Raw genomic sequence first — 71,406 nt, 5'->3', positions numbered from 1 at the left:
TTGAGTTTGCCATTGGTTGTTTAGTTTATTACATTATTATGTATTTGAGTTGTAGTACAGTTCAGAGGAGGCTGGTGAGAGGAGCTATAGGAGGATGGGCTCATTGTAAAGGCTGGAATGGGATACATTTTATTTAACCTTTATTTTATCAGGTTGTCCTACTGAGACCAAGGTCTCTTTTACAGATGAGTCCCGAATTAAATTCATTACAGAAAATACACGCATCAATACCAATACAAAATGCAAGCAGTAAGAAAACTGAATGTTATAAAATACATCAAACATATGGAAACCACATCTTTGACTCCTTTCCATGTATTCCATTCCAGCCATTACAATGAGCCCATCCTCCTATAGCTCCCACCACCAGCCTCCTCTGGTATGGTTGTTTACTGCTTTTAGTATGGTTCTATGTAGTTGATGTTTCTGTCTCAGTTTGTAATGGAGGAGTACACGCTGAGCGATGTCCTTAATGATGTCACTAAGGAGGACCTGCGCTACCTACGCCTACGGTAACTACTGTGTGTGTGTGTGTGTGTGTCATTGCGTGTGTGTGTCATTGTGTGTGCGTGTGGGGGGGTGTCATTGTGTGTATGTGTGCCTGTGTGTGTGTATCATCACGTAGTAGAACCTGTGGCAACACACTTTAATTAATACTGTATTTTTGATTTTCTCTCTCCCTGTGTGTGTGTGTGTGTGTGTGTGTGTGTGTGTGTGTGTGTGTGTGTGTGTGTGTGTGTGTGTGTGTGTGTGTGTGTGTGTGTGTGTGTGTGTGTGTGTGTGTGTGTGTGTGTGTGTGTGTGTGTGTGTGTGTGTGTGGTGAGAAGGGGTGGGGTGCTGTGTCGTATATGGCGGGGTATCCAGAGGCACAGAGAGAGAGAGAGGCTGACAAGGGATGACTCCAAAGATGACGGATGATGGGATACATGAACTACGACTGCCTTAACACTCACACACAGAGAAATAGAATGAATAGAACGGGCGTCCCCATTCAAGTCAAAGATGGCATATTGGTTGGGCAGGCAACCATTGCAAGTGTACCCATAGGGGCAAAGCAGGAAGTGAAAGCTGGAAGTGTACCCATCAATCTGTGTTGTGATTTGTTGAATCAACTCAACTGACATTACAAAAAAATACATTCCATGAGCCACATCAGTTAGCATCATTTGAATGAACATTCTATATTACCATGGGAATTATTGCAACACAATACCAGGTAGCCATTGCGAGTGTACCCATTATTACCAGTCAAATTGCCAGGGTTAGAGGTTGCAAACCCATTCTATTCGTTCTATTTCTATGCATGCACACATGCACACACAGACCAATCTGTTGTGTGTATGTGTTTGATTGAGTGTGTGATTGAGTGTGTGTGTGTGTGTGTTATGTAGACCACACGTGCTTCTTAGGTTTCGTCCCATGCCAAATTCTGCCTGCTCATTGGTCCTGTATTGCACCAGGAAGTTTGTGGCCCTAGCCAAGTGAGGCAGTGGGCATTTAGTTACACACACAACCAGACAACCAGTCTGTAATGTAGTGTTTATTTTTTGGTCTCTCTAATTCTATATAGTGAGGTGTATAGTATAGAGATCTATAATGTAGAACTGTGTTTGTAGTTAGCACAGGTCTGTGGCTTTTCATGTTTTAGTCCAGCTGTGTTCATGATTTAGATGTCTTCATGTGATTTCAATGTGTTACTTTAAAGGTGCAATATGCACGATTTACAGCTGTTCCAGGGACATTTCAATAAATGATATATACTCATTGGTTCTTGATGAATATAACTTAACGCTGCATGAGCTACTTTACTTCCCCCATCACAACCCAAAATAAGCCTGTACTTGCATAATATTAAGAAACTATGCGGTAACCATGACTACTTTCTGGTACATATTTGTTCTGAGGGTTAACGAGAGATTAACCCTGAGATAAACATTGACCAGAGTTTTGAAGAGCAAACACACGCACTCCGAAATGGAAATTCCTGTGGAAAGCATCCCCACAACATTCTGTAAACACACATCTATAACCCTCAGTTCAGATGCACTCATTATTAACAGAGACAACACTCAGTTGATAAAATAGATCACATAAGTTAAGATCTATAGAATGCAGACAGGTATAGGGTAAAGATCAGAGGTCTGGTTGATGGTGTTGGTATGATGTCAGTAGCAGGGAGTAGTGATAGAAAAGGTGGGTAAACGCTGAACAACAGTCCAGATGACAGGCGGTAAGTAAGGCTCATAATGTGTAGTAGGTGATTGAATGCGATTCACCAAATAAAAAGGTGAATAAAGGTGTTTCCCCTGCATTACATCCCTATGGGTTCAGACTTATAAAGCCACATAGTCCTTGTTTGTGTTACTATTTTTAGACCTGGAATCTGTGGTTATTTATAGAATGTTGTGATGTTCTAAGAATGCCCCTGATAACACTAACACCATCCCTTCCTGCTGCTGATGATCAACTATCGCTCTGGATCTGATTACGCTCTACACTGACCTTGGGTGATTATCGTATGCGCGGTCTCAATGTGTCTAGGCCTTATAATGGACTTATGGTGTAGAGCCGTGGTTTAGTGGGTAACATTTCCGGCTCTATACACAAGTGCTATTCCCCACCGGAGACCGTGATTCAGTCCCTGAGTCTACCACTCACACTTTGACTCCTCCAAACCTCTTACCCTCTCTGTTTCTGATCTACAGTGCATTCGAGAGTATTCAGACCCCTTAACCTTTTCCACATTTTGTGACGTTACAGCCTTATTCTAAAATTGATTAAATCGTTTTTTCCCTCTTCAATCTATACAAAATACCACATAATGACAAAGCAAAAACAGGTTTTAAGAAATGTTTGCAAATGTATTAAAAATAAAAAACTGAAATATTCAAATATTTACTTAGTACGTTGTTGAAGCACCTTTGGCAGCATTTACAGCCTTGAGTCTTCTTGGGTATGATGCTACAACCTTGGCACACCTCTATTTGGGGAGTTTCTCCCATTCTTCTCTGCTTATCCTCTCAAGCTCTGTCAGATTGGATGGGGAGCGTCGCTGCACAGCTATTTACAGGTCTCTCCAGAGATGTTCGATCGGGTTCAAGTCCGGGCTCTGGCTGGGTCACACAAGGACATTCAGTCAGTCCCAAAGCCACTCCTGTGTTGTCTTGGCTGTATGCACTGGAGCAGGTTTTCATCAATGATCTCTCTGTACTTGGCTCTGTTCCTCTTACCCTCAATCATGACTAGTCTCCCAGTCCCCGCCACTGAAAAACATCCCCACAGTATGATGCTGCCAGCACAATGCTTCACCGTAGGGATGGTGCCAGGTTTCCTCTAGACGTGAGGCTTGGCATTCAGGCCAAAGAGTTCGATCTTGGTTTCATGGTCTGAGAGTCCTATATGTGCCTTTTGGCAAACTCCAAGCGGGCTGTCATGTGCCTTTTACTGAGGAGTGGCTTCCGTCTGGCCACTCTACCATAAAGGCCTGATTGGTGGAGTGCTGCAGAGATGGTTGTCCTTCAGGAAGGTTCTCCCATCTCCAAAGAGAAACTCTGGAGCTCTGTCAGAGTGAGCATCAGGTTCTTGGTCACCTCCCTGACAAAGGCCCTTCTCCCCCGATTGCTCTAGGAAGTGTCTTGGTGGTTCCAAACTTCTTCCATTAAAGAATGATAGAGGCCACTATGTTCTTGGGGACCTTCAATACTGCAGACATTTTTTGGTACCCTTCCCCAGATCTGTGCCTCGACACAATCCTTGTCTCAGAGCTCTACAGACAATTCCTTCGACCTCATGGCTTGGTTTTTACTATGTGGGACCTTATATATAGATATGCCTTTCCAAATCATGTCCAATCAATTGAATTTACAACAGGTGAATTCCAATCAAGTTGTAGAAACATCTCAAGGATGATCAATGGAACCTGAGCTCAATTTCGATTCTCATAACAAAGGGTCTGAATTCTTATGTAAATAAGGTATTTCTGTTTTTTATTTGTTAATAAATTTGCAAAAGAATCTAAAAACCTGTTTTTGCTTTGTCATTATGGGGTATTCGGTGTAGATTGATGAGGTAAATAATTGATTTAATCCATTTTAGAAAAAGGATGTAACATAACAAAATTAGGAAAAAGTCAAGGGGTCTGAATAATTTTCTAAATGCACTGTATCTAAACTAAAACATATAATTTATGTAAGGTGAATCACCACTCTCCTAAAATAAAAAATAAAGGCCTATGAATGTCTTCATTATGTGTCACCATATCTGTTGAGAATAGAGACCGCAGTTCAGCTACTCATTGACAGCTCAGCTTTAATAGCCTCTCTCTGCACGGAAGTGCAGGGCCTCTGTCTAGAGTTTCTAATGTTGGTTCCCTACGCAGGTTGGATTTCATCACACACACAAAAAACGTGTACATACACACTTTATCATGCCTACACAGGTTAGAATTCAGATCCACCTACACAGTTAAAACCAGTGTTTGAACTACTAATTCACTCGCACGCACACACTCTCTCACACACACATACACACACATGCACTCACACACACACACACATACACTCCCTGTGTGGAGGAAGAATGATGCAAGAAGATGTTGTAGGCTATAAACACATATACAGCATGTTAAATCAGCCATTGTAACATGACCCCATGACATGAAACTGAACATGACCTTAATCCTTAAGAGTACTTTGATTCACCGGTAGGTCAATCTAAGTGACATAATACAGAAATCCCCATCAAAATCGGACCATTTAAGATAGAAATACACTACATGACCAAAAGTATGTGCACACCTGCTCACCGAACATCTCATTCCAAAATGATGGACATTAATATGGAGTAGGTCCCCCTTTGCTGCCATAACATCCTCCACTCTTCTGGGAAAGCTTTCCACTAGATGTTGGAACATTGATGTCGGGACTTGCTTCCATTCAGCCACAAGAGCATTAGTGAAGTCGGGCACTGATGTTGGACGATTAGTCCTTGCTCGCTGTCGGCGATCCAATTCATCCCAAAGGTGTTCGATGGGGTTGAGGTCAGGGCTCTGTGCACGGGGGCATTGTTATGCTGAAACAGGAAAGGGCCTTCCCCAAACTGTTGGAAGCACAGAATCATCTAGAATGTCATTGTATGCTGTAGCGTTAAGATTTTCCTTCACTAGAACTGAAAAACAGTACCAGACCATTATTTATCCTCCACCAAACTTTACAGTATGCAGTATGCATTTGGGTAGGTAGCCACCTCCTGGCGTCCTCCAATCCCAGATTTGTCCGTCGGACTGCCAGATGGTGAAGCATGATTCATCACCAGAGAATGCGTTTCCACTGCTCCAGAGTCCAATGGTGGAGAGCTGTACACCACTCCAGCCAACGCTTGGCATTGCGCATGGTGAACTTAGGCTTGTGTGCAGCTGCTCGGCCATGGAAACCCCTTTCATGATGCTCCCGACGAACAGTTCTTGTGTTGACTTTGCTTCCAGAGGCACCTTGGAACTCGGTAGTGAGTGTTGCAACCGAGGACAGATGATTTTTACGCTTCAGCGCACGGCGGTCCCGTTCTGTGAACTTGTGTGTCCTACCATGAGAAACCATGAGACTTTCCAAAAATCGGTCTTCTATCGAAAACTTCTGTACGTTTTGGCCTACACAAGTGTCAATGGACTCGTCTGAAGGTAACCCATACAAACAAATGGAAGTATGGAGGTAGTTGTGTGCCAATAAAAATAAGGGGTTGAATATGTTTAATATGTGTAAAAAAAACTTATTCCTTATGATTTATTTTTTGATTGTCTTTTTTGCCATTTATGAATGCATTATTCAATGTGTTTCCCCCTGGACTTTTAGAGGTTAAACTGATCAAACCTAAACCGGATGAACATAACGCAACCTCAGAAGCTTAGCCTTTAGTCTGAACTGACGTCTAATTGGACGTGTAGAACAGGGCTGCCCAATCCTGGTCCTGGAGGGACAAAACACTTCTGTTGTTGGAAGTGTTTTGGCCCTCCAAGACCAGAATTGGGCAGCCCTGGTCTAGAAAGTAACCTGTTTGTAATCGGGTGATATGATGTCTTCTCAACCAGAACACCATTTTAGTACCAGAAGATGATGTCATTATGAAGCTGGACAGAATAGCCATGACATCAACTCCCATTCATTGAACTGTTTTCACACTCCTCAGTTAAAATTGTGCCGCTCTCCTCCCACACTTCTCACATTCCAGTCCTATCTTTCAGTGGAGGGAAATAAGATCATTAACCTGCAGTCAAGGAGGAAGTGGAGAACAAAAGTCACTTTCTATGACAGAGCACACACATGAGCAGACCAAGTCCTTCAACAACCTAATAACCCCACTTGCACACCCACAGTTCCCACCTGCCCACCCCCTGCCAATACTTTCCATGGCATTGCTATCACCTGTTGGGAAACTCCAGCCAGCGCCCTACTTAAGGAGCTCCAAATCCCAGTCAGAAAACACTCTCTCTCAACTCTATTGAAAAACACTTTCTCTCTCGCCCCCTTTCTCAGCATCTCTGTGGGACCCATCTGAAGATTAGGATGATAAGCTATAGAGTCTGTGTCCTGGCTGCTCTGTTCTCTCTCCTCATCATCACCCTCATTCCCACCACACAATCAGGTGAGTGCCAACACACACACATGGTATATATGCACATGAACCTTAGTACAAATACATGCATGCAAGGTCTCGTGCTGACACAAAATGCATGTGTTTGTGTGTAGCGGACTGCTGTCTGAAGTTCACTCAGCGTCCGGTGCACTGCCGATGGCTGAAAGGCTACACCTTCCAAGACATTACTTCCTCATGTGACCTCAACGCTGTCATGTGAGTCGTCCTCCAATCACATCCTAGCACATTGTGTGTAGAATAATGGCTGGTATTTCCTTGATTCCTCTTATCTTCTCCTTCTCCAATGCATTCGGAAGCAAGGAGAGAGGATTCGGGGAAAGACAATTGACATTCAGTCACTGTGGTGTGTAATGTGCGTTGACATTGTACTGTGTTGTGGCAGCTTCCAGAATCGGAGGAACAAGTTTGTGTGTGCCGACCCCTCTCAAGACTGGACCAAGAGGGTACAACGCTGTCTGCGGTGAGTACACTTGTGTAGGCATGTAAGCGTTGAAAAAAGTTGTGTGTATCCTTGTCTAACTCGTGTGTGTGTGTTTTGTTCATAGCAAGCGTCAGGAGAAGAAATCCCAACTGAAGAAAAGGGTCTGAACTCATGTTGCCATGGAGAGGGCTTCCATTACAGAACACCATGTAATACATTATTGATATAATGTTATATTTTACTGAGACAAACAGCAATATATTTCAATATACAGAGAGATTCATGAAGGTTAAGATGTTTCAATAATTTAATATAAGTGAATATTTTGCATCATCTCAGTTTGTGTATAATAACTGTATTTATCATCATTGTTGTTCTGTTTTATAAACAGCAGGTGTAGTATTTCTGATACGCAAGTAGAAACATTAAAACATAGTTTTCACACAGAGTACCACAAAATATTTTTGTGTTGATGTTTCATATCCTCTCTCCAATTGAAGCCAGAGAAAACCTTTTTAACTTTGTATTTCCAAAGTGTCCAAATCTCTATATGAGTTTTACTGAAGTGTACTTACTTTAAGCTCAAAGCTATGAAATAGATAATAAAAATGGGTATTTGAAATACTGTGTGTTCTACTCTTATTGTATGTGTACTAGGCTACCGGTATTTGACAACAATATAAAGCTAAAAATGCCATTATCATTCACACAAAACATTTAAGAGTGTAGGAAGGGATATCAAACACAGACGCATGCATGAATAGGCCTATCAATGGTATGCTTATTTTTGCTCCTTGTGTCCTTTAAAAAATTGTATTTACTTCCTTGTGTCCTTGTTCACATACCTACGATCTACAGCAGTCACTTTAGAGGGCTTGTAGTTGAGTCACAAATTACCTAGCAACCGCACCAAGCGCCATGTCGGAAGATCAAAGTCCTCCAATCGCCCACCTGGCTGGATGCGTTTAGCTACCACCGGAAACTTAGGGAAGATTGCCCATTATTTAGTTTTTCTAAAGATCCAGAAAACAGAGGAAGTGGAAGAACCTATTCAACTAAGTAAATAAGTTACATGATCAAAAACGATGTATTATTAACTAGCTTGCTACAGAAACTTAGTCTGCAGTCTAACTCAAATGAGCTGCTAACGTAATGTTCACTAGTTAGCTAACTGTACAAACTGTATAACTAGTAAAAAAAATATATATAAATATAACCAGCTTGCTAACTTCATGATTAGCTATTTATCTATCTTGATGTATCTATCGTTGTAACTCCAAATGCATTTGGAAAAAAATGTCACCAAGATGGCATAGCAGTCAGACGTCGTTTGTCCTCCTTGTCGTGTCCCGTATATATACATATTTACAACTTTCTTCGCATACCTTTTTATACCTTTTTATATATTTTTTTCTGTTCCATAAACTCATCTTCAAAACACTCTCCTGCAACCCGCCTCACCAATTTATATTTAAATAAATAAAGTATTATTTACCTCAAATCTGTAATCCTCCATAGAAGCTATCCTGAAGCTAGCCAGAAGCTAATCCAGAAGCTAGCCAGAAGCTAGTTAGCTTCTTTACTGGCAAATCGTTAGTATTCAGCTAACCACAGTTTGTGGTCATCAGCTATCCTTTAGCTCGAAAATCTATCGCCTCGGAACATACCGGACCTATTTTTCTCTCCATGTCCCCGGATTTCAACCGCAAGCTCTGGACATTTATACCTGGATCTCGCAGCTAGCTAGCTGCTATCCGTGTGACTATCTGCTTACATCGATTCCGGAGCAAACATCAATTATTCCGGAGCAAGCCAGCTGAAAAGTTCCATCAGTCACTCCTGGGCTACAATCACCTATCCGGACCCGTTTTACTGCCAACGCGGAGCCCCACCGGGCCTTCACAACTGGACTACCAACGTTATCTGCCCGAGGGAGTTATCCAGCTGGCTCCTCCGTCACGACGTTACCTGAACGCCCATCTGTCTTATCGGCTGCTATCTGAATAGACCTATCGGACAATTTTTTCTTTTTTTTCTTGGGCCTCTATAACTATATCTATTTTCTTTTTTGTGAATTGGATGGATCCCCTCTACCACACTGATCCCCACTAATCCTACCGACGGAAACACACGAGGTGGCTAAAAACAGACCTCCATCCTATGCTAGCTTGCTACCGATAGCTTGCTACTAGCTGTCTGAATCGCCTTGACCCCAACCAACCTCACTACTCACTGGACCCTTTTGATCACTCGACTAAGCATGCCTCTCCTTAATGTCAATATGCTTTGTCCATTGCTGCTCTGGTTAGTGTTTATTGGCTTATTTCACTGTAGAGCCTCTAGTCCTGCTCACTATATCTTATCCAACCTATTAGTTCCACCACCCACACATGGGATGACATCTCCTGGTTTCAATGATGTTTCTAGAGACAATATCTCTCTCATCATCACTCAATACCTAGGTTTACCTCCACTGTATTCACATCCTACCATACCTTTGTCTGTACATTATACCTTGAAGCTATTTTATCGCCCCCAGAAACCTCCTTTTACTCTCTGTTCCGGACGTTCTAGATGACCAATTCTCATTGCTTTTAGCCGTATCATTATCCTACACCTCCTCTTTTCATCTGGTGATGTAGAGGTGAATCCAGGCCCTGCAGTGTCTAGCTCCACTCCTATTCCCCAGGCGCTCTCTTTTGATGACCTCTGTAACCATAATAGCCTTGGTTTCATGTATGTTAACATTAGAAGCCTCCTCCCTAAGTTTGTTTTATTCACTGCTTTAGCACACTCTGCCAACCCACATGTTCTAGCTGTGTCTGAATCCTGGCTTAGGAAGACCACCAAAAATTCTGACATGTTCATCCCAAACTACAACATTTTCAGACAAGATAGAACTGCCAAAGGGGGCGGTGTTGCAATCTACTGCAAAGATAGCCTGCAGAGTTGTGTCCTACCATCCAGGTCTGTACCCAAACAATTTGAACTTCTACTTTTAAAAGTCCACCTCTCTAAAAACAAGTCTCTCACCGTTGCCACCTGCTATAGACCACCCTTTGCCCCCAGCTGTGCTCTGGACACCATATGTGAACTGATTTCCCCCCATCTATCTTCAGAGCTCGTGCTGCTAGGCGACCTAAACTGGAACATGCTTAACACCCCAGCCACCCTACAATCTAAGCTTGATGCCCTCAATCTCACACAAATTATCAATGAACCTACCAGGTACCTCCCCAAAGCCTTAAGCACGGGCACCCTCATAGATATCATCCTAACCAACTTGCCCTCTAAATACACCTCTGCAGTCTTCAACCAAGATCTCAGCGATCACTGCCTCATTGCCTGCATCCGTAATGGGTCAGCGGTCAAACGACCTCCACTCATCACTGTCAAACGCTCCCTGAAACACTTCAGCGAGCAGGCCTTTCTAATCGACCTGGCCGGGGTATCCTGGAAGGATATTGATCTCATCCCGTCAGTAAAGGATGCCTGTTTTGCTTTTTTAAATGCCTTCCTAACCATCTTAAATAAGCATGCCCCATTCAAGAAATTTAGAACCAGGAACAGATATAGGCCTTGGTTCTCACCAGGCCTGACTGCCCTTAACCAACACAAAAACATGCTATGGCGTTCTGCATTAGCATCGAAGAGCCCCCGTGATATGCAGCTTTTCAGGGAAGCTAGAAACCATTATACACAGGCAGTTAGAAAAGCCAAGGCTAGCTTTTTCAAGCAGAAATTTGCTTCCTGCAACGCTAACTCGAAAAAGTTCTGGGACACTGTAAAGTCCATGGAAAATAAGAACATCTCCTCCCAGCTGCCCACTGCACTGAGGAAACACTGTCACCACTGATAAATCCACTATAATTGAGAATTTCAATAAGCATTTTTCTACGCCTGGCCATGCTTTCCACCTGGCTACCCCTACCCCAGTCAACAGCACTGCACCCCCCACAGCAACTCGCCCAAGACTTCCCCATTTCTCCTTCTCCCAAATCCAGTCAGCTGATGTTCTGAAAGAGCTGCAAAATCTGGACCCCTACAAATCAGCCGGGCTAGACAATCTGTACCCTTTCTTTCTAAAAATTATCTGCCGAAATTGTTGCCACCGCTTTTACTAGCCTGTTCAACCTCTCTTTCGTGTCGTCTGAGATTCCCAAAGATTGGAAAGCAGCTGCGGTCATCCCCCTCTTCAAAGGAGGGGACACTCTTGACCCAAACTGCTACAGACCAATATCTATCCTACCCTGCCTTTCTAAGGTCTTCGAAAGCCAAGTCAACAAACAGATTACCGACCATTTCGAATCTCACCATACCTTCTCTGCTATACAATCTGGTTTCAGTGCTGGTCATGTGTGCACCTCAGCCACGCTCAAGGTCCTAAACGATATCTTAACCGCCATCGATAAGAAACATTACTGTGCAGCAGTATTCATTGATCTGGCCAAGGCTTTCGACTCTGTCAATCACCACATCCTCATCGACAGCCTTGGTTTCTCAAATAATTGCCTCGCCTGGTTCACCAACTACTTCTCTGATAGAGTTCAGTGTGTCAAATCGGAGGGTCTGCTGTCCGGACCTCTGGCAGTCTCTATGGGGGTGCCACAGGGTTCAATTCTTGGACCGACTCTCTTCTCTGTATACATCAATGGTGTCGCTCTTGCTACTGGTGAGTCTCTGATCCACCTCTACGCAGACGACACCATTCTGTATACTTCTGGCTCTTCTTTGGACACTGTGTTAACAACCCTCCAGGCAAGCTTCAATGCCATACAACTCTCCTTCCGTGGCCTCCAATTGCTCTTAAATACAAGTAAAACTAAATGCATGCTCTTCAACCAATCGCTGCCTGCACCTGCCCGCCTGTCCAACAACACTACTCTGGACGGCTCTGACTTAGAATACGTGGACAACTACAAATACCTAGGTGTCTGGTTAGACTGTAAACTCTCCTTCCAGACCCACATCAAACATCTCCAATCCAAAGTTAAATCTAGAATTGGCTTCCTATTTCGCAACAAAGCATCCTTCACTCATGCTGCCAAACATACCCTTGTAAAACTGACCATCCTACCAATCCTCTTGACTTCGGTCATTTACAAAATAGCCTCCAATACCCTACTCAACAAATTGGATGCAGTGTATCACAGTGCCATCCGTTTTGTCACCAAAGCCCCATATACTACCCACCATTGCGACCTGTACGCTCTCGTTGGCTGGCTCCGCTTCATACTCGTCGCCAAACCCACTGGCTCCATGTCATCTACAAGACCCTGCTAGGTAAAGTCCCCCTTACCTCAGCTCGCTGGTCACCATAGCATCACCCACCTGTAGCACGCGCTCCAGCAGGTATATCTCTCTGGTCACCCCCAAAACCAATTCTTTCTTTGGCCGCCTCTCCTTCCAGTTCTCTGCTGCCAATGACTGGAACGAACTATAAAAATCTCTGAAACTGGAAACACTTATCTCCCTCACTAGCTTTAAGCACCAGCTGTCAGAGCAGCTCACAGATTACTGCACCTGTACATAGCCCACCTATAATTTAACCCAAACAACTACCTCTCTCCCTACTGTATTTATTTTATTTATTTATTTTGCTCCTTTGCACCTCATTATTTTTATTTCTACTTTGCACTTTCTCGCACTGCAAATCTACCATTCCAGTGTTTTACTTGCTATATTGTATTTCCTTTGCCACCATGACCTTTTAAAAAATGTATTGGCCTTTACCTCCCTTATCCCAACTCATTTGCTCACATCGTATATAGACTTGTTTCTACTGTATTATTGACTGTATGTTTGTTTTACTCCATGTGTAACTCTGTGTCGTTGTATGTGTCGAACTGCTTTGTTTTATCTTGGCCAGGTTGCAATTGTAAATGAGAACTTGTTCTCAACTTGCCTACCTGGTTAAATAAAGGTGAAATATATATATATATATATATATATATATATATATAATTGTAGCTTGCAAACAGCTTTGGAAGAGGGTGAAATTATTAGTTAGCACTTCCAGCTGTCAGAGACGGGAGAGTAGGCTACTCTGGATAGGGCTGGTAACTTTGTGGGAAGACATTATAAAACAATTCTCCAGTTCCAGTCCCTGGCGATAAAAACTGAGGACAGAGATATTCAGTGCTTTCGGAAAGTAGTCAGACCCTTTGACTTTTCAAAAATTGTGCAAATGTATTGAACATTTCAAATTGAAATGTCACATTTACCTAAGTATTCAGACCCTTTACTCAGTACTTTGTTGAAGTGCCTTTGGTAGGCTGGACACATTACATTTTTAACAATGCTTTTCTTCTGATACAAACTAGTTCATTGCATCCGCGGTGGAGCCCAGTTTCATAATATTAGCATATGTCCCATCTGTTTGCCATAGTTTTTAAGTAATCACGAAAAAACAGACCTTATTTTAGGGCATTTTTCACCCTGCCAGCTCCTATTAGTTCTATCTGCGCACAGTGGCACCAACTCGCCTTCCGAACGTTCTATTCACATTTTATTGCTGTACTTCACAATGCCTTGCTATGCTATTGTTGGCAATGAGACCTGTCCACGTTGTTTGTAGTTAAAATGTAAACAAACAAAAAATTACTCCTGGAACTCTGAGGTCGTCCCATTGTTTACTATAGGGAAATACAGGTATGTCTGTCTATTTTGCCAAATATCTCGCAATGTGTATATTTAGATTTTTCCGAATTGGACACCATTTTAAACATGAGAATCTCCTCTTTCTAATTATGTAAGGCTGGTCAGTGTACTCCATTGTCATCAAACGCTAACCCAGAAATACCTTTTGCCCTTGGAAAACTGAGCTCCGACCATTGTTTTCCTCCAGTCAAAACAGGATTGCGAACGTATCGATTGCATTGCTATGGGCTTGCGCTAGTGTTCCAGCTTTAGCCAACGTTCTTTTACCATTTTTCAGCCTTGGCTGAATTTTGACTCGTTCTATTGTCCAGACTTTTTTTTGGCAGCAATTACATCCTAGAGTCTTCTTGGGTATGATGCTACAAGCTTGGCACACCTATATTTGGGGATTTTCTCCCATACTTCTCTGCATATCCTCTCAAGCTCTGTCAGGTTGGATGGGGAGCATCTCTCCAGAGATGTTCAATCGGGTTCAAGTCCGGGCTCTGGCTGAGCAACTCAAGGACATTCAGAGAAGTGTCCTGAAGCCACTCCTGCGTTGTCTTGGCTGTGTGCTTAGGGTCGGTGTCCTGTTGGAAGGTGAACCTTCACTCCAGTCTGAGGTCCTGAGCGATCTAGAACAGATTTTCATCAAGGATCTCTCAGTACTTTGCTCCGTTCATCTTCCCCTCAAGGCTGACTAGTCTCCCAGTCCCTGCTGCTGAAAAACATCCCCACAGCATAATACTACCATGCTTCACCATAGGGATGATGCCAGGTTTCCTCCAGACGTGACACTTGGCATTCAGGCCAAAGTGTACATTCTTGGTTTCATCAGAACAGAGAATCTTGTTTCTCATGGTCTGAGAGTCCTTTCATGTGCCTTTTACTGAGGAGTGGCTTCCGTCTGATCACTCTACCATAAAGTCCTGATTGGTAGAGTGCTGCAGAGATGGTTGTTCTTTAGAATGTTCTCCCATCTCCACAGAGGAACTCTGGAGCTCTGTCAGAGTGACCATCGGGTTCTTGGTCATCTCCCAGACCAAGACCCTTCTCCCCCGATTGCTCAGTTTCGCCCGGCGGCCAGCTCTAGGAAGAGTCTTGGATGTTCCATATTTCTTCCATTTAGGAATGATGGAGGCCACTGTGTTCTTGGGGAACATCAATGCTACAGACATGTTCTGTCCTGGAGGGCAGGCAGTGTGCGCCCGGTGATGCGTTGGGCAGACCGCATCACCCTCTGGATAGCCCTGCGGTTGCGGGCAGTGCAGTTGCCGTACCAGGCGGCGATACAGCCCGACAGGATGCTCTCAATTGTACATCTGTAAAAGTTTGTGAGGGTCTCGGGCCAAGCCGAATTTCTTCAGCCTCCTGAAGTTGAAAAGGCGCTGTTGGCCTTCTTCACCACACTCCCTGTGTGGATGGACCATTTCAGATTGTCAGTGATATGTATGCAGAGGAACTTGAAGATTTCACCTTCTACACTGTGGTCCCATCGATGTGAATAGAGGCGTGCTCTCTCTGTTGTCTCCTGAAGTCCACGATCAAGTTACTGGGCTCGAATTTAGTCACACTTGATCTATATAGATTGATGCTTCTAATTGTGCATGTTATAAACAAAATACTTTTGGGGATGATTAAAAGTTATACTCTATGGCTGGATTTTTTTCCAATGCTACATTAATTTGGCAGACGTGATTGACCCTCTTTCTACAAGGCCTAGTCTATGAGAGGCCAAATCATATTTGTATGAATATTGTGTTAATGCCTAGGCTATAGAGATGCATTCAGGTAATTAACTCATTATTATGCATCAACATTTTAATTTGATTACAATTATTTATTTTCAATCATTATTGAATTTGTTAGGCTATACAATTAAGTAGATCAAATGAACTGATAATACATTCATACATAACTTTTTTATTTTTGTATAATTTTTGAATATTATACATCCTATGTCAATAATGTTAATGAATGTTAATTTGTGTATTAATAATAATAATCTGAAAAATTGAATATATCTCCTATTGTTCATGTTCATATAGCAGCTAGGATAATGTGGTAAAGTTATTCCTTAACCACCTGATGATTTTATTTTATTTTTCGCTCGCTCGCCACACTTTTCTGGGGGGGGGGGCCAACATCCAGTGAAAATGCAGAGCGCCAAATTCAAATAAATTACTATAAAAAATTCAACTTTGATGAAATCACACATTCAATATACCAAAATAAAGCTACACTTGTTGTGAATCCAGCCAACGTGTCAGATTTCAAAAATGTTTTACAGCGAAAGCAAACGATGCTATTATCTGAGGATAGCACCCCAGTAAACAAAGAGAGAAAAGCATATTTCAACCCTGCAGGCGCAACACAAAATTCAGAAATACAAATATAATTCATGCCTTACCTTTGACGAGCTTCTTCTGTTGGCACTCCAATATGTCCCATAAACATCACAAATGGTCCTTTTGTTCGATTAATTCCATCAATATATATCCAAAATGTTCATTTATTTGGCGCATTTGATCCAGAAAAACACCGGTTCCAACTTGCCCAACGTGACTACAAAATATCTCAAAAGTTACCTGTAAGCATTGTCCAAACATTTCAAACGACTTTTGTAATACAACTTTAGGTATTTTTTAATGTAAATAATCGATCAAATTGAAGACGGGATATACTGTGTTCAATGCCGGAGGAAAACAAAGTGGAGCGTGCTTTCAGGTCATGCGCCTCTAACAAAGAGTACACTTCCGTCGAGCCTCATTCTGAACAGTGTTACTTCTTCATTTCTCAAAGGAAAAACCTCAACCAATTTCTAAAGACTGTTGACATCCAGTGGAAGCGATAGGAACTGCAGGAAAGTTGATTAGAAATATGTATTCCCATTGAAAACTCATTGAAAAGAGAGTGACCTCAAAAAAAAACAATCGGAACGCTTTGTCTTCGGGGTTTCGCCTGCCAAATAAGTTCTGTTATACTCACAGACATGATTCAAACAGTTTTCTGTTTCCACCTGTTGTCTATTCCATTTGCACAACAGCATATGAAATGTATTGTCAATCAGTGTTGCCTCCTAAGTGGACAATTTGATTTCACAGAAGTGTGATTGACTTGGAGTTACATTGTGTGGTTTAAGTGTTCCCTTTATTTTTTTGAGCAGTGTAGTTTTATGATTCTAATAAATGTCATACAATTATATGGTTTCAGGGTGGAATATTCTAATCATTACCTTTAAGCATATAATTCCCTTATCATTAACTTCTTTGGGACAGGGGGCAGTATTTTCACGTCCGGATGAAAAGCGTGTCCAAAGTAAACAGCCTGCTACTCAGACCCAGAAGCTAATATATGCATATTATGAGTAGATTTGGATGGAAATCACTCTGAAGTTTCGAAAACTGTTTGAATCATGTCTGTGAGTTCGTTCAGATTTACCAAAGCACAGCATATGACAACCATCCCCTATAATTGAGGTGGTAGAAACTGATGCTTCTGCAGCATTGCTCATCTTCACAGTGGGAATCCAGTCGACATGGCTGTCTTGACAGAGGTCAGCTGGTGAACCTACAGTACATTAACATCAGGTGTGCTTTTCATTTGTTTGAATATCACTTCTTCAGGTCACCTATACAATCAGGGCTCTTAATTGTTTGGTTGTGTTGAATTCATTCAGGTGTTTTAGTGTCATATAAAGATTACATCTATTGTTAGGCTTGAACAACCAATAGTCAACATAGCAGGTTGTTCTATCCCATTGAGGCCTTTGTCCTATGCTGTAATGTCCATACATTGTCCCTCCTCTTATGAATGAAGTTCTCAACAAATGATCATTGGGTTATCATATGAATATATATGATATCCACTGGAATGTTCTCCAGGCTATATGGACATCATATTGCACCATTTGCTTCTCCCCGTTTTATTTTCATGGTTAGAAGGGATCCAGCTTTTGTCAAATTAACGTCTATCGTGGAAAATTACATAATTAGTCATGCTATACCATGTTTTACTGTTTAAAGAATTGTCTCGTTATATGCTAGTGTTTTTTCTAACCTGATACAAACTTGTCTTTCTGGGATTTAGGCTGTGTTTCAAACTTTCTAAAAGACCTCCACTTAGCCTCGCTTTATGTCCTTGAGGGAATCCTCATCACTATCATGACACAAGGCGAGACCCAGATGCAAACAGGAGGCAGATGGTTGGAGTCTTATGTTTATTCATTCAAAAGGTGTAGGCAAAAGAATGGTCGTGGACAGGCAAAAGGTCAAAACCAGATCAGAGTCCAGGAGGTACAGAGTGGCAGACAGGCTTGTGGTCAAGGTAGGCAGAATGGTAAGGCAGGCGTGTACAAAGTCCAGAAACAAGCAAGAGTCAAAACCGGGAGGACTACAAAAACGAGAAATGCAAAAAGCAGGAGAACAGGAAAGACGCTGGTTGACTTGGAAACATGCAAGACGAACTGGCACAGAGAGACAAGAAATACATTGATAAATACACTGGGGGAAACGAGCGGCACCTGGAGAGTATGGAGACAATAACAAGGACAGGTGAAACAGATCAGGGTGTGACAGTCACCATTGGTCTAAACTATTAGCCAAACAAGGGAAGTTCGCAACGTATGCTCCTCAACCCTTGTTTTTGATCGAGTTTGCGAGTGTACAGTTATGTTCACTTCGGGGTTCTGAAACGCCCCATAATTCAATTCGCGATGATTGTACTTCCACTAAGAAAAGTCAGCCAAAACGTAAAATCTAAACATCAATATGGAGAAGTCAACATACAAGTGTAAGTAAAAACAAATGTAAATAAGTTAGAAATTGTGCTACTAATGCACATGACGGCACAAACACGTCTCGTAAAAGTAATGATGTTTTTGTTTGGTTATCTTTTGGAAATTGTATAAATAAAACATTTTCCTGGTTTACGGTCGGATATACAGTGGGGCAAAAAATATTTAGTCAGCCCACACTTGTGCAAGTTCTCCCACTTAAAAAGATGAGAGAGGCCTGTAATTTTCATCATAGGTACACTTCAACTATAACAGACAAAATGAGAAAAAAAATCCAGAAAATCACATTGTAGGATTTTTAATGAATTTATTTGCAAATTATGGTGGAAAATAAGTATTTGGTCACCTACAAACAAGCAAGATTTCTGGCTCTCACAGACCTGTAACTTTGTCTTTAAGAGGCTCCTCTGTCCTCCACTCGTTACCTGTATTAATGGCACCTGTTTGAACTTGTTATCAGTATAAAAGACACCTGTCCACAACCTTAAACAGTCACACTCCAAACTCCACTATGGCCAAGACCAAAGAGCTGTCAAAGGACACCAGAAACAAAATTGTAGACCTGCACCAGGCTGGGAAGACTGAATCTGCAATAGGTAAGCTGCTTGGTTTGAAGAAATCAACTGTGGGAGCAATTATTAGGAAATGGAAGACATACAAGACCACTGATAATCTCCCTCGATCTGGTGCTCCACACAAGATCTCACCCCGTGGGGTCAAAATTATCACAAGAATGGTGAGCAAAAATCCCAGAACCACACGGGGGAACCTAGTGAATGACCTGCAGAGAGCTGGGACCAAAGTAACAAAGCCTACCATCAGTAACACACTACGCCGCCAGGGACTCAAATCCTGCAGTACCAGACGTGTCCCCCTGCTTAAGCCAGTACATGTCCAGGCCCGTCTGAAGTTTGCTAGAGAGCATTTGGATGATCCAGAAGAAGATTGGGAGAATGTCATATGGTCAGATGAATCCAAAATATAACTTTTTGGTAAAAACTCAACTTGTCGTGTTTGGAGGACAAAGAATGCTGAGTTGCATCCAAAGAACACCATACCTACTGTGAAGCATGTGGGTGGAAACATCATGCTTTGGGGCTGTTTTTCTGCAAAGGGACCAGGACGACTGATCCGTGTAAAAGAAAGAATGAATGGGGCCATGTATCGTGGGATTTTGAGTGAAAACCTCCTTCCAACAGCAAGGGCATTGAAGATGAAACGTCTTTCAGCATGACAATGATCCCAAACACACTGCCCGGGCAACGAAGGAGTGGCTTCGTAAGAAGCATTTCAAGGTCCTGGAGTGGCCTAGCCAGTCTCCAGATCTCAACCCCATAGAAAATCTTTGAAGGGAGTTGAAAGTCTGTGTTGCCCAGCAACAGCCCCAAAACATCACTGCTCTAGAGGAGATCTGCATGAAGGAATGGGCCAAAATACCAGCAACAGTGTGTGAAAACCTTGTGAAGACATAATTGACTGTAGCGCATATAAAGCACCCACAAGCTACCGGTGGCTGAAAACACACAAACGGGTGATGAATTTCCAGGCAAGGGCGGTCCATTTAAAATGAATTCCTTCCTCCCTCACCCTGCAAGTGTAAACTCGTCAGACGTCATGATGCGTCATCAGAAGTGTCCACTTAATTCGAAGGCTGAGGGGAGAGGGTGTGTCTTTTCAGTGTTTGTAATGCAGCTATAGTGTTTGTTGTGAATGCAGTTAGACGGTTGAGCCCTCAGGCTGTCAACCTTGTGCTATCTTAAGTCGACACCGTATGTAAAAGGTAATTCGTTGTGTATCTGCTGACTGCCACGTATACAGCAAGGGGTTGTATTTCCTCAATAAAAACAGAGACCCGGCTATGTTTGTTAAGCTTTCAACTCTGAGCCATTCTTGGTGATGGTTGATACGCTTCATTTTTGCAAATCGTATAATAAAGTGTTGTTTGAAAGAATCTGCAGTCTCTCTTCCCTTTTGATTAGATATTCCACAACACGTCTTATTTTACATTTTCGTAGCATGTTAGAAGAATTAGGTTAAGGTTATGAAGAGGGTTAGGGTTAGTTAAAATGAACAAAAATAACTTTTGACAATTTGACCAAAGCTGAATTCCTTTTAGCCAGGACCCCTTTTTCAGAGACGTTTCCTTTGCACAGGAAAAATGTGGCCTTTGATAACATTTCATGGAATTGTACTACATTATATGACTGGAGAAATTAGCTGAATCTCTTTTAATACGATGGTAGCCTATGCCACTAAATTAAGCGCTTAGTGATCATTTAGGCTATTAATATCTAATCTATTCATAACATTAGGAATAGTAGGCTTACATTTGTTTGCAAATGCAATGATAGAGGAATGCAATCCATTCTTATAAAGGTGAATTTTTATGGTGAAAAATAGCTTCCCCAAAACTTTAAACTCACACGACACATGCTAATTGCTAAACTACAAGCTATCTAGCTAATTTTGGCTAACCTGGTGTACAAAAGGCTGTGAAGTATTTGTAGGTAATCATATCAGTAATGTTAATTCATCATATGAGAGTTGTAGCTCCACCCACCGGTCAAGTGGAGCAGAGCATGCTGGGTGATCTCCAGCTCAGAGAAGAAGATTAGCTTGAGAGAAGTCAAGTGAGACAAAGTTCTAGCCATCCTTGTGTTTTCCCATCAGTTATCTTTCATTTTGTTAGCCAAGGCCAGTGTGCGTCCTTGTTGATATTTAAGTACATATTTCATATCTTTCAGGTGTTTATGTCTGAAAATGCACTGCGACATTAATGTCATATTTATGGTTATGCTAATTGTAGTTTCTACTGCTAGCTATTGTGAGCTGGCTAGCTCTGTAATGGCTATATTATCATTTCGGACATTTAATCCAGTATTTGTTTAGGATAATGTCCCCCTGTGCGTCGTTTATATGCCCTGTAATTGTATATGTGTGTATGCTACATCATTATATGGCTATTACATTGTATTTCACTGTTTAGAGGTATTCAAGTTCATTGTGCAGTTGTAGCCCTGTACTGAAGATGATGGTATTATGCTTTGTAGTACACTTGCAGCAGCACCCCTTAGATCTAAAATTAGTAGAGTCTCGTTGTATTGCGCAGTATGGTCCTGTATAACATTGTCATCATACAAGTCCATGCTAGGTAAAGCTCCGCCTTATCTCAGTTCACTGGTCACGATGGCAACACCCATCCGTAGCACGCGCTCCAGCAGGTGTATCTCACTGATCATCCCTAAAGCCAACACCTCATTTGGCCGCCTTTCGTTCCAGTTCTCTGCTGCCTGTGACTAGAACGAATTGCAAAAATCGCTGAAGTTGGAGACTTTTATCTCCCTCACCAACTTCATACATCTGCTATCTGAGCAGCTAACCGATCGCTGCAGCTGTACATAGTCTATCGGCAAATAGCCCACCCATTTTTACCTACCTCATCCCCATACTGTTTTTATTTATTTACTTTTCTGCTCTTTTGCACACCAATATCTCTACCTGTACATGACCATCTGAACATTTATCACTCCAGTGTTAATCTGCAAAATTTTAATTATTCACCTACCTCATGCCTTTTGCACACAATGTATATAGACTGCACTTTTTTTTCTTCCTATTGTGTTATTGACTTGTTAATTGTTTACTCCATGTGTAACTCTGTGTTGTCTGCTCACACTGCTATGCTTTACCTTGGCCTTGTTCTCAACTAGCCTACCTGGTTAAATAAAGGTGAAATAAAAAAATAAAAATAGTCATGTACTAGCCATGCATATTGTTTATAAGAGATGTGGAGATTATATTCTGTCATTCACTATTGTATCTTTATTTCTCTCTTGCAGACCACACACACACACACTTTAGTTGAAGCAAGTTGCAAGACCACTGAGGGCCTTAGCCCACCCATACTACATACACTGTGCGGTGCTCTGTTGTGCCTGTGCCTCTTCAGCGTTATTAAACCACCTCAACTGGAATCCTACCTGTCTGTCATCTGTGCCCTTACCAGCACATGGGAGCGAACACATGAAGTAAAACCTAACCTAAAGAATACACAGTCCATCAAGTCCTCACTTACACCTGGTTAGCATAACAGCTTAACTAAACTCGAAATCGATCAGACTTGACTTACCAGTGATGACATGATCGTAGCAGACCTGTTATTGACAACTGTCTGGGTTCAGATCTTGACGGGCAAATAAGTTTCTTCACTTTTCTGACCATTCTTGAGTCTTATCTTGGTTTCACCAATGGTGTTTCATGATTGCGGGGGAATCTGTAAGCATATTTTTTCCCCGTTGTCTGTCCTTCCTTGTTAGAGCAGCCAAATACTTTACAGAAAATTACTGTGGTGACGAATCAACTAGTTTTAGGCACTGTTATCATGCAGTTTGGGGTAGCCACTTGGCTGTTCTTTTCAGAAATATTAATGCGGGGGCCTTCCAACATGGCCGCCAGGAGGCGTCGTACGTCAACTGCAAGCCCTCTAATGTCACTCTAGTAGCTAAAGATCCTAAAAGCACATTATCAGAGTGGTGTGTGGGGAGGGGATGGGGAACCCGGGAGGAGGATGGTACCACAGATAGAACAATGAAACAGCTGTATCACTGGATGTATACATCTAAAGCACCCTATTGGCATTTCCACTCACCACCAGATATGGTGATGAGAGAGAGCTCAGTGCCAAGCAGTGTGAGAAGATGGAGCGAGATGGCACATTTTATCATCAGATAGAACGCTTGAATTTAGTTATTGCACATGCGCACATAGTAGACATTCCCTAACGGAAATATGCAAATAATGCTCGAACGCGCCAATAGGATCTTGCTAACTCGTGCATGGCTCTTGCCCACTTCCTTGCCTGTTCTACCCACTATGATTTATTTGCTCCGCTGTGATCTATCTTCAGATAATTATAAAACATATTTTTTCAACTAACCTCATTGTTCTATCTGTGGTGGTACCAACGATCTTTATAACTAAAAGAGCATTTAGAACTGGGCTCATCTGCATATTTCCGTTAGGGAACGCCTACTGAAATGTGCGTAATAACTCAATTCACCTTTGCACTCCTGAACGACGCGATTTTTTAAAACTTGCAAAATGTAAAGTCTACAAATTTTAGTCCACTCTTTACCTAACATATTTTAGTTTTGGAAATAGAAAACAATTGACATCAAATGTTTGATCGAATTTGCAGAATGTCAGCCAAAATCCATTTCGTTCCATCATTTTCTGGCGGCAGCGGTACTGTACGACATACCGGAAGTACCGCCAAGCACTCATCCAGTGAAGGTTGCCAGTTCGAGTGAAGAGAGTAGAGCACGTGGATCGGCGGAGAGAGGTGAGAATATGACTGTATAGTTTTATTCAACAGTCACTTTTATTGCATTGTTTTTATCTACCTGATAAGCTGTAGATAGCTGAGCTGACTTAGCTATAAATGAGCTTCGATGCAACCAAGAGGGTTTTTACATTGTGCTGGACTGTAAAAACTATTGGTTGCATCGAGGTTAGCTACTGTGTCTGTCTGTAACGTTAGCTAGTTAAAGTTAACTATAGCTAGCTAGCATTTTATCTATAAATCCATTTCAAGTTATCATAATGACATGCATGAACATAATAATGTAGTTAGCTGTCTATGCTTATTATTAGCCAGGGTAAGTTAGCCATAAAAGCAACATGGTCGCTTTAGCCAGGCCTGCCAGTCAATACGATTTCCTTGCCATAGACGTCTTAAATGGTCTCAGCTTCTAATCAAACTAGGTACGTATTTTAGCTAACTTCTAATATTTCAATCTGCACTGTTAAATTGTAGTTTGGTCGTAAATTGATGTAGAAATCATTAAATGGACATCTGGCAGATTAATTTTATAGCAATGGCTTCCTCTGTGCACAGTCATTGACGACCAGGAAGTGCCAGCTCTGACCTTGATGGTATAGTTAGGGCTGTCAAAGCCATACTATAAATTATCTCTGCTGACGTGTAGTGTTGGCAACCATAGGAAATATCATGCATAATGTAGTCCTGAGAGAGACTTCTCGACAATTATTATTAGCTAACATAAACTGATTTACCTGGACATGATGAAGAAGATGGGGATTACTGTGTCTTAACTCCTCATGATTCCAAAAAGCATGTCTGTATATTTGGTATAGGGGTCCTGGTTCTCTGAAGCCTCTAATCCCCATGCCGACTAGGTGAAAAATGTGTAGATATACCCTTGAGCAAGGCACTTTTTAAAATATTTTTTAAATGTTTTATTTAACGTGTAAGTTGCTTTGCATAAGAATGACTAAAATGTTAAAATGTCTTAATTTTTTATAATTTTTTATATCTTAAGTGTGCTATACTTGTGCCACTCATGGTGGGTGTAATTGGGGTGTAAAACTGTTTCTGGTGGGTGTGTGTATTGGGGTGTAGAACTGTTTCTGATGGGTGTGTGTGTTCTATTTTGCCAACCACAAGGAAACGGTGGGAGAAATGTATGTATAGTTAACTGGTTCTGACTTGGCTACGCCCCACTCAGAGGCAGATTAAAGATGAATAATTCTCAGTTGATGCCGTGAGTTTCTTAGCCTTGCCCCAGATCTGTTTGTGCTGTATGGACTTTGATGCTGTGACTATCAGTTTCTCGTGTTTTGTTATTTGTGTGTGTGTGTTTTGTCTCCAGTGTGAGAGAAGGCCAAGGTCTAGTGTTGAGTATTAGCAAGGTTAGGAAGAGATAGAAAAGGTCTGCCTGCTGTCTGTGTGTGATCATTTCTTGTGTTGTGTCACCTCGTGTTGGTTGGTAGCAGAAGTATCTCTGTGTCAGTTTGTGGCTTTGACTGCAACTTCCTGCCTGAAGCAACCTGCGCTGCTTGACACAACTAAACTCTGTATTTACACAACAAATATTCCTGGGCCTGATGCGTATCACTGGTTAAGTGAATGACTGATCTGTTTTGTGTCAACAGTACAGCCCTATTCTCCATGAAGGGTTTATTCATTCCCTCCATCTTAACGTGTTAAATGATGGAAATTCTGTATTGCCTATTGCTTACACCAATCCAATGATTTTAAACCATGAGAGGGAGTGAAGAGGTACAGACTAGAATTCTTCATGGATCCACCAGTACTCGAATACCCAGACCCAATACAGGACTCGGGTGGCTCTGGATCCAGAATTCTAAAGAATGTTGTGGTTCTGGGTTGCATCTGATATGATTGTCATAGATCTAGGGTATATGTCATTTTAGCTGACTTGTCCGGAAGGGCCTTTACAGATCTGGGAATACTGCGGTAGAGAGAGAGATTAATTTATGCAATTGCTCTTGCTTTACACGAGAGTGGAGCATGGTAGCTTGTTGTTAGCCAATCATGAGTTATCAAATTGGAAATTGGCGCCATAGAGCCTCGTTTCATGTGTGGAAAAAGTAAGGAGATATCTAATCAACGGAAGATGGAATTAAAATTACAGAATTAAAAGGAGAAGGACAGTCATTGTAGCCTAAGAGCCAACAGGCAGGCTACTTAATGTTCAGAATGGAGTTATTTGTAACTGTAGGATCAGAAAGTGCAGGCACTGCAGCCTCAGTTAGCCCAGCGAGCTAACGTTAGCTACTTTAACTTCTTAGGGCTGCAATCCCGTTAATTAACGGGGTCGATATGACAACAGCCAGTGAAAGTGCAGGGCGGCAAATTCAAAACAACAGAAATCTCATAATTAAAATTCCTCAAACATTACATGTATCTTATACCGTTTTAAAGACAATCTTGTTGTTTATCCCACCACAGTGTCCGATTTCAAATAGGCTTTACAGCCGAAAGCACCACAAACGATTGTGTTAGGTCACCACCAACTCACAGAAAAACACAGCCATTTTTCCAGCCAAAGAGAAGTCACATAAAGTGCAAATAGAGATAAAATGAATCACTAACCTTTGACAATCTTCATCAGATGACACTCATAGGACTTCATGTTACACAATACATGTATGTTTTGTTTGATAAAGTTCATATTTATATAAAACAAAATCTCAGTATACATTGGCGCGTTACGTTCACTAGTTCCAAAAACATCCGGTGGTATTGCAGAGAGCCACATAATTTTACAGAAATACTCATAGTATTTGATGAAAATACAATTGTTAGACATGGAAATATACATATACCTCTCCTTAATGCAACCGCTGTGTCAGATTTTTTTTTTTTACTTTACGGAAAAGGCAAACCATGCAATAATCTGAGACGGTGCTCAGAAAATAAAAAAAAATTGTCCGCCATGTTGTAGTCATCAGAAATCAGAAATAACATTATAAATATTCCTTTACCTTTGATCTTCATCAGAATGCGCTCCCAGGAATCCTAGTTCCACAATAAATGTTTGTTTTGTTCGATTATGTCCAAGTAGCTACTTTTGTTAGCGCGTTTAGTACACAAATCCAAACGCTCGTGCAGGTCCAGCCGAACGTCAGACAAAAAGTTGTATTACAGATCTTACAAATATTTCAAACTAAGTATAAAATCAATCTTTAGGATGTTATCATAAATCTTCAATAACGTTCCAACCGGAGAATTCCATTGTCTGTAGAAAAGCCATGGAACGCAGGTCGCTAATCATGTGAAATGCGCATGACCAGGACCTGGCTCTCTGCCAGACCACTGACTCAAACAGCTCCCATCCGGCCCCACATCACAGTGGAAGCCTTGTTCAAGTTTCTAAAGACGGTTGACATCTAGTGGAAGGCTTAGGAAGTGCAACAACCCATATCCCACTGTGTATTCAATATGGACTGGGTTGAAAATCGACCAACCTCAGATTTCCCACTTCCTGTTTGGATTTCTTCTCAGGTTTTTGCCTGCCATATGAGTTCTGTTATACTCAGACATCATTCAAACAGTTTTAGAAACTCCGGAATGGTCGAGCTGTCCTCAGGTCTGTTTGGAATGGGTCTTTTTTTAAATATATATATATATTGATTTTATTTATACATATCGCGTCCGGGTGAGAAAGCCCTGGGTCCTTATTGGAACGGCTCCAACTTTCTTTTTGGACCCGTGACCACCTCTAATGCAAACTTCAGGGAGAAGGGAGAGGAACGGAATGAGGATACAGGCTCAAAAATGACTTTAGACTAACCTTCCCTGTTTCTTTCAGTGTCCTTCTCACCCTCTGTCTTCTACCTCCCTCTCATTGCCTCTTTCCTCCAGATTTACCATGGCGTCAACTATTAATCAAGTGAGGTCGTCGCTTTCCAAAATGGTGAGCATCTCTCAAGTACACGCACCCAATATTGGCCTCAGACCCCAACAAACACATAATTTCTCTATTTTCTCTCCCCCACTTTCTTTTGTGTGTGTAGTTTAAGAGTGAGCGTTACAGCCCCTTCACTCTGCAGTCAGACGGAGAGAGCCACGTGGAGGTGAAGCTGTCTGATGACATAGTTGACCACGCCCCCTCTGAGCAGGCAGGCCAACCAGGGGGCTCGCCCTCCTACAGGCCCCGCCCCAAGCGGAACTACCACATGTGTTACCTGGCCCTTGGAATCCTCTTTATCTTCATCATCGGTGCATAGTCTTCTTCACTCTCTCTTGTGTCTTTGTCACACTCGCCCTCGCTCCCTGGGCAAATTCATCTTGCATTGCCCGGTGGGCAGAGTTTGTGTGTTTTAGACCATTCCATTGGTCCGAAAGTAAAATCTACACCCACCCAGAGAACTGGGTGAAGCAAAACAAACCTCTCTTTAACCAATACCTGCCTCGTCTCTGTTTCAGGTTATCTAATTGGCTATGTGAGCCACCGTTCTCCTCTCCAGGAGCCAATCCCTTGTGATTCTGAACAGGAAGAGGGTGTGGCTAAGAAGGCTATCGTAGAATACTCTCTATCCTGGACCAACATCACCAGCCTGCTGGCACGGAGACTGACTTCTGACGCCTTCAACAGCAGACTGAGGTAGACACACGCCTTAAAAGACTAATTAACTAAACTGTCCTGTCTCTCTCTCTCTCTCTGTTTGTCTGTCTGTCTTTCGGTTTCTGACTTTCTCTGTCTCTCTCTGTCTCTGTGCAGTGATGTTGAACAGACGGATCACACAGCAGGGAGCACTGGAGACAACATTCTGGGAAATCGTGTGTTGGAAAGCTTTAAGAGTCTGAACATGGAGCCCTGGACTGACACACACTATGTCCAACTACAGATGCCCAACAGGTACTCGTACACACACATACTCTGTCTTGCAGAGGCAAAATTCCACTTAGCTTCTAACGATCTCCCCTCCAATCCCCTTTCCCCACAGTGAGAAGCCAAACCGTGTACTGATTGGCCAAGATGAGGTGTGCCAGCCTAAGGGCTATCTGGCCTATAGCGCCACAGGAAAAGCAAAGGTCAGCCAATCAATGTCCACATTGACTGATGATATTTTGGCCCAATATAATAAGATTAAATGCTTTTAAAGGGACATGTTGTAACATGTTTTCTGCCACTTAATGTTCACAATCACAGTTGCCTGAATCTCACAAGGGGTAATTGTTTTGTGTGTCTACAGGGCAAGGCAGTGAATGGTAACTATGGGAGTCAGGAGGACTTGGCACTGCTACAGACTCTGAAGGTTGAGCTGAACGGCACCGTGATTCTACTGAGAGCTTCAGGACAGATCAGCCTGGCACAGCAGGTATGGTGTGTGCGTGTGCGCGATACAATATGTAACAGTGGATTTTGGTGTTCTTACCTGCGTTTGTGTTTCAGGTGGCTAATGTAGCTGCATTGGGGGTATCTGCTGTGTTGATTTACCCTGAACACAAGACTGAAACTACTGAACTATATGGGCATGTGAGTACACAAACACACACACCACTCCAGGGTGAATCTTATTGATGATTACTGAGCCTGATCCAGAGGTGCCCTTTAGTTCTGATGTCGTAGCTCTGATTGTGACGTTTTCCTGTAGGTCCATCTAGGTTCTGGAGACCCCTATACTCCAGGGTTCCCCTCCTTCAACCACACCCAGTTCCCTCCCACCCGGTCCTCTGGTCTGCCCAATGTACTGGCCCAAAGCATTACTGCTCAGACTGCTGTCAAGATACTAAAGTAAGACCTCTCTTTCTCTTTCTCTCTGTCTCTCTCAACTGTGTGTCTGTCTCTCTCTCTCTGTCTCTCTCAACTGTGTGTCTGTCTCTCTCTCTCTGTCTCTCTCAACTGTGTGTCTGTTTCTCTCTCTGTCTCTCTCAACTGTGTGTCTGTTTCTCTCTCTGTCTCTCTCAACTGTGTGTCTGTTTCTCTCTCTGTCTCTCTCAACTGTGTGTCTGTCTCTCTCTCTGTCTCTCTCAACTGTGTGTCTGTCTCTCTCAACTGTGTGTCTGTCTCTCTCAACTGTGTGTCTCTCTCCCCAGACGTATAGGTGGGCCTGATGCTCCTCCCAGTTTTAAAGGAAAACTGGACAATGTGAAGTACACCCTGGGAGGGGCCAGTAGTGAGGATGTCACAGTGGAGGTGAACAACGTGCTGCAGGACACCGAGATACACAACGTCTTTGGAGTCATCAAGGGCTTCATTGAGCCAGGTACGTGTGTGACCCCAGTGGGAATCGAGCCTGGGACCATGGCGTGGTTAACACGATGCTCTTTCCAACCGAGGCACAGTCTTTTTGAGTGGTCTCTCTATGAACACTATAGTTTTAGGAGCAATGTTTCATCTCTATGCACAGTGTGTGTACTAGTGACAGGGTTTTGTGTTAATTTTCTTGTGTGTAGATCGGTACGTGGTACTGGGGGCTCAGAGGGATGCGTGGGGTCCAGGCTACGCTAAAGCCACTGTCGGGACCACACTGCTGCTGGAGCTGGCTAGAGCTGTGTCTGAGATGGTGCACACAGGTAACACACACCAATGCATTTTAACACACACACACACCAATGCATTTTAACACACACACACACACACACACCAATGCATTTTAACACACACACACACACCAATCAATGCATTTTAACACACACACACACACACACCAATGCATTTTAACACACACACACACCAATCAATGCATTTTAACACACACACACACACACACACACACACACACACACACACACACACACACAACCAATGCATTTTAACACACACACACACACACACCAATCAATGCATTTTAACACACACACACACACACACCAATCAATGCATTTTAACACACACACACACACACCAATCAATGCATTTTAACACACACACACACACACACACACCAATCAATGCATTTTAACACACACACACACACACACACACACACACACCAATTAATGCATTTTAACCCACACACACACACCAATGCATTTTAACACACACACATTCTGACATCTGTGTGTGTAGATGGTTTCCGTCCCAGGAGGAGTCTGGTGTTTGCCAGTTGGAGTGCAGGAGAGTACGGCAGTGTTGGAGCTACAGAGTGGCTGGAGGTGAGCACTGCACAAACGCACTATGTGTAGAAAATTCATCAGGATAAAGTAGTGTTTCCGCTAACTGCATTTGATGAGAAAAATATGTCGCTGGACGGCACTGATTGGACCAGCCTCTAAAGTAGCAGTGTGTGATATTTAATGCCGTGTGTGTTCCTCTCCAGGGATACCTTTCCTCTCTGGACAGAAGAGTTGTCACCTACATCAGCCTGGACGGAGTAGTCACGGGTGAGTGTGTATACACACACACACACCACCAAAATACTTCATAAAGTATTTTTTTAATATACGTGTGTGGATGTGATCCTCAGGAAATTATGCTGTGAACGCATCTGCCAGTCCCCTGCTCCACAGCCTTCTGGAAAGAACCATGAAGGAGGTGAAGAATCCCATTGGTTTTGGAGAGTCTGGGAAGTCTCTGTATGATACTGTGGCTGGAGTCAACTTTGAGAAGGCAGTGTGAGTACACCTCACCTATCACTCCAATGATATATCACACCAAACATGTGTACAGTAGGTCTAATGTGTGGTATGTGTGATATCAGGTTTAAGCCCATGCAGATGGAAGACTCTGCGTATCCGTTCCTGGCCTTCTCTGGAATCCCCTCTCTCTCCTTCCGCTTCGTCTCTCAGGAGGTGAGAGGCACATTGTCAGGGTTGGATGTGTTTACAGATGGTTCGATAACCATCTCTAATACAGGGGTGGGTAACCTAGATAGATCTAACATTGTGTGTCTATGTTGTAGGTCTACCCTCACTACGGCACCTCTTTTGACAACAAGGAATACCTTGGTTTCGCCACCGCCCATCACCTTGGTTCCATAGCCACTGGGGCGGGATTGGTCGCAGGTCAGCTGGCGTTACGACTGGTCCACGATCACGTGCTGTATCTGGACGTGCTACGCTACAGGAAGGTTCTCAGTCAATCGGTGGTCAACATCAACCAGCGCCTCAAACAAGTCACCCGGGTTTGTTTTCATGGTTGATTTTGTTGACATTGTAGTTGTTGTTTTTTAGCACAGCCCTAATTATGTTGTGTTACAGGATGGTTCTGCCGAGGGTCTGTCAGCTCGTTGGCTCATCATGGCCTTAGGCTCCTACAGTAGAGCTGCTACTGACCTCAACACCGAACTACTCAACACCGACCTCACTGACAAACTGGCCTGCCACAACATCAACGACCGCATCATGAGGGTGAGATACACACACGCAACCCCGTGTCATCTAAACCGATCAAGGCCATACGGCTCCTGTTTTATAGTGAACAGAAGTCAATTAGTGGTTCTGTCTTGATTCATAAACTAACATTGGATTCTCCTCTCTCTCTGCCCAGGTGGAACACAACCTCCTCTCACCGTTTGTCTCCCCCAAGGAGGTTCCGTTCCGCCACCTGCTGTTTGGCCATGGTTCCCACACCATGGCAGCCATGTTGGAGGGGGAGGACAGGGAGGCACTGCGGACCCAGCTGGCCCTGGCCACCTGGACGCTACAGGGCTGTGCCAACGCTCTCTCTGGAGACGTCTGGGACAGCGACAACCAGATCTAACGCGGTCTAACTGTGTGTGTGTGTGTGTGTGTGTCAGGGGCTTCAGCCTCATCCTTGTTCACTTTAAAACCCAGGATTAGATAACGAGGGATTTGTCAGGGGTGATTATGTCATAACGGTGACCAGGAGGTACTGTTTTCAAGTTGGTCCTTCCCGTGTCAGTCACTGGGTTGTCACTATTTATCACAGCCACAAAGTCATTTGTCTTGTAAAAATTCATGAAAAGAAAATTAAGCTTTTTAGTCTTAATTTGAAGGTTAGGATTAGGCATAATGTTAGCAGTGTTAACATCAGATGTTAAGAAGAGAAATTATAGAAATTAGGTGGGGTTTACCCGTAATTACGGCTTTGTGACCGTTGTAACGTGTGAAGACCCAGTCACTAGGCTTCCTGAAGAATGTTGACACTGGTGACATCACTGTCTGATCCCTCTTCACCCCCCCCCCCAAAAACTAAAGCCTTGCTCACTACTACAGAGACGACGACCTCTAACCCCTTGGAGCCTATTTATATTTTATTTATCAGTGGCAGAGATCACTATAAATGTTATCAGTTTGATAAAGATATTGTTTATATTTATGAAGTTATCGGAAGCAGTGCCTTCCAGATTTATGGCAGTTTCATGTCGTTAATTTGGGTTAAGAGTTTTATTTATTTATCAGTGCCAGTGCTCACTATAAATGTTTAAATGTCGTTTCGTTTTTTATAGAAGTTATCGGGAGCTATGCCTTCCAGACTTATGACGGGTAGGCGTTCGTTTGGCTTTTGATACAGTTATCGTTTAATTTGATAAAGTTATCGGGAGCTGTGCCTTCCAGACTTATGACGGGTAGGCCTTCGTTTGGCTTTTGATAAAGTTATCGTTTAATTTGATAAAGTTATCGGGAGCTGTGCCTTCCAGACTTATGACGGGTAGGCCTTCGTTTGGCTTTTGATAAAGTTATCGTTTAATTTGATAAAGTTATCGGGAGCTGTGCCTTCCAGACTTATGGCGGTTATACTGTCTCCTACTACGGCAGCATCTGCTGAAGCAACAGAGTCACGTAAACAGACAGTCTGACCACCCAAGGTTCCATGACAGTTTAAATATTCAGTTTGCCTTGCCGTTTAATATTGAGACCGACCCAGAAGCGCTTTAATACGGATGAAACATTCTGAAAAACTGTCCAGCTACAGATGGTCAGACTTTCTCTGTATACACAACTCTGTTAACAGAAATACACCACCACCTGCTACCACGCTACTATGGAAACTGAAACCCGCAGCAACAGGGTATCGCCTCAGAAACGTTGGGTCCCCGACAGCGGCGGTTGTCATGACTGTCACATTTCATTTTGATTGGCTGAAATGCATGCACTTAAATTCAGAGTGTTCAATTTGGCATGTTTTAAACATGTCAGAACTAGCCACTTGGGCCACATCTGAGATTTCACCCTGTTTTAGAAAGCCTTAAAAGACTGGTTCAAAGTAGTAAACTGAATAGGGTGTCATTTCAGATGCAACATCAAGGAAAACAGGCTCAAATCTCTTTGAGCTGAACTTATTAAACAAGCTTTATATAGTTTATATAGAGTTGTATATCCTGAAATAATATCATTCAGGCAGCAAAAGAGCCATTTCTGTTAACCAGTTATTTTGGAGCAGTTTATATTTCTGATCTGAACCATTATCGGGAGCAGTGTCTTTCATAATGACAAGCATTGATGGTAGTTTTTGCCTACCAGTGTGTGTGTGTGTGTGTATCGGGGGCAGTGACTCCCATATTTCACTGAAGGGTGGAGTAACTTATCGGGAACAGTGTTTCCCAGAGTTTTATAACTATATTTTTCTTTGTGTTCACAGTCTATAATGTGTGTCCTTTCTGTGTGTGACCTGCTATTGCTCTTGTTCCCCTCTGAACTACTTGTAATGGATAAGTCCTACCTACTGGTGGAGGTTGCTGAGGGGGGGCCGGCTCATAATAATGGCTGGAGCGACTGGAATGGCATCAAACATGTTTGATACCATTCCGCTTCAGCCATTACCACAAGCCTGTCCTCCCCAATTAAAGTCCCACCAACCTCCTGTGCGTCCTATGGCATGTTACTGTATTTTCCCTTAGAAATGCAATCCCTACAACAGGATTTCCCATTCAGGCCAATACAATTCTATTCCTGTGTATTTTCCCATGCAGTGAATTATCAGACACTGAAACTCCTGTTGTAGCTGTCTGCTAAATATTCTTGTTCTTTTGATTATTGATCACGCTGTCAATCAGGTAACTAGTAACATTTCTGTTAGACTTGTCAGTGCTAGTCTGTACTCATACATGTTCATCTGACAAGAGTATGGGTGCTTTTTAGAGGTTTTTGTACTATTGAGTTCTAATTTTCTGTTGCGCTTCAATAAACCTTTTGGCTTAGCAATACTGTACTGTGTGTGTGGTTATTGATAATTAATTGTGGTTGTTAGCTAACTGTCAAATCACGAATTGCCTAGCTGCTTTTAGCAACGCTAGTATTTACACACTAGTGTTGCTGGGAATTGGCAACAACAAAAATGTATCGCCCGCCTGTAGTTAAATAAAATTATATTTCAATTTAGCCTGTCGATTGTGTGTAAGCTTGGTCCTTGTGCAGTAGGGAATTTGAGAAGAAAAAATCATCTAATGGAACATAAAATATTTCTAAACCTGGGTCTGTTGTAGACCCATGCAGTTATTTTCTGTTTACCTCGTCAAAAAAGTCCCGACAAATTCTTGTTTTTTTGTGCAGATAGGGCGCACATGCAGGTCTTTTTTCTTTTGACGAAGTAAACTGAGAGGAAGTGGGTCTACAACAGACCCACATTTGGAAAGGCAGTTGCATTTACATTCTGTTTGATTTTTTTTTTTAATTACCCCTGCAAAAGGACCAACTTTACAGACAATCAGCAGAGTAAAATGAAATATTTAATTTTCTGGCTATGTTCAAACTAATTCCTAGCAATACTAGTATGTACATCATAGCAACGCGTAAATACCAGCGTTGCTAAAAGCAGCTAATCTACCCGATCGATCATTTGTGCTGCGCGCTGGCCGCTGCAATGTTTGTGGCCTGGAACGTACCGTCGCTGACGCGGTGACGCAACGCCAGTAATCCCAGCAACACGCTACCAGGAATTAACGGAGAGAAGAGAGAACGGACAGGAATCAACTGGGTGTTTCTGTTACCAAGGTGAAAACAACCGATTAAGGCGAGTTTTGGCGATGTTGAGAGCATAGGGATACTCTTTCTCCATCTCTCTCTGATCGCGGCCATTAACTATACCTTTATCTTGATTCAGATCTTTGTCACTAATTAGGGTACCTTTAATAGTCTAATCAGTGTATGTATGGTCGACTGATGCGACATATTATGTTTAACATTTCAATCGATTAGTTGAAAAACCGAAGTGTACATGTTAGATTCGATGCGCATCTCTGTTATTTAGCCCAGGGTCGTTTATGGTATTTAACAAGAGAGAAGGTAGAGTACTGTATTTTCCCTATAGCAACAGAAGTCTGCACTGCAGTGCTGTTTGATAAGAGGAATACAGGCTATATTTAGCTGTCGATATTCAGAGTGCCCTCAATAAGACAGAGACAAGAGAGTAAGCACTATTTCTCCACTCATTTAGTGTGTGTGTGCTTGTGGTGGTTTGTTGTGTGTGTTCACACCTCACAGGTGTTGAGCTGAATGAGTCCAGAATAATTGGCACCATCTTCTTCAATTTCTCAGTCTCCCTCTTACCCTCTGATATGCACAGTATCCACTTGTCACTCACTGGTGCTGTCAGCTGCCATCACTCAGGATGGTAATAGCTCACTAAGTTGTCATGGTTACCTGGTCTCTGCATCAACTGCATCTCCTCTCTCCTCTCTCTCTCCAGGAATGTTGTCTTATTCAACAGTACACAGAGGATGTTAAGAGTCAGAGGGAGAGTAGTAGGGAGGAGTAGAAAAGATAGAGGGTAAGGAGGTGTCGAGAGGAGAGAGGGTAGGGAGGAGGAGAGAGGGTAGGGAGGAGGAGAGAGGGTAGGGAGGTATAGAGAGGAGAGAGGGTAGGGAGGAGGAGAGAGGGTAGGGAGGTGTAGAGAGGAGAGAGGGTAGGGAGGAGGAGAGAGGGTAGGGAGGTGTAGAGAGGAGAGAGGGTAGGGAGGAGGAGAGAGGGTAGGGAGGTGTAGAGAGGAGAGAGCGTAGGGAGGTGTAGAGAGGAGAGAGCGTAGGGAGGAGGAGAGAGGGTAGGGAGGTGTAGAGAGGAGAGAGCGTAGGGAGGAGGAGAGAGGGTAGGGAGGTGTAGAGAGGAGAGAGCGTAGGGAGGTGTCGAGGTGTGCTGTGCAAGTGTGAGTCAGTATAGAGGGAGAAAGGGAGAGTATATAGATAGATAGATAGCTTAGCTTGGCTGTTAGAAACAGGTGAGAGTGGAGTCTCCTGGTGTGTGTGAGGGGCGATCAACACTGGGCAGACTTGGAGCAGAGTGACGCAGAGAGGAACTTAGACTTAACACTGCTCTAATACACACACATACACACACACACGGCTGAAGCCAGGAGAAAATCATAGAGGACCGGGAGAGAGGGAGAGATTGTAGGACGAGTGTGGGGTGAGCAGCAGCCATGGCAGAGAACTCTATGTACCAGCGTCTGTCCTACGAGAGAGAAGAGGAGGAGGAGGAAAAGAAGGAAGAGAGGAAGGAGGGATTAATGAAGGAGAGAGGGGAAGAAGAGATGGTAAAGTATTTTATATACTGTGTTAGAGACTGGTTGATTTAGTTGTTAGTTTATTGTGTGTGTGTGTGTGTGTGTGTGTGTGTGTGTGTGTGTGTGTGTGTGTGTGTGTGTGTGTGTGTGTGTGTGTGTGTGTGTGTGTGTGTAGATGACGGAGGAGGGGACAGAGTGGTTGGTAGATCTGTTAACAGACGTTCAGCTGCAGCAGTACTTCCTGCGTATTCGTGACGAGCTGAACGTGACGCGCCTGTCACACTTCGACTACGTCAAGAATGAAGACCTGGAGAAGATCGGCATGGGGCGCCCAGGTATGTAAAGTATATCATATTTTAAAATTCAAGGAAAGTTCAAAGTCTATTCCTCCAGAAATGGTAATAACAGTTACAACGAGGTCATAACACGGTCACAACGAGGTCATAGCACGGTCACAATGAGGTCATAACACAGTCACAACGAGGTCATAACACGGTCACAGCGATGTCATAACATGGTCACAACGAGGTCATAATATGCCTTATCGCATCTCCTCTACACCCTGTTCTGTTCTCTGTCCTTTAACCAGGGGATGGGGTGGCAGTTTGTAATGTATTCTCTGTGTGTTGCAGGACAGAGGAGGCTGACGGTGTGTAATGTATTCTCTGTGTGTTGCAGGACAGAGGAGGCTGACGGTGTGTAATGTATTCTCTGTGTGTTGCAGGACAGAGGAGGCTGACGGTGTGTAATGTATTCTCTGTGTGTTGCAGGACAGAGGAGGCTGACGGTGTGTAATGTATTCTCTGTGTGTTGCAGGACAGAGGAGGCTGACGGTGTGTAATGTATTCTCTGTGTGTTGCAGGACAGAGGAGGCTGACGGTGTGTAATGTATTCTCTGTGTGTTGCAGGACAGAGGAGGCTGACGGTGTGTAATGTATTCTCTGTGTGTTGCAGGACAGAGGAGGCTGACGGTGTGTAATGTATTCTCTGTGTGTTGCAGGACAGAGGAGGCTGACGGTGTGTAATGTATTCTCTGTGTGTTGCAGGACAGACGAGGCTGACGGTGTGTAATGTATTCTCTGTGTGTTGCAGGACAGAGGAGGCTGACGGTGTGTAATGTATTCTCTGTGTGTTGCAGGACAGAGGAGGCTGACGGTGTGTAATGTATTCTCTGTGTGTTGCAGGACAGAGGAGGCTGACGGTGTGAAATGTATTCTCTGTGTGTTGTAGGACAGAGGAGGCTGACGGTGTGTAATGTATTCTCTGTGTGTTGCAGGACAGAGGAGGCTGACGGTGTGTAATGTATTCTCTGTGTGTTGCAGGACAGAGGAGGCTGACGGTGTGTAATGTATTCTCTGTGTGTTGCAGGACAGAGGAGACTGACGGTGTGTAATGTATTCTCTGTGTGTTGTAGGACAGAGGAGGCTGACGGTGTGTAATGTATTCTCTGTGTGTTGCAGGACAGAGGAGGCTGACGGTGTGTAATGTATTCTCTGTGTGTTGTAGGACAGAGGAGGCTGACGGTGTGAAATGTATTCTCTGTGTGTTGTAGGACAGAGGAGGCTGACGGTGTGTAATTTATTCTCTGTGTGTTGCAGGACAGAGGAGGCTGACGGTGTGTAATGTATTCTCTGTGTGTTGCAGGACAGAGGAGGCTTTGGGAGGCAGTCAAGAGAAGGAGAGCTCTCTATAAACGCAAGTCCTGGATGAGCAAGGTACAGCACACAGTGAGTTTGAATCCCTCTTAGCTGCACTGTGTATGTATGTACAGTGGGGCAAAAAAGTATTTAGTCAGCCACCAATTGTGCAAGTTCTCCCACTTAAAAAGATGAGAGAGGCCTGTAATTTTCATCATAGGTACACTTCAACTATGACAGACACAATGAAAAAAAAAAATCCAGAAAATCACATTGTAGATTTTTTATGAATTTATTTGCAAATTATGGTGAATTTAAAAAAAAAAGTTTATCTCAATACTTTGTTATATACGCTTTGTTGGCAATGACAGAGGTCAAACGGTTTCTGTAAGTCTTCACAAGGTTTTCACACACTGTTGCTGGTATTTTGGCCCATTCCTCCATGCAGATCTCCTCTAGAGCAGTGATGTTTTGGGGCTGTTGCTGGGCAACACGGACTTTCAACTCCCTTCAAAGATTTTCTATGGAGACTGGCTAGGCCACTCCAGGACCTTGAAATGCTTCTTACGAAGCCACTCCTTCGTTGCCCGGGCAGTGTTTTTGGGATCATTGTCATGCTGAAAGACGTTTCATCTTCAATGCCCTTGCTGTTGGAAGGAGGTTTTCACTCAAAATCACATGATACATGGCCCCATTCATTCTTTCTTTTACACGGATCAGTCGTCCTGGTCCCTTTGCAGAAAAACAGCCCCAAAGCATGATGTTTCCACCCCTATGCTTCACAGTAGGTATGGTGTTCTTTGGATGCAACTCAGCATTCTTTGTCCTCCAAACACTACGAGTTGAGTTTTTACCAAAAAGTTATATTTTGGTTTCATCTGACCATATGACATTCTCCAATCTTCTTCTGGATCATCCAAATGCTCTCTAGCAAACTTCAGACGGGCCTGGACATGTACTGGCTTAAGCAGGGGGACACATCTGGCACTGCAGGATTTGAGTCCCTGGCGGCGTAGTGTGTTACTGATGGTAGGCTTTGTTACTTTGGTCCCAGCTCTTTGCAGGTCATTCACTAGGTCCCCCCGTGTGGTTCTGGGATTTTTGCTCACCGTTCTTGTGATAATTTTGACCCCATGGGGTGAGATCTTGCGTGGAGCCCCAGATCGAGGGAGATTATCAGTGGTCTTGTATGTCTTCCATTTCCTAATAATTGCTCCCACAGTTGATTTCTTCAAACCAAGCTGCTTACCTATTGCAGATTCAGTCTTCCCAGCCTGGTGCAGGTCTACAATTTTGTTTCTGGAGTCCTTTGACAGCTCTTTGGTCTTGGCCATAGTGGAGTTTGGAGTGTGACTGTTTGAGGTTATGGACAGGTGTCTTTTATACTGATAACAAGTTCAAACAGGTGCCATTAATACAGGTAACGCGTGGAGGACAGAGGAGCCTCCTAAAGAAGAAGGTACAGGTCTGTGAGAGCCAGAAATCTTGCTTGTTTGTAGGTGACCAAATACTTATTTTCCACCATAATTTGCAAATAAATTCATTAAAAATCCTACAATGTGATTTTCTGGATTTTTTTTTCTCATTTTGTCTGTCAGAGTTGAAGTGTACCTATGATGAAAATTACAGGCCTCTCTCATCTTTTTAAGTGGGAGAACTTGCACAATTGGTGGCTGACTAAATACTTTTTTGCCCCACTGTATGTATTGTATGTATGTATGTATGTATGTATGTATGTATGTATGTATGTATGTATGTACGTACGTACGTACGTACAGTGGGGCAAAAAAGTATTTAGTCAGCCACCAATTGTGCAAGTTCTCCCACTTAAAAACCTTTAAACAGCTTGGAAAATTCCATAAAGTGATGTGGCTTTAGAAACTTCTGGCTCTAGAAACTTGGCTTTAGAAACTTCTGATAGGCTAATTGACATAATTTGAGTCAATTGGAGGTGTACCTGTGGATGTATTTCAAGGCCTACCTTCAAACTCAGTGCCTCTATGCTTCTGTTAGACTAATTGACATTATTTGAGTCAATTGGAGGTGTACCTGTGGATGTATTTCAAGGCCTACCTTCAAACTCAGTGCCTCTATGCTTCTGTTAGACTAATTGACATTATTTGAGTCAATTGGAGGTGTACCTGTGGATGTATTTCAAGGCCTACCTTCAAACTCAGTGCCTCTATGCTTCTGTTAGACTAATTGACATTATTTGAGTCAATTGGAGGTGTACCTGTGGATGTATTTCAAGGCCTACCTTCAAAATAAATCAGCCAGCGGCCTCCCGGGTGGCACAGTGGTTAAGGGCGCTGTACTGCTGTACTGGGAGGTCCGTGGGGCGACGCACAATTGGCCTAGCTGTCATGCATAGGTGTAATAGGTGGCAGGGAAGTCAGGCGCAGGAGAGTCAAATGGAGAGTCAAATGGACTTTTAATAAAGTCCACGGAGTATGCTCCATAACACTAAACGTACATAAACAAACAAACATGGGTACGAGGACCCAACGCTCACCTAATACAACAAACACACTACACTGACAATAAAACAATCTCTGACAAAGACATGAGGGGAAACAGAGGGTTAAATACACAACAGGTAATGAATGGGATAGAAAACAGGTGTGTGTTTCTCATTTTGTCTGTCAGAGTTGAAGTGTACCTATGATGAAAATTACAGGCCTCTCTCATCTTTTTAAGTGGGAGAACTTGCACAATTGGTGGCTGACTAAATACTTTTTTGCCCCACTGTATGTATTGTATGTATGTATGTATGTATGTATGTATGTATGTACGTACGTACGTACAGTGGGGCAAAAAAGTATTTAGTCAGCCACCAATTGTGCAAGTTCTCCCACTTAAAAACCTTTAAACAGCTTGGAAAATTCCATAAAGTGATGTGGCTTTAGAAACTTCTGGCTCTAGAAACTTGGCTTTAGAAACTTCTGATAGGCTAATTGACATAATTTGAGTCAATTGGAGGTGTACCTGTGGATGTATTTCAAGGCCTACCTTCAAACTCAGTGCCTCTATGCTTCTGTTAGACTAATTGACATTATTTGAGTCAATTGGAGGTGTACCTGTGGATGTATTTCAAGGCCTACCTTCAAACTCAGTGCCTCTATGCTTCTGTTAGACTAATTGACATTATTTGAGTCAATTGGAGGTGTACCTGTGGATGTATTTCAAGGCCTACCTTCAAAATAAATCAGCCAGCGGCCTCCCGGGTGGCACAGTGGTTAAGGGCGCTGTACTGCTGTACTGGGAGGTCCGTGGGGCGACGCACAATTGGCCTAGCTGTCATGCATAGGTGTAATAGGTGGCAGGGAAGTCAGGCGCAGGAGAGTCAAATGGAGAGTCAAATGGACTTTTAATAAAGTCCACGGAGTATGCTCCATAACACTAAACGTACATAAACAAACAAACATGGGTACGAGGACCCAACGCTCACCTAATACAACAAACACACTACACTGACAATAAAACAATCTCTGACAAAGACATGAGGGGAAACAGAGGGTTAAATACACAACAGGTAATGAATGGGATAGAAAACAGGTGTGTGGGAAGACAAGACAAAACCAATGGAAAATGAAAAAGGGATCAATGATGGCTAGAAGACCGGTGACGTCGAACGCCGAGCACCGCCCAAACAAGGAGAGGCAACGACTTCGGCAGAAGTCGTGACAGTACCCCCCCTGACGCGCGGCTCCAGCTGCGCGTCGACACCGGCCTCGGGGATGACCCGGAGGGCGAGGTGCAGGGCGATCCGGATGGAGACGGTGGAATTCAGATAACATGGAAGGATCTAACACATCCTCCACCAGAACCCAGCATCTCTCCTCCGGCCCGTACCCCTCCCAGTCCACGAGGTCGCCCGACGTCGCCCGACGTCTCAAATCCAAAATGGATCGAACAGAGTACGCCGGAACCCCCTCGATGTCTAGAGGAGGCGGAGGAACATTACGCACTTCAGCCTCCTGGAGTGGGCCAGCCACCATCGGCCTGAGGAGAGACACATGGAACGAGGGGTTAATACGGTAATTAGTGGGTAGTTGTAACCTATAACATACCTCGTTCACTCTCCTCAGGACTTTAAACGGCCCCACAAACCGCAGACCCAGCTTCCGGCAGAGCAGGCGAAGGGGCAGGTTTCGGGTCGAGAGCCGAACACTGGGGCCTCACTGCGGCGACGGTCTGCGCCAATTTTCTGGCGCCTTATGGCACGCTGAAGGTGGACGTGGGCTGCCTCCCAGGTCTCCTCAGCGTGCCGAAACCAATTGTCCACCGCAGGGGCCTCGGTCTGGCTCTGATGCCAAGGAGCCAGAACCGGCTGATACCCTAATACACATTGAAAGGGAGTAAGGTTAGTGGAGGAGTGACGTAGCGAGTTCTGAGCCATCTCTGCCCAGGGCACGAACTTCGCCCACTCCCCCGGCCGATCCTGGCAATAAGACCGCAGAAACCTACCCACATCCTGGTTAACTCTCTCCACCTGCCCATTACTCTCGGGGTGAAAACCTGAGGTAAGACTAACCGAGATCCCCAGACGCTCCATGAACGCCTTCCAGACCCTTGATGTGAACTGGGGACCCGATCAGACACTATATCCTCAGGCACCCCATAGTGTCGGAAAACGTGTGTAAACAGGGCCTCTGCAGTTTGTAAGGCCGTAGGGAGACCGGGCAAAGGGAGGAGACGACAGGACTTTGAAAACCGATCCACAACGACCAGGATCGTGGTGTAACCCTGTGAAGGTGGAAGATCAGTCAAAAAATCCACCGACAGGTGCGACCACGGCCGTTGAGGAACGGGTAGAGGTTGTAGCTTACCTCTGGGCAGGTGTCTAGGAGCCTTGCACTGGGCGCACACCGAGCAGGAAGAAACATAAATCCTCACGTCCTTAGCTAAAGTGGGCCACCAGTATCTCCCGACCACTGCCTTCAGGTGGGTGATCGAATACTATCCGGAATTGGCGGGTGAACTCCTCAAAATGGTCCAGCGCCGCATCCTCCCTACTTCACACAGCGGTGGCCCATTCCAGGGCTCTCCCGGTGAGGCATGAGACGAGGGTGTAACTCTTCTCACGGTCAGATGGTACTGGGGAGGCCGTGGCTAGATATAAGTTTAGCTTGAGGAGGAAACCCTGGCAGCCGGCAGTATCTCCGTTGTATCCCGTAGGTAGGGATAAATGGATCCTCGATTCCGGAGAGGAAAAAACGTTCACGGGAGATTCCGGTTGTGGTGGTGGTGGCGCTGGAGAAACTCCCTGTCTCTCCCAGCGATCCATTTTCATGATAATTTGATCCATGACGGAGCTGATAACGTCAAGCTCCCTCGCTTGTTCCTGAACGCGTTCCTCCAGCTCCATGGGCATAGTGTCCTCTCCTGCTGACTTCATATATTTGGTCAGAGATTCTGTCATGCATAGGTGTAATAGGTGGCAGGGAAGTCAGGCGCAGGAGAGTCAAATGGAGTGTAAAATGGAGTCTTTTAATAAAGTCCACGGAGTATGCTCCATAACACTAAACATACATAAACAAACAAACATGGGTACGAGGACCCGACGCTCACCTAATACAACAAACACACTACACTGACAATAAAACAATCTCTGACAAATACATGAGGGGAAACAGAGGGTTAAATACACAACAGGTAATGGGATAGGGATAGAATGGGATAGAAAACAGGTGTGTGGGAAGACAAGACAAAACCAATGGAAAATGAAAAAAGGATCAATGATGGCTAGAAGACCGGTGACGTCGAACGCAAGGAGCAAGGAGAGGCAGAGGTCGTGACACTAGCATCGTCCGGGTTAGGGAGGGTTTGGCCGGTAGGGATATCCTTGTCTCATCGCGCACCAGCGACTCCTGTGGCGGGCCGGGCGCAGTGCGCGGTAACCAAGGTTGCCAGGTGCACAGTGTTTCCTCCGACACATTGGTGCGGCTGGCTTCCGGGTTGGATGCGCGCTGTGTTAAGAAGTAGTGTGGCTTGGTTGGGTTGTGTATCGGAGGACGCATGACTTTCAACCTTCGTCTCTCCCGAGCCCGTATGGGAGTTGTAGCGATGAGACAAGATAGTAGCTACTAAAACAATTGGATACCACGAAATTGGGGAGAAAAAAGGGTCAAATTAAAAATAAATAAAAAATGTATTTGGCTAAGGTGTATGTAAACTTCAGACTTCAACTGTATGTATGTATATATAGTCACTTTGAGCAGTAGTCTCTGTGTTTGGGCCAGCAGGTGTTTCCAGGGAAACGAACTGACTCTGACTTGGACCCCCAGCAGCTCCGGGGGTCGTTGCCCAACTTGAAAACTCCAGGTGTGTTTGATGTATTACTTACTCAAGGTTAGTTTTATAATTGATAAGATTCTGACCTACTCATGCTTATTTGTGAACTACAGTATAAACAATATTGTTGTACGGCGTTATAATTGGAGTATGCTAACTCGCATAATTCTATTATATTAACTCTTATTATATCTGGTGTTTGAAGGGTTAACACCGTCCAGCGATGGGATGGGGGCAGCCCTGACCTGTCTGATCCGAGAGGCGGAGCTACAGCTGTGTGAACGACTGGGAGACGGAACCTTCGGAGTCGTCAGGAGAGGAGAGTGGACTGGAACCACTGGACAAATGGTGTGTGTGTGTGTGTGTGTGTGTGTGTGTGTGTGTGTGTGTGTGTGTGTGTGTGTGTGTGTGTGTGTGTGTGTGTGTGTGTGTGTGTGTGTGTGTGTGTGTGTGTGTGTGTGTGTGTGTGTGTGTGTGTGTGTGTGTGTGTGTGTGTGTGTGTGTGCGCACGCACCCAGGAAACCAGAAAATATAAGTATTTGAATATTTGAACAACAATAGGGGATGATTTCATCCCTCTCCCTCTGTCCCTCCCTCCTTCCCTCTCCCTCCCTCCATTCCGTCTGTCCCTCCCTCTCCCTCCGTGCCTCCCTTTCCCTCCGTTCCGTCCCTCCCTCTCCCTCTGTCCTTCCCTGTCTGTCTGTCCCTCCCTCCGTCTCTCGCTCGCTCGTTCCGTCCCTCCCTCCCTCTCCCTCGGTCCCTCTCTCCCTTCTCCCTCCGTCCTTCCTTCCCTGTCTGTCTGTCCCTCCCTCCGTCTCTCGCTCGCTCCGTCCCTCCCTCCCTCTCCCTCCCTCCCTTTTCCTTCCCCCTCCTTCTCCCTCTGTCCCTCCCTCTCCGTCCCTCCCTCCCCCTCCCTCCCTATTCCTTCCTCCCTCCCTCCCTCTCCCTCCGTCCCTCCCTCCCTCTCCATCCCTCCCCCTCCCTCCCTCTTCCTCCCTCACTCACCCTCTGTCCCTCTCTCTCCAGCTGTCAGTAGCAGTGAAGTGTCTGAAGACAGACAGTGTGTTGGACACTGAGGGGTTGGATGATTTCATCAGAGAGGTGAACGCCATGCACTCCCTCAACCACCAGAACCTCATACGGCTCTATGGAGTGGTGCTCACACACCCCATGAAGATGGTGAGACACACACACACACACGCACGCACACAGGCACACAGGCACACACATATATATATATATACACACACAAACACACACACACACACACAGGCACACACATATATATATACACACACACAACACACACACACACACACACACACACACACACACACACACACACACACACACACACACACACACACACACACACACACACACATATATATATATATATATATATATATATATATATATATATACACACACAAACACACATACACACATACACACACACATACACAGATACACACACACTCCATTAAGATGGTGAGACACACACAAGAACATAAGAATAAACACACACACACACACACACACACACACACACACACACACACACACACATACATACATACACAGATACACATATACACATACACACACAGATACACACATACACACACACGTACACACACTTACCATACATGGTATTACTTAATGTATCTCTAACGTGTGTGTAGGTGACGGAGCTGGCTCCTCTTGGTTCTCTGTTGGATCGTCTGAGGAAGCGACAGGGACACATCCTCATCTCCTCTCTGTGTGGCTACGCTGTACAGGTCAGTGTGTGTGTACGTGTGTGAAACTACTACATGATTAGCTAGTGCTCACTTGTAGCTCCCTTCAGTAACTACGAGCACAACCGTTCCTTGATTTTAACTGGTTTTAGTCAGAATTATCACCTTCCGTGAGAACTATAAAGTAAATGAAAAATACAGTTAAGCACACTCTTACAACCTTATCTTACGAGTGACTAATTAGCTTGGTATAACTCTGAAGTGCTTACATACATAACAGTTTAACCTGCGTTATAACGGGTTCAGATTAAATGCATGAATAAAGGAAAAAATACCTCATTGGCTGCTTATTACAGAAGGGAGGAAATCAAACTTCACACTTATTATTCCTGGCATGAATTCACACTTTATCCTAACATACACTCTTCAACCTTTATGAACTACACCTGATGACATGAAAACTTAGCTAACGCAGCGCAGGATTGCCTTCCCTCCAAAAGTGTGTTGCTACAATAAGGATCCCTGTTACAACAGTATTAGCTACGTAGTCCCGCTTATATTATCATTTCCCCCGCACAGCGGACACGTAAACAATTCAAACAAAAGACAACGACATAACCTGTAAGTCTAACTGTCAGTTACACTCACTAGCTAGTTAGTTCACATCTGCTAAGTGTGTGTGTGTGTGTGTGTGTGTGTGTGTGTGTGTGTGTGTGTGTGTGTGTGTGTGTGTGTGTGTGTGTGTGTGTGTGTGTGTGTGTGTGTGTGTGTGTGTGTGTGTGTGTGTGTGTGTGTGTGTGTGTGTGTGAGTGTGTAGGTGGCGTGTGGCATGGCATATCTAGAACAGAGGCGATTCCTCCACAGAGACCTGGCGGCGAGGAACGTCCTGCTGTCAACCAATGAGATGGTGAAGATTGGTGACTTTGGCCTGATGAGAGCACTGCCATCACACCAGGACACATACGTTATGGAGGAGAGCCACAAGGTGCCCTTTGCATGGTGAGTTGGTGACTGTGTGGGTGTGTGTGCATTCTCACTGCATGATCCTGTACTAAACAATATGACCTTGTTCTATCCTTACCCCCCCATCTCTATATATGTGTCTCTCTCTCATAGCCTCTCTCTCTTTCAGTCTCTCTCTTTGTCTCTCTCTCTTTGTCTCTATCATTGTCTCTCTCTTTCTCTCATTGTCTAACTCTCTCTCATTGTCTAACTCTCTCTCTCTCATTGTCTAACTCTTTCTCTTATTGCCTCTCTCTCTCTCATTCTCTCTCTTTGTCTCTCTCTCTTTGTCTCTATCATTGTCTCTCTCTTTCTCTCATTGTCTAACTCTCTCTCTCTCTCATTAACTCTCTCTCTCTCATTGTCTAACTCTCTCTTTGTCTCTATCATTGTCTCTCTCTTTCTCTCATTGTCTAACTCTCTCTTTGTCTCTATCATTGTCTCTCTCTTTCTCTCATTGTCTAACTCTCTCTCATTATCTCTCTCTCATTGTCTAACACTCCCTCTCATTGTCTCTCTCATTGTCTAACTCTCTCATTGTCTAACTCTCTCATTGTCTAACACTCTCATTGTCTAACACTCTCATTGTCTAACTCTCTCATTGTCTAACTCTCTCATTGTCTAACTCTCTCATTGTCTAACTCTCTCATTGTCTAACTCTCTCATTGTCTAACACTCTCATTGTCTAACTCTCTCATTGTCTAACTCTCTCATTGTCTAACACTCTCATTGTCTAACTCTCTCATTGTCTAACACTCTCATTGTCTAACTCTCTCATTGTCTAACTCTCTCATTGTCTAACACTCTCATTGTCTAACTCTCTCATTGTCTAACTCTCTCATTGTCTAACTCTCTCATTGTCTAACTCTCTCATTGTCTAACACTCTCATTGTCTAACACTCTCATTGTCTAACTCTCTCTCTCTCTCTCTCTCTCTCTCTCTCTCTCTCTCTCTCTCTCTCTCTCTCTCTCTCTCTATCTATCTATCTATCTATCTATCTATCTATCTATCTATCTATCTATCTATCTATCTATCTATCTATCTATCTATCTATCTATCTATCTATCTATCTATCTATCTATCTATCTATCTATCTATCTATCTATCTATCTATCTATCTATCTATCTATCTATCTATCTATCTATCTATCTATCTATCTATCTATCTATCTATCTATCTATCTATCTATCTATCTATCTATCTATCTATCTATCTATCTATAGGTGTGCTCCAGAGTCATTGAGAAGCAGGAGTTTCTCTCATGCTTCAGACACTTGGATGTTTGGGGTCACTCTGTGGGAGATGTTTACACACGGACAGGAGCCATGGCTAGGACTCAATGGCAGCCAGGTACAGACACACACAGACACACACAATGAGTGTCTGTCGGTAGTGCTTGATAAGTTTGTGTGTGTTTAGATTCTCCATAAGGTGGATGTGGAGGGGGAGAGGTTGGTGAAGCCAGAAGACTGTCCCCAGGATGTTTACAACGTGATGCTGCAGACCTGGAGCCCTCAGCCTGATGACAGACCAACATTCACCGCCCTCAGAGACTTTCTATTGGAGGTAGGGACCAGACTAGGGATGCGCAGGTTGACTCATAACCCGCAGTCTCCGCAGTTATATCCGCGGTGCAGGCAGGCAGGCTTAGGGTTGGGTGACCACATCTCCCAGATTGTGCGGGACAGTCACATATTTTGGCCCTTTGTCCCGCAACAAAATAATATTGTCTCATATATTTATCAACAAACTCAAACACCACTAATTTTGAAAATACAGTTGATTTGTAATGTATTTCAGTCACATTCCAACCTGTTTCTTGCTGTCGCGTTGCGCTTATGATTTAAAAAAAATAATATATATATATATACCATACTGTTCAAAAGTTTGGGGTCACTTAGAAATGTCCTTGTTTTTGAAGGAAAAGCACAGTTTTTGTCCATTAAAATAACATCAAATTGATCAGAAATACAGTGTAGACATTTATAATGCTGTAAATAACTATTGTAGCTGGAAACGGCAGATTTTTTATGGGATATCTACATAGGCGTACAGAGGCCCACTATCAGCAACCATCACTCCTGTGTTCCAATGGCACGTTATGATAGCTAATACAAGTTTATCATTTGAAAAGGCTAATTGATCATAAGAAAACCCTTTTGAAATTATGTTATTACAGCTGAAAACCGTTGTCCTGATTAAAGAAGCAACAAAACTGGCCTTATTTAGACTAGTTGAGTATCTGTAGCATCAGCATTTCTGGGTTCGATTACAGGCTCAAAATGGCCAGAAACAAAGAACTTTCTTCTGAAACTCGTCAGTCTATTCTTGTTCTGAGAAATGAAGGCTATTCCATGCGAGACATTGCCAAGAAACTGAAGATCTTGTACAACGTCAACAGTGAAGAGGCGACTCAGGGATGCTGGCCTTCTAGGCAGAGTTCCTCTGTCCAGTGTCTGTGTTCTTTTGCCCATCTTAATCTTAAATTTGTATTGGCCAGTCAAATATATGGCCTTTTCTTTGCAACTCTGCCTAGAAGGCCAGCATCACAGAGTCGCCTCTTCACTGTTGACGTTGAAACTGGTGTTTTGTGGGTACTATTTAATGAAGCTGCCAATTGAGGACTTGTGAGGCGTCTGTTTCTCAAACTAGTGTATAATGTATTTGTCCTCTTGTTCAGTTGTGCACCAGGGCATCCTACTCCACTTTCTATTCTGGTTAGGGCCAGTTTGCGCTGTTCTGTGAATGGACTAGTACACAGCGATAGTATGAGATCTCTCTCTCTCTCTCTCTCCAGATTCATGAGGTGGTCACCTGGAATGCATTTAAATTAACAGATATGCCTTGTTAAAAGTAAATGTGTGGAATTTCTTTCATTTTTAATGCGTTTGAGCCAATCACTTGTGTTGTAACATGGTAGGGGTGGTATACAGAAGATAGCTCTATCTGGTAAAATACCAAGTCCATATTATGTCAAGAACAGCTCAAATAAGCAAAGAGAAACGACAAGTGGTACTGGAGCTTCAAGTCGAGGTCTAACCCCAAGCCATAAGACTCCTGAACAGCTAATCAAATGGCTCCCCAGACCCCTCTTTTACGCTTCTGCTACTCTCTGTTTATGATCTATGCATAGTCACTTTAACTCTACCTACATGTACATATTACCTCAATTACCTCAACTACCTCAACCCCGCATATTGACTCTGTACCAGTATCCCCGGTATATAGCCTCACTTGTTATATATAGCCTTGTTTGTTATCCAAATGAGCTTCAATGCCATACAGCACTCCTTCCGTGGCCTCCCAACTGCTTTTAAATGCTAATAAAACTAAGTGCATGCTCTTCAACCGATTCTACCCTCCTGCCCGACTAGCATCACTACTCTGGACGGTTCTGACCTAGAATATGTGGACAACTACAAATACCTAGGTGTCTGGTTAGTCTGTAAACTCTCCTTCCAGACTCACATTAAGCATCTCCAATCCAAAATTAAATCTATAATCGGCTTCCTGTTTCTCAACAAAGCCTCCCTCACTCATGCCGACAAACATACACTCGTAAAACTGACTCCTTGACTCCGGCGATGTAATTTACTAAATAGCCCGAAACACTCCACACAGCAAACTGGATGTAGTCTATCACAATGCCATCCGTTTTATCACCAAGCCCTATATACTACCCACCACTGTGACCTGTATGCTCTCATTGGCTGGCCCTCACTACATATCCGTCACCAAACCCACTGGCTCCAGGTCATCTACAAGTCTTTGCTAGGTAAAGCTCCCTCTTATCTCAGCTCACTAGTCACCATAGCAACATCCACCCGTAGCACGCGCTCCAGGAGGTATATTGCACTGGTCATCCCCAAAGCCAACACTTCCTTTGGCCGCCTTTCCTTCCAGTTCTTTGCTGCCAATGACTGGAACAAATTGCAAAAATCTCTGAGGCTGGAGTTACTTCACTCAATTCCGTTTTAACAAAAGGCTCCCATCCTAACTGTTTTACAATCCCTGAAACCAACCAGAAATGTTTCCTTGGCCAAATATTCCAAAATGTTCCAAAAAACAGCCACACATGTGGTCTCTAGTTTCAGAATCACCACATTTTGCGTGAGGCAAAAGAGTAGGCTAGGTGCGCTTCAATTATCCTGTTGGGTGCAGTGCTGCTGGAACGCACCAGAGCATCGCTCTGCCAGTTCGCACTCTGGTGCTCATTCAAACCTGAATCAATGTCTTGCAAGATCACATAATGATTAATTAGTATACTACATTACAGACTCAAATATAATAGCATAGTAGCCTATACCATTACTGTTATACCAAGAACACCACATTAGTCATTTCTTATGAGATTTTAGGAATGGTTAGCTTATAGTAAAACAGAAATTCTCATGCCGGCAAAACTCAACGGCGTGCGCCACTAGGCAGAAATATGCTTGGAATTAAACAAAATACAGGAAGGATATTTACTGAACAAAAATATAAACTGAGTTACAGTTCATAAACGGAAATCAGTCAATTGAAACAAATTCATTAGTCCCTAATCTATGGATTTCACATGACTGGACAGGGGTGCAGCCATGGGTGGGCCTTGGAGGGCATAGGTCACCCACTTGGCAGACAGGCCCAACCACTGGAGAGCCAGGCCCAGCCAATCAGAAGTTTCTCCCCACAAAATGGCTTTATTACAGACATAAATACTCCTCAGCATCCCCCAACCTCCCTCAAATGATCCCGCAGGTGAGAAGCCGGATGTGAAGGTCCGGGTGTGGCGTGGTTACACGTGGTTTGTGGTTGTGAGGCCGGTTGGACTTACTGCCAAATTCTCTAAAACGATGTTGGCAGCAGCTTATGGTAGATCAATTAACATTCAGTTCTCTGGCAACAGCTGTGGTGGGCATTCCATGCTCCCTCAAAACTTGAGACATCTGTGTCATTGTGTTGTGTGACTAAACTGCACATTTTAAAGTGCTATTTTATTGTCCCGAGCACAAGGTGCACCTGTGTAATCAGTTTGAATGGATTAGCTTGGAAAAGGAGAAATGCTCACCAACAGGGGTGGAAGCAAATTTGTGCACAAAAATTGAGTGAAATAAGATTTTTGTCCGTATGGTAAATATCTGTGATTTTAATTTCAACTCATGAAACATGGAACACTTTATATGTTGCGTTTATATTTTACTTCAGTGTAGTGTATTAACACCATCTGCTCTAATCTGCTCACAAAAAAAGTAATTGAAGACAGTATAAATGCATATTCACATGAAACTGATTGAGATTAAATGATTGGCATGCAGATGGAGTTTGGACGTTTCACTGGTAAAAATGTGAATAATTATCATTCACGATGGACACTGATGATGGCCTATTTTGAAATTAAGTAAACATAATTTATAGAGCTCTGCTACCCGACCCGAGTCCGACGAACCCTAACATTTTACATTGGGTTAGGGCAGGTAGGGCCTGTTTTTTAATCAATAACTAGGGTAACTCCAGGTGGCAGGTAACCTAGTGGTTAGAGTGTTGGGCCAGTAACCCGAAAGGTTGTTAGATCGAGTCCCGAGCCGACAAGGTAAAAATCAGTCGTTCTGCCCCTGAAAAAGGCAGTTAATCCACTGTTCCTAGGCTGTCATTGTAAATAAGAATTTGTTTGTGGGCCTGACTTGCCTAGTTAAATAAAAAGGTTATGGACAGGGCTCGGTCAATAACTAGGGTACAGGCAGGGCTCAGTTATCACTAAATTGATCACTGACATTTTGAAGCTGAGCCATTTGCTCGTGCTCTGATGCGCAGTATAGTTATATCTGACTAAGATCATAACGTGGTGTCAGAAGTGCTTCAAACAGGAGAGATTATTTCACAGAAAATAATCATGTTCCTTGAGTTTTGTTGGGGTTTAGAGTGACAAAAAGTAGCTAAAAGTTCACTGCTCTCTCATGTCTCGTCATTGAGCAGAGCAGCCCAGCCGGAGCCGTTGCAATGGATACTCAATCAAATCAAATTTAAATGGTCACATACATGTGTTTAGCAGATGTTATTGTTGGTGTAGCGAAATGCTCTCACAGCGCCATGAGCAGAGTGCATGCAGAGCGAGCTGCGAGTAGGGAACGCATGACAGACAGAGAGGAGCAGCGAATGGATTTACTAATGGAGGAAGTTATTTTGAGTTTCGAGCAGTGCCGGGCCTGGGTAGGGTAGGGCCTGAACATCGTGGGGTAGGGTAGGGCCTGAACATCGTGGGGTAGGGTAGGGCCTGAACATCGTGGGGTAGGGTAGGGCCTGAACATCGTGGGGTAGGGTAGGGTAGGGCCTGAACATCGTGGGGTAGGGTAGGGCCTGAACATCGTGGGGTAGGGTAGGGCCTGAACATCGTGGCGTAGGGTAGGGCCTGAACATCGTGGGGTAGGGTAGGGCCTGAACATCGTGGGGTAGGGTAGGGCCTGAACATCGTGGGGTAGGGTAGGGCCTGAACATCGTGGGGTAGGGTAGGGCCTGAACATCGTGGGCCTGGGTAGGGTAGGGCCTGAACATCGTGGGCCTGGGTAGGGTAGGGCCTGAACATCGTGGGGTAGGGTAGGGCCTGAACATTGTGGGCCTGGGTAGGGTAGGGCCTGAACATCGTGGGCCTGGGTAGGGTAGGGCCTGAACATCGTGGGCCTGGGTAGGCTCGGCAGTAGCGGTGTGTGGGTAAAATCACTGGGGAAGCCAAACCAGAAAAAAAATGGCCAGATTACAACCTAATTGCATTGTTTGCTCTGTAACCCGTTAGTTCATATGCCATGCGACCGTGATGTATACACAGTGGCAGAATAAATTCAACCACACCTTTCTTTCATCACAAAACCAGAGAACAAGCGCTGTCCAGTGAAGTCCATAAACCACATTCCATGTAACAAACAGTCGAGAAAGTTCATGTTTCCAGCATTTTCGGACTACTAAACAACTATTGATTTAGAACTACGAGAGTTATCGGAAGTCTCTTTCATGTTGACTCCGTCATACAGTACGCTTTTAGTTTCTGTGGTCATAGGCTACCTGGCTAAAATGCTTGTTCACTAGCCTATCTTCCTTTCATGAGCAATGGTGAGCCAGCTAGCCAGCTTCCATCCCCTCTGGTGAGGGACACAATGTATGAATTTATGGTTGAGTCAGAATCCCCATTATAATCATTGGCCAGTACGGAGAATTAGATAAAACCACAAGTCCAAATCCCTATCTTCATCCATGGCTCATTTAGGAAAGGGATCATTTTAGTTAGCTAGTCACCGGAGGACAACAATACAACGAGATATAACAATTCAAGTTTTTTCTGTAAATTATGTTTTGCTCTCAATGTGATTGGTGTGAAGACGAATCCAAACTGGCTTCCCTGGACACTTTTTGGTTGTTTCGCCAGGACCAATCACAGTTGAGCTCACTCAGTTTAGCTCAATGCTGATTGGCTATTAAGTTATACTTTTTTATCAAGGGAGGCCAAATGCTCGCTGGGTTCCCTTGCATTCAATGCTACGGGTGGCAACAATGTCATACTTTTTTTGACCAGACAGCATGAGATAGATGGGCGACACATACAGAGACAGAGACTTGCTGTTTTGCTCGCTCGGCTGCTTTCTCCGGTGAGATACATCCAGCCTCTTGCGAATTGAAAGAAAATTATGAAACAGAGAGATGAAATATACATTATTTTATGTTTATTTTATTGGTAAATGTTTTGGGGCAGCCTGTCTTCCCTTGGCATCCATGAATACACACCACTGGGGCTCTGCCTCAATAGTCATGCCCGTGCAGGGCTCTACTAACTTGTTGTTGAAGGGGATTAATAGAGGGTGCTGCCAAGTGGTTTAATTTTATGGAGGCTACACTGTCCTGAGAATGTCCCGCAAAATAATCCCGCATTTAGGTATTTTAAACGTGGTCACCCTAGTTCAGTGTCGGGTTGAATAAAGAGAAAACTAGGCATAAAAAAAAACATAAATGTTTCTCTCTTGTGCAATTCATATCTATGGGCTACATTATTTTCATCCCGAGTTAACTTGCAGCCTAAACTTTAGGGCCTAACTGTAGCGCGCCAAATACACCCCAATCGCCAAATGCTTTTGGGAACTTGGCTAGAAAAGGTTAATGTCGATCCACTGAGGCGAAAATGACCATTTCGGAGTTTAATTCAATAAGAGAAAATCTGAGAAATAGAGAGTTGAAAATAAATAGAAGGAGGGCCAGAACAGTAGTCTAATGTTTGGGAAAGATTAGGTGAAGTGGTAAAAGAAGATGATAGCAGTGGTAACTATGTTATGTGTGATGATTGTGAGGCGCTATACAAATTCAACAGTCACAGGACGGGGACTTCAAAATGACTGTTCAGATGGGTTAAATTGAACAGTAGCCTGACTGTAGGTCTATAACCTTTCACATAGTCTAATATAATATTAACTCCTGCAGAATTAAGCATTTCTTGCACTAAAATTATACATCAAATGTAAAACAGGAGTTGAGAAATCTTGAGAGAATGAATGTTAGGGACTGTGTGTACAGGTGTTATCTTTATCAGCATCATAAAAGCTGATCGTATTTCAACCACATATAATATGCATCCAAACCGAACTGAAATCTTATCAGAAACATGTTAGGTAGTTTTCGCAGCTTTTAATTTCCTTAAAACCGGTCAAACTGATGTTGCAATAATCACTTTTATTGCATTTTCTCCCCGGCCCTTAAACCTTGTGCGAGAAAACTAGATTGGTATTCATTCTATCGATTTAAGACATTCTATAACCTAATTATCCTACTCCTGTCTATAGTTTACAAAAATAAATAAAATCATTCAAAATAGGCTACTACACCAAAAAGCATGATTTGGCCAAAAATGATGATTTTGGGTAGGCTGCGCGGCAAATGGGGCGGCAGGGTAGCCTAGTGGTTAGAGCGTTGGACTAGTAACCGGAAGGTTGCAAGTTCAAACCCCCGAGCTGACAAGGTACAAAATCTGTCGTTCTGCCCCTGAACGGGCAGTTAACCCACTGGGCTGTCATTGAAAATAAGAATTTGTTCTTAACTGACTTGCCTAGTAAAATAAAGGTAAAAAAAAAATAGATGTTTGTCGAGTTGCGACTGTCAGTGAAAAGTAGAAAGGCCCAGCCAGGCATATCGCATTATTTCAAAATACAAAAACATAGTTTGGAAAGCAAATGGCTATTGCTGTAAAGAGAAGACAAAAAAAACAAAAATCTGTGTTTTAGTTAGGCCTATCAAAATTCTCAAATTAATTGAGTGAACGGTATAGCTTATCTTATTGGCACCAGCCGAGAGCACTGGCCGGATCCCTGGTGCGCGCATATTCACTCTTTGTCATTGTTGGGTCAGTGCCACTTAAACTGTTTTTGTTTGGACAAGGTTAATTGTATCCCCTTCTCATTAGCCAATTTAATAGATCAGACAACATCGGTTTTATTCATTTGTTTGTCAGTGTTCGCAGAGAAGTCTACCCTGTAATTTTTGTCATATTAAAAAAGATTGTGTCCAGTCATAAAAAGTGTAGTAGAGTTGCATGAAATGTGTTTATAAAAGGCCACATTTTTCCTGTGCAAAGAAAGGAGAAGAAACGTCTCTGATATAGCCTATAGCTTAGGTCACTCTTCGCCACTATGTGCTCAGACATGCATTTTTGGCAAACAATGATTGAGTTACATTATTAGCCTAAATTAGGAAAATCCTATCTACTTACCACATTAGGAATAGTAGGCTTGTATAAGTCTGCAGATGTGATGATGCATGGGATGTGATGATACATGGGATGTGATGGTGCATGGGATGTGATGATGCATGGAATGTGATGATGCATGGGATGTGATGGTGCATGGAATGTGATGATGCATGGGATGTGATGATGCATGGGATGTGATGGTGCATGGGATGTGACGATGCATGGAATGTGATGATGCATGAAATGTGATAATGCATGGGACGTGATGATGCATGAAATGTGATGATGCATGGAATGTGATGATGCATGAAATGTGATGATGCATGGGATGTGATAATGCATGAAATGTGATGATGCATGGGATGTGATGATGCATGGAATTTGATGATGCATGGAATGCGATGATGCATGAAATGCGATGATGCATGGGATGTGATGATGCATGGAATTTGATGATGCATGGAATGTGATGATGCATGGAATGTGATGATGCATGAAATGTGATGATGCATGGAATTTGATGATGCATGGAATGTGATGATGCATGAAATGTGATGATGCATGGAATGTGATGATGCATGAAATGTGATGATGCATGGGATGTGATGATGCATGAAATGTGATGTGATGATGCATGGAATTTGATGATGCATGGAATGCGATGATGCATGAAATGTGATGATGCATGGGATGTGATGATGCATGGAATTTGATGATGCATGGAATGTGATGATGCATGGAATGTGATGATGCATGGAATTTGATGATGCATGGAATTTGATGATGCATGGAATGCGATGATGCATGAAATGTGATGATGCATGGGATGTGATGATGCATGGAATTTGATGATGCATGGAATGTGATTATGCATGGAATGTGATGATGCATGGAATGTGATGATGCATGAAATGTGATGATGCATGGAATTTGATGATGCATGGAATTTGATGATGCATGGAATTTGATGATGCATGAAATGTGATGGTGCATGGGATGTGATGATGCATGAAATGTGATGATGCATGGGATGTGATGATGCATGGAATTTGATGATGCATGGAATGTGATGATGCATGAAATGTGATGATGCATGGGATGTGATGATGCATGAAATGTGATGATGCATGGGATGTGATTATGCATGGAATTTGATGATGCATGGAATGTGATGATGCATGGAATGTTTTATTGTACAGGTGCATTTTTATGGTCATTTGCTTCCCCAAACTTGAAACTCACGCGCCTCCTATGGCTAACAAGTAGTGAAGCCACATGTGTCTAATTGTAGGCAAGTTGACTAACAAACAATCTACCAAAATGTCTGAAATTATAAACAGAAACATAGGTCTATCTATAGACAGGCTTGTCCCAAATATTACTTCACCATCTCTGACTGTACAGAGCATTTTCTATTTTAGCTGGTCGGGTGCTGGCCTCAGATTTTCACTATCACATATAGTCAGGCAATTGTGGGTGCAGGTGAACAAACAGGTGAAACCGTGCATCACTAGAATACACATTCATGGCATGGTTCACCAAGTGTCCAGCAGAGAGCACTGTAGGTACACAAGTGATTGCAAGACTGCAGGTGCAAAGGGAAAATGTATGTTGGTTTTATAAATCTTGGGGCAGATTTCCCAGACACAGATTAAGCCTAGTCCTGTAGAATTATTTCATGTAGATTCATGCTTTTTAGTCCAGGATTCGGATAAATCTGTGTCTGGGAAAACGGCGCATGACATTCTCCGCCTAGTAGTCATGATGGTGTGTGTGTGTGTGTGTGTGTGTAGATCATGCCTACAGACATGAGATCACTGCAGGACTTTGAAGAACCAGACAAACTTCAGATCAACATGAATGACATCATCACCGTCGTCGAGGGCAGGTCAGTGTGTGTAAGAAGAATGATTCATCATTCAGAATGGCAGATAGATATCTAATATGAAGAACATATCCTTCTCTGTAATGTGCAATAGGGAATCATATCGGCGTGTGTTCATGTGTGTCTCTGTGTCTCCAGAGCAGAGCTCTATTGGTGGAGAGGTCAGAACAAAAGGACGCTGCGCGTGGGACAGTTTCCTCGCCACGTGGTCACGTCGGTCAGCGGCCTGTCGGCCCAAGACATCAGCAGACCCCTCACACACTCCTTCATTCACACTGGACATGGAGACACTGACCCACACAGGAGCTGGGGGCACGCTGACCGCATAGACAGGTACACACACACACACACACACACACACACACACACACACACACACACACACACACACACACACACACACACACACACACACACACACACACACACACACACACACACACACACACACACACACACACACACACACACACACACACACACAGAGACCTGGCTGATACCTGCAGGTACAGTGTCTGACAACTGGAGTAAAGCAGAGCCCCGTTAGCAGTGCTATTGCTCTTTAGCTTGTCAGGCACAATAAAACCAATGGAAAAGTCCCCAAATACTTTTTATAAAGAACACCTGAAGTACTGTGTTTAAACTCTACTATATCCCTGGTCTTTACCCCTCTCCAGCCTATACTTGGGAAATCCTATGGACCCCCCTGATGTTATGGGAATGGATCCTTCCACTGCCCGGCCCACCAAACTACCCAGCCGCACCAGGAGTGAGTAGGCTACACAAACTAACACACAGTTATTCTCTCCTTACAAATATCTTGCTGCCTTTTCATTCATTCATAAAGTCTCTCCCTCTTTCTGTTTTGTCTCTCAGAGAAGCCTCCTCCTCGTCCTCCCCAGCCTGCTGTCCTGATCAACAGTATGTCTCCCACGCTGAGTGTGTATTTACCTGTATATGTTGAGCTGTCTATGACTCTCTGATTGATGATATCTGTGTGTGTGTGTGTGTGTGTGTGTGTGTGTGTGTGTGTGTGTGTGTGTGTGTGTGTGTGTGTGTGTGTGTGTGTGTGTGTGTGTGTGTAGAGCCGTTCTATGACTCTGTGTTAGATGATGATGATGATGAATATGAAGGTGCTTCGTCGGGACTGAAGAGGCTGGGCGCGGCTATAGGCCTTAAACTCCGCCCGGGGGAAGGGTCAGGTGTGAGGTCAGCCAAAAGCGAAGTCTCACTCATCGACTTTACCGATGACAGCTTCAGCTCGGCCACGCCCTCCCCTCTCACTGAGACACGAATACCTGACCAGGACACACTCCAGGTACACACACAAACACACTCACACACACATACACACACACACTCAGTAGGCAAAATAACCTTATTCTCTCCCTCCAGGACCTTCCTTCCATCCTGGACTGGCCCCTCCCTCTTCCTGCCTACGACGAGGTTGCCACTGAGGCTGAGGGTCAATTGGCAGACCAGGAGGTTCGATCTATCACTGGATTGCCAGAGGGAATGTTGGCTCCGCCCAACACTGATGCAGAGAGGAGGGGCTTAACTCAGTCAGCTGATCTGTTCCAGGAGCTGCAGAGAGAGGTACGACACACACAGACACACACACACACAGACACACACAGACACACACACACACCACAGGTTAGTCATTTGAGTCTGGAGCTTTAACGTCATTTTTCTCTCTTCCTGCTGACCTGCAGGTGATGGTGAAGCTGCGTGTTCCCATGACAACCGGCCGTTCCCTCCCCTCCTCCCCCCTCCCCCTCTCCTTGGCCCCTCACAGACAGATCTACCTTCCTCCCCCCTCCTCTTCCTCCTATGAGGACAGACCCATGCTACCTCCACGCTCCCCCATCCCACCCCTCCGCTCCTCCAAACGCGTTTCCCTATGTGAGAGGGAAAACACACCCCCTCAGATCCCTCCCAGAGACCACGCCTTCTCTCAGCCCTCCTCACGCTCCTCCTCCCCCCTTCCTTTAGTGCTTCCCCTCTCTGTCTCCCCTCTCTCCTCCTCCCTTTGTCTCCCCCCTCCTCCCCTCTCCTTCTCTCCTCGTCAGAGGACTGGACTATACGGGGTTGTTGGTCCTCTCGGCTCTCTAATCTCCTCCTCCCCCTCTTCCTCTCCTCCCTCCTCCTCCCTCTATTCCTCCATGCTTATGGCTGCCCCTCCCCCCAGTTCCTCGTTGGATCCCCTCTCTGAGGGGCGTGGCCTGTCAATACTTATTGACAACTCTCAGAGTTCTGAACGCCCTGCCTACTTAGAGAGGTATGGAGCCACCAAAATGGCCACTGTCCGACCCATGGTGCAACAGCAGCCAGGTGGGGGTGGGGCCAGGCCTAACTCCTCTTACAACAACAACAACCACAGGACTCAACATTTAACTACAGCTCCCAGCAGGCAACGGGAGAACGGCCTCATTCAGGTTAGAGATGTTCAGAACAATGAGGCTGCATTCAAGTGCTGTTTGTGTTTACTTGTTTATTGTGTCTGAACCTATGAGATGCTTAAACATTGTGTGTGTTTGTGTGTGTGTGTGTGTGTGCTTGTGTGTTTACACGCACACAAACACACACACACTCTCTAACATCTGTATTCTCTCTAACATCTCTCTCTCTATAACATCTGCATTCTCTCTAACATCTCTGTGCAGGTATTCTCTCTATCGCTCTCTCTATAACATCTGTATTCTCTCTAACATCTCTCTCTATAACATCTGCATTCTCTCTAACATCTCTGTGCAGGTATTCTCTCTATCGCTCTCTCTATAACATCTGTCTCTCTAACATCTGTCTCTCTATAACATCTGCATTCTCTCTAACATCTCTGTGCAGGTATTCTCTCTATCGCTCTCTCTCTAACATCTGTCTCTCTATAACATCTGTCTCTCTATAACATCTGTCTCTCTAACATCTCTCTCTCTATAACATCTGTATTCTCTCTATCGCTCTCTCTATAACATCTGTATTCTCTCTAACATCTCTCTCTATAACATCTGCATTCTCTCTAACATCTCTGTGCAGGTATTCTCTCTATCGCTCTCTCTATAACATCTGTCTCTCTAACATCTGTCTCTCTATAACATCTGCATACTCTCTAACATCTCTCTCTCTCTATAACATCTGCATTCTCTCTAACATACCTAGGATAGGATAAGTAATCCTTCTCCCCCTTTTTAAGATTTAGATGCACTATTGTAAAGTGACTGTTCCACTGGATGTCATAAGGTGAATGCACCAATTTGTAAGTCGCTCTGGATAAGAGCGTCTGCTAAATGACTTAAATGTAATGTAAATGTAACATCTCTCTCTAACATCTGTATTCTCTCTATCTCTCTCTCTCTATATATAACATCTGTATTTTCTCTAACATCTCTCTCTCTATAACATCTGTCTCTCTATAACATCTGCATACTCTCTAACATCTCTCTATTCTCTCTAACATCTCTCTCTCTCTATAACATCTGCATTCTCTAACATCTCTGTGCAGGTATTCTCTCTATCTCTCTCTCTATAACATCTGTCTCTCTATAACATCTGTATTCTCTCTAACATCTCTCTATCTATAACATCTGTATTCTCTCTAACATCTCTCTCTCTATAACATCTGTATTCTCTCTAACATCTCTCTCTCTCTCTATAACATCTGCATTCTCTCTAACATCTCTGTGCAGGTATTCTCTCTATCTCTCTCTCTATAACATCTGACCAACATTGAACCACAGCCAGTCTCTCTATAACATCTGTATTCTCTCTAACATCTCTCTCTCTCTCTATAACATCTGTATTCTCTCTAACATCTCTCTATCTATAACATCTGTATTCTCTCTAACATCTCTCTCTCTATAACATCTGTATTCTCTCTAACATCTCTCTCTCTCTCTATAACATCTGCATTCTCTCTAACATCTCTGTGCAGGTATTCTCTCTATCTCTCTCTCTATAACATCTGTCTCTCTATAACATCTGTATTCTCTCTAACATCTCTCTCTCTATAACATCTGTATTCTCTCTAACATCTCTCTCTCTCTCTATAACATCTGCATTCTCTCTAACATCTCTGTGCAGGTATTCTCTCTATCTCTCTCTCTATAACATCTGCATACTCTCTAACATCTCTCTCTCTCTATAACATCTGCATTCTCTCTAACATCTCTCTCTCTCTATAACATCTGCATTCTCTCTAACATCTCTCTCTAACATCTGTATTCTCTCTATCTCTCTCTATATATATATAACATCTGTATTCTCTCTAACATCTCTCTCTATAACATCTGTATTCTCTCTAACATCTCTCTCTCTCTATAACATCTGTATTCTCTCTAACATCTCTCTCTCTCTATAACATCTGTATTCTCTCTAACATCTCTCTCTCTATAACATCTGCATTCTCTCTAACATCTCTCTCTAACATCTGTATTCTCTCTATCTCTCTCTATAAATATATAACATCTGTATTCTCTCTAACATCTCTCTCTATAACATCTGTATTCTCTCTAACATCTCTCTCTCTCTATAACATCTGTGTTCTCTCTAACATCTCCCTCTCTATAACATCTGTATTCTCTCTAACATCTCTCTCTCTCTATAACATCTGTATTCTCTCTAACATCTCTCTCTCTCTCTATAACATCTGTATTCTCTCTAACATCTCTCTCTCTCTATAACATCTGTATTCTCTCTAACATCTCTCTCTCTCTATAACATCTGCATTCTCTCTAACATCTCTCTCTCTCTCTATAACATCTGTGTTCTCTCTAACATCTCTCTCTCTATAACATCTGTATTCTCTTTAAGATCTCTCTCTCTCTCTCTCTCTCTCTCTTTCAATTCAATTCAATTCAATTCGCTTTATTGGAATGACGTAACAATGTACATATTGCCAAAGCTTATTTTGGATACAATTTTACAATATAAGAAAATATTTTAAAAAATGAGAATCAAAATTGTCAACGGGACAACAGTAACAACAATAACCAAGGGTCAAAATGACCATACATTCAACAATAACAATAAGCATACAGTAGAGGACATGTGCAGGTTGATTGGTCTGTCAGACACTGTCCCTCATCTTATGGCAGGCAGCAATATAGTGCCCTGCCAACCCACAGCTATCTGCGTCTTCCCCCAACAGGACGGGTAGCCTATTCTCATCAGAGAGGTCTTTGAATAAGGGTTTCAAATTTAGGGAAATTACACTCTAATTGTTTTATATTTTTTTACATGTTGTCAGGAAATACAGCTCCGTCTCAGGTTCTGCTGTTGTGCAGTGGTTGCACAGCCTTTCCTCTACAGGGAACCAGGTTTTCCTGTGTCTACCCTTCTCAGTGGCAAGGCTGTGCTCACTGAGCCTGTACTTTGTCAAGGTTTTTCTAAGGTTTTGATCAGTAAACATGGTCAAATATTTAGCCACAGTGTACTGTCGATTTAGGGCCAGATAGCACTGCATTTTGCTTTGTGCTTGTGTTTGTGTTTCCCAATAAGCAATATAGTTTATTTTGACTGTGTTGTAATTTGGTTTATTCTGATTGATTGGATGTTCTGGTCCTGAGGCTTCAGTGTTTTAGTAGAACAGGTTTGTGAACTCATCCCCAGGACCAGCTGGATGAGGGGACTCTTTTCTTTGCTCAGCTCTTGGCATTGCAGGGCTTGGTAATGATATGAGATTGAGTCACTGTATTTGAGATGTTTCCAGAACTTAATTGCTATTTTTTTAGTTTTTATTATTAGTGGATATTGGCCTTATTCTGCCCTGCATGCATTGTTTGTAGTTTTCCTCTGAACATGTAGGATAATCTTACAGAACTCTACATGCAGGGTTTCAATGGGGTGTCTGTCCCATTTGATGAAATCTTGTTTTGAAAGTGGACCCCACATCTCGCTGCCATAAAGTGGACCCCACACCTCACTGCCATAAAGTGTAATTGGTTCAATGACATAGTCAATTAGTTCTAGCCAAATTTTAATAGGTATTTGAATTTGAATTGTCTTTTTAATGTCGTAGAATGCCCTGCGTGCTTTCTCTCTCTCTCTCTCTAACATCGGTATTCTCTCTATAACATCTGTGTTCTCTCTAACATCTCTCTCTCTCTCCCTCTATAACATCTGTATTCTCTCTAACATCTGTGTTATCTCTTTCTCTATAACATCTGTATTCTCTCTAACATCTCTCTCTCTCTATAACATCTGTATTCTCTCTAACATCTGTGTTCTCTCTAACATCTGTGTTCTCTCTAACATCTCTCTCTCTATAACATCTGTGTTCTCTAACATCTCTCTCTCTCTCTATAACATCTGTGTTCTCTCTAACATCTCTCTCTCTATAACATCTGTGTTATCTCTAACATCTCTCTCTCTCTCTATAACATCTGTGTTATCTCTAACATCTCTCTCTCTATAACATCTGTGTTCTCTCTAACATCTCTCTCTCTCTATAACATCTGTGTTCTCTCTAACATCTCTCTCTATAACATCTGTATCTCTCTCTCTCTATAACATCTGTATCTCTCTCTCTCTATAACATCTGTATCTCTCTGTTGTAGGTAGAACAGTTGTTCCAGCTGGGTCTGCGTTCTAGAACAGAGTGCCAGGAGGTTCTAGAGCATTGCCAGTGGAACCTAGAACAGGCAAGCACCATGCTACTGGACTCTTGTGGAAAAGTAGGCTGAGACAGACTACAGGACTACTGACCTACAGACTTAAAACCACTGATCTTTAACCCTACAGACCTACTGTTCTAAAAACTACAAACCTTTACCTATTACTACAGACCTTTATCTACAGACCTGAAACAACAAACCTTTATCTATTACTACAGACCTTTATCTACAGACCTGAAACAACAAACCTTTACCTATTACTACAGACCTTTATCTACAGACCTGAAACAACAAACCTTTACCTATTACTACAGACCTTTATCTACAGACCTGAAACAACAAACCTTTATCTATTACTACAGACCTTTATCTACAGACCTGAAACAACAAACCTTTACCTATTACTACAGACCTTTATCTACAGACCTGAAACAACAAACCTTTATCTATTACTACAGACCTTTATCTACAGACCTGAAACAACAAACCTTTATCTATTACTACAGACCTTCAACTACAGACCTGAAACAACAAACCTTTACCTATTACTACAGACCTTTATCTACAGACCTGAAACAACAAACCTTTATCTATTACTACAGACCTTTATCTACAGACCTGAAACAACAAACCTTTACCTATTACTACAGACCTTTATCTACAGACCTGAAACAACAAACCTTTATCTATTACTACAGACCTTTATCTACAGACCTGAAACAACAAACCTTTACCTATTACTACGGACCTTTATCTACAGACCTGAAACAACAAACCTTTACCAATTACTACAGACCTTTATCTACAGACCTGAAACTACAAACCTTTACCTATTACTACAGACCTTCAACTACAGACCTGAATCAACAAACCTTTACCAATTACTACAGACCTTTATCTACAGACCTGAAACAACAAACCTTTACCTATTACTACAGACCTTCAACTACAGACCTGAAACAACAAACCTTTACCTATTACTACAGACCTTTATCTACAGACCTGAAACTACAAAACTTTACCTATTACTACAGACCTTTATCTACAGACCTGAAACAACAAACCTTTACCTATTACTACAGACCTTTATCTACAGACCTGAAGCAACAAACCTTTATCTATTACTACAGACCTTCAACTACAGACCTGAAACAACAAACCTTTACCTATTACTACAGACCTTCATCTACAGACCTGAAACAACAAACCTTTACCAATTACTACAGACCTTTATCTACAGACCTGAAACAACAAACCTTTATCTATTACTACAGACCTTTATCTACAGACCTGAAACAACAAACCTTTATCTATTACTACAGACCTTTATCTACAGACCTGAAACAACAAACCTTTACCAATTACTACAGACCTTTATCTACAGACCTGAAACACCAAACCTTTATCTATTACTACAGACCTTTATCTACAGACCTGAAACAACAAACCTTTATCTATTACTACAGACCTTTATCTACAGACCTGAAACAACAAACCTTTATCTATTACTACAGACCTTTATCTACAGACCTGAAACAACAAACCTTTACCAATTACTACAGACCTTTATCTACAGACCTGAAACACCAAACCTTTATCTATTACTACAGACCTTTATCTACAGACCTGAAACAACAAACCTTTATCTATTACTACAGACCTTTATCTACAGACCTGAAACAACAAACCTGTATCTATTACTACAGACCTTCAACTACAGACCTGAAACAGATATTCCCTTGCTGGAAACTATAGCACCTGGTTGAGTCCTACGGAGGGAAACACTGGACGAACACAATACTGCATGTTCAGTAGTTAAGTTATTATATATTATATTATATAGATACAGTACCTTCAGAAACTATTCACACCCCTTGACCTTTTCCCATTTTTTTTGTGGTAAAGCCTGAATTTAACATGGATTAAACTGAGATTTTGGCTCACTGGCCTACACACAATACTCCATAATGGCAAAGTGGAATTATGTTTTCAGAACTTTTTACAAATTAATTCAAAATGAAAAGCTGAAATGTGTCGAGTCAATAAGTATTCAACCCCTTTGTTACAGAATTCCTAAATAAGTTCAGGAGTAAAAATGTATTTACTTAACAAGTCGCATAATAAGTTGCATGGACTCACTCTGTGTTCAATAATAGTGGTTAACATGATCATCTCTGTACCCCACACAGATAATTATCTGTAAAGTCCCTCAGTCGAACAGTGAATTTCAAACACAGAATCAACCACAAAGACCAGGGAGGTTCTCCAATGCCTTGCAAAGAAAGGCAGCTATTGGTAGATGGAGAAAAAAAAGCAGACATTGAATATCCGTTTCAGCATGGTGCAGTTATTAATGACACTTTGGATGGTGTATCAATACACCCAGTCACTACAAAGATACAGGTGTCCTCCCTAACTCAGTTGCCGGAGAGGAAGGAAACCTCTCAGGGATTTCACCATGAGGCCAATGGTGACTTTAAAACAGTTACATAGATGAATGGCTCTGATAGGAGAAAACTGAGGATGGATCAACAACATTGTAGTCACTCCACAACACTAACCTAAATGACAGAGTGAAAAGAAGGAAGCCTGTACAGAATAAAAATATTCCAAAACATGCGTTCTGTTTGCAATAAGGAACTAAAGGAAAACTGCAAAAATGTGGCAAAGAAATTAACTTTATGTCCTGAATACAAAGCATTATGTTTGGTTCAAATCCAACCCAACACATCACTGAGTACCACTCTTCATATTTTCAAGCATGGTGGTGGCTGCATCATGTTATGGGTATGCTTGTCATCGGCAAGGACTAGAGAGTTTTTTTAGGATAAAAAGATCAAATTTGATTTGATTTGAATAAAGCTAAGAACAGGCAAAATCCTAAAGGAAACCTGGTTCAGTCTGCTTTCCAACAGACACTGGGAGACTAATTCACCTTTCAGCAGGACAATAACCTAAAACACAAGGCCAAATATACACTGAGTGTACAAAACATTATTAGCACCTGCTCTTTCCATGACATAGACTGACCTGGTGAATCCAGGTGAAAGCAATGATCTCTTATTGATATCACTTGTTAAATCCACTTTAATCAGTGTAGTTGAAGGGGATGAGAGGATTAAAGAAGGATTTTTAAGGCTTGAGACATGGGTTGTGACATTCAGAGGGTGAATGGGCAAGATGAAAGATTGAAGTGTCTTTGTATGGAGTATGGTAGTAAGTGCCAGGCACAGCGATTCGTGTCAAGAACTGCAACGCTGCTATGTTTTTCACTCTCAACAACGAATTTGACAGAGTTTGAAGAATTTTTGAAGGAATAATGTGCAATCCAGGTGTGCTCTTCGAGACTTATCCAGAAAGACTGACAGCTGTAATCCAGAAAGACTGACAGCTGTAATCCAGAAAGACTGACAGCTGTAATCCAGAAAGACTGACAGCTGTAATCCAGAAAGACTGACAGCTGTAATCCAGAAAGACTGACAGCTGTAATCCAGAAAGATTGACAGCTGTAATCCAGAAAGATTGACAGCTGTAATCCAGAAAGACTGACAGCTGTAATCCAGAAAGACTGACAGCTGTAATCCAGAAAGACTGACAGCTGTCATCCAGAAAGATTGACAGCTGTAATCCAGAAAGATTGACAGCTGTAATCCAGAAAGATTGACAGTTGTAATCCAGAAAGATTGACAGCTGTAATCGCTGCCCAAAGGGATTCTGACATGGCCTGTGAATACTTGTGTAAATTAGATATTTCTATATTTCATTTTCTATACATTTGCAAAACATTCTCCTAACATGTTTTAATTTTGTCATGATGGGGTATTGTGTGTGTAGATGGGTGAGAGATGTTTTTTTCTTCATAAATGTTGAATTCAGGCTGTAAAAACAACGTGGAATAAGTCAAGGGGTATGAACACTTTCTGACGACACTGTTCATCATTGTTACTTATATTTCCTCGCCGGATCAAATGTGAACTATGAATATTTATTGTTTGGCTATTTAAGGATTATTTATGTTACTTTAATTACTTCAGATCGTGTGTGTGCTTGTGTGCGTACATATGTGTGTGTGTGTGTTGATAGATACTGTAGATGCTCATGCTGTTAATGATATGTATATCAGGGATATACAATGATACTTTCTGTTTTATTTCATGACTACTACAACACTACAGACAGTGAGTCCAGAAGTGTTCTGCACAGATATGTGTCATTGTAAAGTATGATAATAGTGTTGTATATTAGATACAAAGTACTATTGCAAAGTAAAAATGGTATAATACGTATTAAGTATTTAAGTGTAAAGTTTAGTAAAACATTGTGTATACAGTATAGTGTTTTATGGTGTGGGACATACAGAAGATGTAACGTGATGATAACTGTGTGTGTGTGTGTGTGTGTGTGTGTGTGTGTGTGTGTGTGTGTGTGTGTGTGTGTGTGTGTGTGTGTGTGTGTGTGTGTGTGTGTGTGTGTGTGTGTGTGTGTGTGTGTGTGTGTGTGTGTGAATAGTGATAATAATAATGACGTTAATCATGAAACATTCTGGAGCAGCTGAACACCATATTACAGACCTACCTACCTATCTACATGGAGGTTCAGTTATTGAGTGAGAGAGAGTGTTAATTCATGTGTGTGTTGGCTCTTGCTCAGTGGTAGTGCTATAAACTGACAGTCAAGTGGTTGTAGGGTAATGTTGACTACAGGAGAACAGATCTGTAACCCAACATGTCTGATATTTTATAATAAACAGGTTTTTGGATCAACTCTGTATTCTATTCTGGTTTCCCCGCTTGTCTTGGGACATGTGCACATGTGACAGAACAAAGAAACAAGACATAATGGACAAAGAGGGAGAGAGAGAAAGAGAGGCAGGATAATGAGGGCGAGAGAGAAAGAGAGGCAGGATAATGAGGGAGAGAGAGAAAGAGAGGCAGGATAATGAAGGGAGATAGAGAAAGAGAGAGGATAATGAGGGAGAGAGAGTATCAGGATTTACCTAGGGGTCATGATTTGGGGCTGTACAAATGTTTGATGTATTACAATAATTGATTATGCTTATGTTATATTAATAGAAGGGGATGGGTTATAAGACCCCTCCCTCCTTACATGTATAGGGTCCTAGACTACACATTTGGCTGCCTCTCCTTCCAGTTCTCTGCTGCCAATGACTGGAACGAACTACAAAAATCTCTGAAACTGGAAACACTTATCTCCCTCACTATCTTTAAGCACCAGCTGTCAGAGCAGCTCACAGATTACTGCACCTGTACATAGCACATCTATAATTTAGCCCAGGCAACTACCTCTCCCTACTGTATGTATGTATTTATTTATTTATTTGGCTCCTTTGCACCCCATT

At 43.0% G+C, this 71,406-nt stretch overlaps 4 protein-coding genes and 1 long non-coding RNA gene across 47 annotated transcripts in view; 4 read left to right on the top strand and 1 right to left on the bottom strand.

The window, feature by feature from the left end:
* map3k15 (mitogen-activated protein kinase kinase kinase 15) overlaps positions 1-1,764 on the top strand; it is a 30,845-nt gene extending 29,081 nt beyond the window's left edge. The window contains exons 22-23 of the mRNA XM_052484241.1: positions 436-512; positions 828-1,764. Of these exons, the coding sequence (XP_052340201.1) occupies positions 436-512; positions 828-918 (168 nt within the window). The 3' untranslated portion in view covers positions 919-1,764. The remainder of the gene's footprint in view (positions 1-435; positions 513-827) is intronic.
* A 4,310-nt stretch (positions 1,765-6,074) lies between these two features.
* On the top strand, positions 6,075-7,693 carry ccl20b (chemokine (C-C motif) ligand 20b). Its single transcript, XM_035756626.2, has 4 exons — positions 6,075-6,636; positions 6,741-6,843; positions 7,031-7,108; positions 7,194-7,693. Exons 1-4 carry the CDS (start codon positions 6,558-6,560, stop codon positions 7,234-7,236), a joined length of 303 nt encoding a protein of 100 aa, XP_035612519.1. The 5' UTR covers positions 6,075-6,557; the 3' UTR covers positions 7,237-7,693.
* Positions 7,694-23,658: 15,965 nt separating this feature from the next.
* On the top strand, positions 23,659-34,886 carry tfr1b (transferrin receptor 1b). The gene is made up of 18 exons (XM_052483684.1): positions 23,659-23,844; positions 27,694-27,745; positions 27,846-28,050; positions 28,258-28,435; positions 28,553-28,690; positions 28,779-28,866; positions 29,028-29,153; positions 29,228-29,311; positions 29,430-29,569; positions 29,872-30,041; positions 30,232-30,351; positions 30,848-30,933; positions 31,098-31,161; positions 31,245-31,392; positions 31,479-31,569; positions 31,680-31,901; positions 31,978-32,127; positions 32,267-34,886. Exons 2-18 carry the CDS (start codon positions 27,701-27,703, stop codon positions 32,477-32,479), a joined length of 2,268 nt encoding a protein of 755 aa, XP_052339644.1. The 5' UTR covers positions 23,659-23,844; positions 27,694-27,700; the 3' UTR covers positions 32,480-34,886.
* Positions 34,887-36,709: 1,823 nt separating this feature from the next.
* Positions 36,710-66,139, top strand: tnk2a (tyrosine kinase, non-receptor, 2a). Of its 4 annotated transcripts, none has more exons than XM_052483681.1 (18): positions 36,710-37,207; positions 37,353-37,512; positions 38,822-38,892; positions 45,060-45,165; positions 45,314-45,456; positions 46,135-46,287; positions 46,794-46,889; positions 47,665-47,846; positions 49,075-49,201; positions 49,271-49,417; positions 59,345-59,439; positions 59,575-59,769; positions 60,114-60,205; positions 60,313-60,357; positions 60,522-60,754; positions 60,832-61,032; positions 61,152-61,874; positions 65,991-66,139. In XM_052483681.1, exons 1-18 carry the CDS (start codon positions 37,094-37,096, stop codon positions 66,114-66,116), a joined length of 3,009 nt encoding a protein of 1,002 aa, XP_052339641.1. In that variant the 5' UTR covers positions 36,710-37,093; the 3' UTR covers positions 66,117-66,139. The 4 variants fall into 4 exon arrangements, with proteins under 4 accessions (XP_052339641.1, XP_052339640.1, XP_052339643.1 ...); XM_052483680.1 differs by having other exon boundaries at positions 38,822-38,904; XM_052483683.1 differs by having other exon boundaries at positions 36,711-37,207; positions 45,060-45,138.
* On the bottom strand, positions 66,123-67,789 carry LOC127912874 (uncharacterized). Of its 40 annotated transcripts, none has more exons than XR_008083835.1 (5): positions 67,262-67,695; positions 66,974-67,117; positions 66,632-66,781; positions 66,440-66,583; positions 66,123-66,247 (listed from the first exon to the last, which is right to left on the bottom strand). It is a non-coding gene; the product is annotated as an uncharacterized LOC127912874 (long non-coding RNA). The 40 variants fall into 40 exon arrangements; XR_008083833.1 differs by having other exon boundaries at positions 66,156-66,295; positions 66,488-66,555; positions 66,604-66,781; XR_008083820.1 differs by having other exon boundaries at positions 66,158-66,295; positions 66,392-66,535; positions 66,584-66,781.
* Between the last annotated feature and the right edge of the window lie 3,617 nt (positions 67,790-71,406).

Source organism: Oncorhynchus keta, chromosome 28 (genome assembly GCF_023373465.1).
Source record: "Oncorhynchus keta strain PuntledgeMale-10-30-2019 chromosome 28, Oket_V2, whole genome shotgun sequence".
Classification (NCBI taxonomy): Eukaryota; Metazoa; Chordata; class Actinopteri; order Salmoniformes; family Salmonidae; genus Oncorhynchus; species Oncorhynchus keta.
This window is presented reverse-complemented; position numbering and strand designations above follow the sequence as displayed.

Bases quoted from the DNA above. Each gene is read 5' to 3' on its own strand.
- ccl20b (XM_035756626.2), top strand. From the start codon at position 6,558: ATGATAAGCTATAGAGTCTGTGTCCTGGCTGCTCTGTTCTCTCTCCTC. The intron at 6,844-7,030 runs GTGAGTCGTCCT...GTGTTGTGGCAG, and splicing joins TGTGACCTCAACGCTGTCAT to CTTCCAGAATCGGAGGAACA. The intron at 7,109-7,193 runs GTGAGTACACTT...TTTTGTTCATAG, and splicing joins AGGGTACAACGCTGTCTGCG to CAAGCGTCAGGAGAAGAAAT.
- tfr1b (XM_052483684.1), top strand. From the start codon at position 27,701: ATGGCGTCAACTATTAATCAAGTGAGGTCGTCGCTTTCCAAAATG. The intron at 28,051-28,257 runs GTGCATAGTCTT...TCTCTGTTTCAG, and splicing joins CCTCTTTATCTTCATCATCG to GTTATCTAATTGGCTATGTG. The intron at 31,902-31,977 runs GTTTGTTTTCAT...GTTGTGTTACAG, and splicing joins GCCTCAAACAAGTCACCCGG to GATGGTTCTGCCGAGGGTCT.
- tnk2a (XM_052483680.1), top strand. From the start codon at position 37,094: ATGGCAGAGAACTCTATGTACCAGCGTCTGTCCTACGAGAGAGAAGAG. The intron at 38,905-45,059 runs GTGAGTTTGAAT...TTGGGCCAGCAG, and splicing joins TGAGCAAGGTACAGCACACA to GTGTTTCCAGGGAAACGAAC. The intron at 49,202-49,270 runs GTACAGACACAC...GTGTGTGTTTAG, and splicing joins TAGGACTCAATGGCAGCCAG to ATTCTCCATAAGGTGGATGT.